At 40.0% G+C, this 72,089-nt stretch overlaps 2 protein-coding genes and 2 long non-coding RNA genes across 5 annotated transcripts; 1 reads left to right on the top strand and 3 right to left on the bottom strand.

The window, feature by feature from the left end:
• Positions 1-12,079: 12,079 nt before the first annotated feature.
• LOC136933517 (uncharacterized) lies at positions 12,080-13,077 on the bottom strand. Its single transcript, XR_010874809.1, has 4 exons — positions 12,861-13,077; positions 12,501-12,601; positions 12,325-12,416; positions 12,080-12,152 (listed from the first exon to the last, which is right to left on the bottom strand). It is a non-coding gene; the product is annotated as an uncharacterized lncRNA (long non-coding RNA).
• Positions 13,078-14,015: 938 nt separating this feature from the next.
• Positions 14,016-15,373, bottom strand: LOC136960595 (uncharacterized). The gene is made up of 5 exons (XM_067255072.1): positions 15,219-15,373; positions 14,981-15,082; positions 14,662-14,894; positions 14,286-14,464; positions 14,016-14,130 (listed from the first exon to the last, which is right to left on the bottom strand). The coding sequence occupies exons 1-5, from the start codon at positions 15,340-15,342 to the stop codon at positions 14,016-14,018; spliced, it is 753 nt and encodes a 250-aa protein (XP_067111173.1). The 5' UTR covers positions 15,343-15,373.
• Positions 15,374-42,930: 27,557 nt separating this feature from the next.
• Positions 42,931-45,381, bottom strand: LOC136933820 (uncharacterized). The gene is made up of 3 exons (XR_010874843.1): positions 45,265-45,381; positions 43,176-43,300; positions 42,931-43,057 (listed from the first exon to the last, which is right to left on the bottom strand). It is a non-coding gene; the product is annotated as an uncharacterized lncRNA (long non-coding RNA).
• A 1,124-nt stretch (positions 45,382-46,505) lies between these two features.
• On the top strand, positions 46,506-51,774 carry dbi (diazepam binding inhibitor (GABA receptor modulator, acyl-CoA binding protein)). 2 transcript variants are annotated; one of them, XM_067259674.1, is made up of 4 exons: positions 46,506-46,649; positions 50,579-50,696; positions 50,824-50,886; positions 51,374-51,774. In XM_067259674.1, the coding sequence occupies exons 1-4, from the start codon at positions 46,635-46,637 to the stop codon at positions 51,445-51,447; spliced, it is 270 nt and encodes an 89-aa protein (XP_067115775.1). In that variant the 5' UTR covers positions 46,506-46,634; the 3' UTR covers positions 51,448-51,774. The 2 variants fall into 2 exon arrangements, with proteins under 2 accessions (XP_067115775.1, XP_067115769.1); XM_067259668.1 differs by lacking the exon at positions 46,506-46,649 and adding an exon at positions 50,202-50,252.
• Positions 51,775-72,089: the final 20,315 nt, after the last annotated feature.

Here is a 72,089-nt window from a genome sequence, read left to right as displayed (position 1 = left end):
AATGCAAATGCAAATAGAATGATTGATTACTACTTTTATTTATGAGTCCAATAATGTAGCCACATTCTTAAAATGAAAAAGCATTTCTGCAAATACATTTTAATTTTCAAATTTTACATTTCAAATTGAATTTTGGTATCTATTTGCTGGGGAATATTTTGAAAATTAAATCTTAAATGTCTATTTCTTTTTCATTTTAATTAAGTGAAAGATTGAGCACTCTTGAAGAAGAAAATGTAAATGCAAATAGGATGATTGATTACTAATTTCATTTATGAGTCAAATAATGCAGCTACATTCTTAAAATGAAAAAGCATTTCTGCAAATGCATTTTAATTTACATTTTGGTCACGATTTGCTTACATACGACAGAGTCTTGGGTCTCGGAAAATATCATTATTTTTGGGATTGGACGTATAGTTTTGCGTCTAGGTTAACTTGTTTGAGGTGTGTATTTTAGGTACATTTATGTTATTCTCTCGCCCTCAGCATGTTAGCAATCATAGCTGCACCATCACTGTGGCAACCACCACTCAGTCTCTCACACAGGTGATTGGTATTAGCTTATTAGTGGAATCACAAGACAAAGCTATAGACCAATTATCACCCTACGTCACACGACTGTCAAGCATGCTCAACTGCGCATGTCGGATGCAAAAGACGAACTTCTCCCGGGTATAATACACTTGGAGTGTCGATCAGGGCATCATATATCTCTGGCCACTGGATTTCAGGGCTTGACATGAACTTTTTGAGGCACTTGTCCTTTAGACAAGTACATTTCAGTTTCATTTGTCCATGCACAAAAGTCACTTGACCCCGATACCTTTAAATAGCCTGACCAAGTGATCGGGCAAAACTAGCGTGGCTAACGGAGGTCACTTTCTCAGGCAAATGACGAATGAAACAGGCTCGGTTAAAGAAATCCGAGATGCTGGCTATCTTCAGCAGGCTCGTATCTACAAAAGGTAGTCCTCCCTGACGTTTTTAGTGTAGAATGGAGTGAACGGGCAAAACTAGGCTGGCTCGGGCAAAACTAGCCTGGCTAACGGAGGTCGCTTTCTCAGGCAAATGATGAATGAAACCAGTCTTGGTTAAAGAAATCCGAAATGCTGGCTATCTTCAGCAGGCTTGTATCTACAAAAGGCAGTCCTCCTTGACGTTTATAGTGTAGAATGGAGTGAAATACAACATTGTGCACACTGCCAGTGAGCGACCCGAGTCTGACTGAGGCTAACGACGTCAAAACAGTGTAACAGGGACGCAGTCTCACTCAGATTGCCAGTTTTACACAAATCAGAAAAATAATCGGACCAGCTGGCTAAAAGCAGAATTCCCATATCTCTTGAAAGCTTGACTCGACTTTTTAGGTGTAGAATTGACTGTAAAACTGTAAAATTATGAACTTTGTGCCATGGCGTGAAGACATGGCACAAAGACATGCCTGATAGACTATGCGGTCTATCAGGCAACATTCTCACTCAAATTTCAAGACTTTCGTAACCCAAATCAAAATTCTGATGTGACAGATCAATGGGGAATCGCTTTCTCTCTTAAAGGCTGTCCTCTTCGACCTTTTTGGTGTTTTTAAATCGAACTATTTGTATAATCCGTGTACTTCTCTAGCCATTATAAAGGCTATCCTTTCCCGGTTTTCTGCAGCCACATTGCGTGCGCATCCCGAATGTTTACAAACAAATAATTGGTCTATTCAGTCAACTCGTCTCATTAAAAGACTAAGAGCACTACTACACAACTACTACCACTACTGATAGTACTAGTGCTGCTACAACTATTGCACCTGCTGATATATCTTATGCCACCACTACAACTACTAATTCTGCAGATGCTGCTAATATCTCTTTTACTACTATTGCTAATGGAACTGTTTTATTCTACTACGCCACTGATACTACTGTATCTGCTACAGCTATTACTATACCAACTATAATTCTAGCTACTAAAACGAATATTCTACTTCTTCTACTACTTCTACAGTTTAACAGTTCAGCTTTTTATTTAAGCACTTAGCGTTGTTAGATGATGCAGTTCAGCTTCCACACTCCCTCTTTTGTGTGACACACATTTTTGAAATTCATTTCAGCTTGCGGGTATTTTTTAGTGTGTTTGCTGCAAGCAAAAACACTTGTTATTCTGCATACTTATTTTTTATTTTTTTTCTCCCACTTTTTTTGCTCTCCTACTCCTTTCACACCGTTTAAGCTAGAAACACCGTTCAAACTTCACTTGACACTTTCCTGCCTGAATATGCAGACTTTTTCAAATAATATACCTGAACTGTTTATACCATTTTGAAGACAAGATTTAGGGCTTTCTAATGATGTAAATATTTATATGATCATGTTAGGCAAATCATCCTTTATCAAGACGATTTCACGGAGCCATTCTGACAAATCTTCTCCGTCTGCATTACTTTTTTTTTTAGAAAACCTCATTTTTAACCACTTTCAATACAGTTAGAGCGTATGAAATGTGCGTACTTTTGTCGTGAATTCGGAACAGCAGACAGATTTAAGATAGACTATTTTGTTTAAAAGTTATGACCACTGAAGTGATGAGTGGGATAACGCAATTCCAAGCTAGCGCGATGGCTCTCCATAACTAAAAACGGTTCGACTTTTTTCCACAATCGACCAAATTGGCCAAACAAGGTATGTACATTGATCTTAAAGTGTACATAATCTAGCTAGATCATTATTCTTTTAGCAAGTTTCACAGAAATCTGCAAAAATCGAGGCTCAAGACTGTCATAGCTGACCGTCACGAAAGTGTTTTACTGCAGCTGGCGTTACTACGAACAAATGCTTCGTAACTGAAAAGTTTTTACTTTTAATCAGTGTTGGGAACGTTACCGAAAATTAGTAATTAGTTACAGTTACTAGTTACTTATTTCAGAAGTAACTGCATTACTTTACTAGTTCCTGCATAGAAAAGTAATTAGTTACAAGGGAAAGTAACGTTTGTGTTACTTTTAATTCCCTGCTTCTATTATAAAAGTAACGCACACAGATTGTTATAATAGTTTAGTGTTGCAGTGGTACAGTGTGGGACAAGACAACTGTAAAATGTTATATCATTGTATGTTGCTAATTAGTTGCCTGAAGGCAACGGACACAACTGTTGGCATAGGTCGCATGTCTTGACAACATACCTGGCAATCAGCCTAGTGATGTGTCGTTCGTGAACGATTCGTTCATTTTGAACAAATCCTTACAAGGACTCGGGAGTAACGAGTCCTCTCAAAGAGTGATTCGTTCATTTTTTCGTGGCCGCGCATCGGGACTGTTGCATAGGCTCGTCCAAGTAAACAGAAATGATTTGTTCATTTCCCGACTCGGTCTTCGGGTACGAGTCTTTGGATAATTTTTTCACGTGACCCGCATTGTATTTTTTAGTAGAGGAAACAGTTTCCCCATTCCCTTTCGCGTGGCCGCTGTTTTAGTAAGACGTGAATTATATTCGCTCAAGTCATCATACTGACTGGTTTTGTTATTTTCACTTTACATTTACACTTACAGTTTAGTGCAGTGTAATTGTTTGCCGTGATAATTAAATGCTAGTGTGATAATAAATGACCAAATCATACAAACTGTCATGATACATTATTTTAATGCAAACATTTCTTTCAAAATAGTATCTGCTGGTGCACATGTCATGCACTAACCTACATGAGAATATGATACGTGTTTGCAGTGGACGGATACGGTTAGTTTCTCCATCTTCAAACTGAAACCTACATTCTAGGTTAGAAATGTTGCAAATGATTAACGGTTGCTACGTTACAAGAAACAAGGAACCAATCCGATTGGCCAACGCTCTTCATCACTATATCTAACTAGAGAGCTAGAAACACTGTTCAAACTTTTTTCTGTTTCTACATCTTTCCATCTTTAATACTTTTCAGAATCAGAATGGGTTTTATTTGGCATGAAAGTTCACACAGACAAGGAATTTACTGTGTCAGGAAGGTGCACACATTAAACATAAGAATCTTAAATAAGAAGTGTACAAGTCTAACTAATGCTAAACATGTAAAAAATTAAGAATACAATCAAATATAAAGTAGCTATAGTACAAATAGGGCAACATGTCTTGTGCAGATAAAGTGATAAGTGGTCAAGTCAGTGTGAGTCCTTGGCCTTGTTGAAGAGGCCAGCAGCGGATGGGAAGAAACCAGAGGTTTTGGTCCTGATGGACCGCAGCCTTCTGCCAGAGGGGAGTGGCTGAAACAGATTGTGTCCAGGCTGGGAGGAGTCGACAATTGTTGCCGGTTTAAGTTGAAATTAAGTTTTTGTGGCGAAAAGTGAAGCTAACGGTGGCTAACTTGCTACCCACAGTCACTGACGCTACTAACGTCACGAAAACTCGCGTGACTACCTCTAGCAGAACATTAGTTTAGCAGCTTGTTAACTTCTGGGAGATAGCTAGGCTAACTGCTTTACATTACACTTAGTCAACCTGGTAGCTACGTTCCCGGCCTCCTTGTACTTCCGAGTCTATTATCTACTATTTGTATTCAAAGTGTTCTAATATTGCACTTTCTTGTGTCCCAAAGAAACATCCCACTCACCCCAACTCTCCATCTGCCTGCCTACCCGCTCTGCTTGCTACCTGCCTCTCGGTGTTTGTGAGACAAATATATATATTACTTCTTTCCATTGTGCCGAAGTTTATGCTTTACTACAATACCCATAAGCCATAGGAATGAAATGTAAGATTAAGAATGATTTAATGTGTGTTACTCATATTCCTACTTGTAATGCTTATAACATGTCAATGTGTTTATGTTTGCAGAAAATGACCAAACCCAAAAGCAGGCCATGCCCTTACTGCCAGGTCATGAATACTGCCAACCGCAAAACATGCCTTCCATGTTTTGCAAGCCTCTCAACAAAAGAGAGAATTAAGTCCAAGGAGGAGAGTTTGCATGTTGGGGACTGGGGGGAGAATGTAAAGAAGCACCGCAACGCAGGCAGACTGATAGATTCAGCCCGCATATCTGTGAGTGAGAATGTAGAGGTCTTAGGTTACTGTTCCATTCAGATCCATACTATACTGGTCAGAACTTGATATAAATGCCAGTTTTCATTGGCATCAGGCCATATCATTTAATCAATAAATAGCATCAATAGCATCACATCTTATAGTCTTCCTGTCAGGACCCCTAGCTTTGTTAATTTGAAAAGAAGTATAGTAGATACGAAGAAAAGAAGGAAGAAGTATGATACCATTTCAAAAGTAGTTGATCAGATGGCAAGAGAGCTGATACAGAGGACAAAGCCTGATAACTTGTTAATGTCTGTTTTTTAGGTCAATAAGCTGCATGAACTGGACTAAAAGCCCCTGCTCTTCATGGGGAAAGAGAAGAGAGGGGGGGGGGTTTACAGCAGAGGTCATTGCAGGCATAGGCTTCATACCAGAGGGGCCTGTGAGGGAGATCATAAAAAAAATGACCACCCTTTATGAATACTATCTTAAATGTAAGAACACATATTTTGCATTGGGAAATGCTTTTTTATAACTTTGCATTTACATTTAGTTTCTAAATACTTTTTGTAACATAGAATATACTAATAGAATATTGTTGATGAGTAAATATTCCCAGATTAGACCCTATTTCTGTTTAAATTAACCTCATTTGTGGGGCTGTTATACTTAGATTCAAATAATGTTACGTCTACATTTACTTATTTGTCTTTATCTCTCAGACCACAATAGCCTTCTTGCCACAGCTGGTGAAGAAACACCAGAAGAAACACCAGAAGCAACATCCCCTGCCTCCACTCAGGATCAAACCTTCACCCTTAACCTTGTGCCGGTCCCCCACACACCTCCTATGACTCCCTCTCTCTCTTCATCTACTCTTCCTACTCCCTCGCTCTCTTCATCTACTCTTCCTACTCCCTCTCTCTCTTCATCTACTCTTCCTACTCCCTCTCTCTCTTCATCTACTCTTCCTATTCCCTCTCTCTCTTCACCTCCCCTTCCCTCGAACTCTCTCTCTTCACCTCCTCTTCCCCCCAACTCTCTCTCCTCACCTCCTATGACTCCCTCTCTCTCTCTTCACTTCCTCTTCTCTCAAACTCTCTCTCTTCATCTACTCTTCCTACTCCCTCTCTCTCTTCACATCCTATGACTCCCTCTCTCTCTTCACCTCCTCTTCCCTCCCACTCTTTCTCTTCTCCTGCTCTTCCCTCCCATTCTTTCTCCGCACCTCCTTTCCCCTGTCCCTCGCTCTCTTTACCTCCTTCACCAACCCTCTCTCTATGTTACCCACTTTCTACTCCTTCCCTCATCTCTTCTCCTCAAAAAGGTCTTCCCAAAATTCAGTACCCGGGAAAAAGAAAAAGAATTTAACGTAAAGGTTGTCTTATGTAAGGGTCATAGGCTTATGCATCATGAACAATCTTTTGTTGTAATGACCCCCAAAAAATCAGGCAAATCATCTTATTTGTTATTCTTCTGTTTATATATTTTCAGGCTGCAATTTCCTGTTTAAAAAGAAGGACGTTCAAAGCAGGTAAGCTCAGATGCATGCAATTGTGTTTTATTTAAATTATTTTTAGTGGGGGCTTAATTTGAGTTAGCTTGTGCATGAGTCCATCTTGCCAGGCTTCAAGTTACATTTACATTACATTTAGTCATTTAGCAGACGCTCTTATCCAGAGCGACTTACAGCAAGTACAGGGACATTCCCTCCGAGGCAAGTAGGGTGAGGTGTCTTGCCCAAGGACACAACATAATTTTTCACAGCCGGGAGTCGAACCGCCAACCTTCTGATTAATAGCCCGATTCCCTAACCGCTCAGCCATCTGACCTTAGGCCGTCTGAAGTTATGCACTTGCTGCATAAAAAACGGTATTGCATGTACTACAAGACGTTACTGGCTATTTAAAGGCAACGACAGTACGAGCGTTCCGATTGGCTAATGCGCAGTCATGCCATCCGCATGGTGACGTACTCACAGCTCAATAAGGATCCGTAATGCCCTCCGACGAAAATTTCAAAATGAGCGAAAGCAATCAGTCTGAGTTTTACTATCCATATCTAACTTCGGTGTCGGCGTATCAACCTCGTTAAAGCTCGGTCGATACGTTAAAGCCTAAGTTTGATATTTCCCGGCATGACCTCATGTGAAATACAAAAATATCACGAATTTGTAAAGACTTTGGAAGCCTATAGTTCTTGTTGTAAAAGTTGGACATCTATCATTGGGTGTGCTCAAGCCTTCGGCGAGAGCACAACCTTTGTTCTCTCACATATATATTATTATTTATTTTTTTAATTATTTTTTTTGCCCCCCTAAAACTCAGTCAATATTTGGCCTACATAGACAACGTAGGTGTCAAAAGTTTCGTCTTGGTAGCGATTGAGTTGCTTCTATTGGAATTTACGTTCCGTTGCATGGTTTAGGCTTCAGTTAAGGTTTTGTGGTGAAAAGTGAAGCTAACGGTGGCTAATTTGCTAGCCACAGTCACTGACGTTACTAACGTCACTACGTCACTAACGTCACGAAAACACGCGTGACTACCTTTGGCAGAACATTCGTTTTGCATCTGTTAACTTGGGGGATAGCTAGGCTAACTATAGCTTTACTGCAAGGCAGCTGCAGAAACGCCACAAGCAAAGAGGCTAGGGTGATAACTATTTACTCATTTTACTTTGTGATATGACACACAATTGTGATGTGTAATGTACAGTATAAGCTGATATTATTAAGGAAGTACATCTACTTTCGGAAACAGTAGTCTACTATTTCACCGAAGTATTAGCATCATGACATTAGCCTGTGTTGCCCGGGCAACACACACTACAGTGGTCTATGATGTATCTGTTTTCAATCGTTAAAATAAACATTCCTCACATATACATTTTCGTTGTAGGATTTATTCTGACATTAGTAAACGATTTGTTGGTGAAATTACCATTACCTGTGGTTTCAAACCAGTGTAGCTCACTGCAACGCTGTAGCTTACGCGAGACACACTACAAAAACATCTAGCTACAGTACACAGCTGTTTAGGAAGTCAAACGGCGACAGAAAATGTTCGGCACTCCCCTTACTTAAATCAAAAGTCTATCTAACTACTAACCTGAACTTCATTGCCACAGCCTAAACGTTGTCAATCTGTTCATGAAAATAATTAATTTCAGCCTAAACCGTACAACGGAACGTTAAATACAATTCAACCAACGCAATCGCTACCAAGACGAACACAGCAGTAGTCTACTACTGTACCGTAGTAGTACAATTTACCGGGGCAGCTTCTCCACACAGGGCTATATCGCATTTTGCGTTGTTACTGACAATGATCGCTACCAGTGAGCTTTTTATGAATGAGCGATTTTCCACTAAATAAATGTCAAGCTTATTTACGTTTTGGGGGGCATATTTTCAGTTAGCAGATGGGACTGTCTGAATCGCGATTCCATCTTCTACTGCCGGTAACGTCGTAGAATAATCTTCAAAGGGGGTTCTTTATTCATGAATGAATGCAATATGAGTAGGCTAAATTCCTTAAAATATCACGAGAAGGGAAAAACTTTAAAGGACGTTTAAGTCATAGAGATTAGGTCCATTTTTACACCGGTCTGCCAAATTTATTCGTTTTGATTCAACGATGAGGCTGCCTCTTGCAGGGGAAATGAGAAGATATCTATTTCATTCTACACTTCACTCGTATTTTCAGTTGTAAATGAGCGCTTTTAAATCTATGTAATCTTTATAAATAATAAGTATGCATTTTTATATAAAGTATACAGAAATATCAGTTGTAAAAATTGAATCACTTGCAACCGACGCAAGCAAGCACACCCTACAATTTCCCCAGAAATTGTACCCTCTCTAGTTAAACATACACTGCCTCTGTGGATAAACTATCACCAACTTTAATCAGAGAGATTAACTTCTACTCTACTAAAGAACTGCAGTATCCAATAAGGATTCGTTATTCTTTGTGTTAATTATAGTCCTGTAACGGCCACAGATACCAGATTCATATTACTGTCCAAGCATTTGATTTGATTACTATTAGGATTTGAATTTTATTTAAGACAATATGACGAAATGTGCTTCTCCAAACCTTTACTTATACTAGTGTTAAAGGTCCCATGACATGAAAACTTCACTTTAGGAGGTTATTTAACGTTAATATGAGTTCCCCTATCCTACCTATGGTCCCCCAGTGGCTAGAAATTGCAATAGGTGTAAACCAAGCCCATGGATATCCTGCTCCGCCTTTGAGAAAATTAAAGCTCAGATGGGCCAATCTGGAATTTTCCTTGTGGGTACAGACCCACTTGTGCATTTGATTATCCCCAAACTTAAAAGATGATTAGTTGCTCTGCGTAAGACATGGTCTAAACAGACCGCGCTAGGGTTAGGGGTTTGTTGTCCTTGGTGGTACATGTTCGTAGCTTGCCTTGACGAATATTTTGGACTAGTAAATACTTTTTTTCATATGGCCTTACCTCTAAGCCAGATAGAGGCTCATCAGCGCCACCTTGAAATGTTCATTTTCCAAATCTAAAATGTGCCTTGTACTCCAATGTATGCTGCTACCGGGCTGAAAATGTGCATGTTGCTCCATTGAGACATTCCATGCAGAGTGTGACAAAAACATTCAAAACTTGAATATAATATAAAATAAAAAGTATGAAAAAAATACATGCCAAAGTTTACTTTTGTAGTGCTGATTATATATAATGCTTATTGATCTATAATGCATGTGCATTTTAAATGTAAATTTCTGATCAATCTGATATAAAATTTGAGATGATATTGGTGTAAAACACAAATTACTAAAATAACTACAAACGTATTCCATTAAACACTAAATCGAGATGTTGAACGATGCCATATTTGTAGTTCAACTACATGTTTCAAAGTTTACAAGTTTAGGGTTTGAAAACATTTTAACGATTTATATATCACATACAAAGTATGTATGAACAGATTATAATATAATGGAGGTGTTGAAGAGGTAATCAATATTAGCATTAAATGCAATGGATTCTAAATGAGATGACGCATCGAGGTATTAGCCTACCCATGAGACTTTAGGTGTATTCGACTTCATGCAGCGCCGGCAGCGCCGACAGCTGGCTGCCTTGAATCTGAGAATACCATTGGCTGCTTCAAGTCAGCCGGGCTGCAGGCGACGCCGGCGCTGCCTGAAGTCGAACGCACCATATATTACACACAGAACTTGATCCTCATCCAGACTCGGATTTTCACTAATGGTCACTAATCAATATTAACGTGTGTGGTAGCCTAAATATTGAGATGATAGTTGTCTCGAGTTATACAGAGTTAAATCCGAATTTTTCAAAAACAATCTGGATAATTTAAATATATGATGAATAAATACATGATGAATAATAAATGAATAATTTATCCCCATAATTTCCCAATTGCCCAATCTGCCAGCCAACATAAGGTGAGTCCAACCACGCATGTCAATGTATGTAAAAAATAATACGAAAGTTTATTGAACAGAAAAACAAGACTGAGTTTGTGAAAATAAAACCAAAACCTGGTAGCCGCTGGCCCTACCCGCAATGGGAAGGCGGAGCCAGCACGCTCCCTTACCTAACAGTGAATCTAAAACAAAAACCCGAAAACGTTAGCTAGGTCACCAACTCACCCATGTTATAAGTTAAGGGTTATGTTCTACCACTCATTTACAAATAATGCTCTGTGCTCTGCTGAAGTCATGCTCTGGAGGCAGCCTCTGTTGCAATTGACTCGCCTGGGCCATTACAGGTAGAGATCAAAGGGAGAGAACACATAGTATACATCACAGTATATCAAGTTAGGTCTCAGGCGATTACAGCTGTGACTGAGTGATTCAAATCCAAGTGACTTGAGTTCAATTCTCTGCATCCTCCTCCTCATCACTATCATCATCATCCGAGCTGTTGCCACGTTGCCAGTCCATGTCTTCCTCCATTTCCCTGTCCTCCTCTTCCACCAGTCTGTTACTTGGTTTGAGAGTGCATCTGTAGGTGCCTGCTATGGTCTGCTGTTGGAGTCTGAGGTCTTGCAGTCTTCTCTTTAGTGCACTGATGAGGCCCTTGGACCCCTCCTCGGTTAATCCATTTGGCAAGCCTGGAAATGTTGTTAATTGATGTTGAAATTAATTTACCGAAGACTATACTAGCAGGATTGGTTTCCACTTAAATAGTTTGACCTATAAATTTGAAAGTGCATGTAGCCAGATAATTTGATTTACACTTACTTCCTGTCTGTGTGCTCACTAAAACAGTGCCCATCAGTGTCTGGACCTTTGCCACTGAGTCCTTGAGGTACTGGCACTGCTGCAGCATCTCCTTCACAAGGATCTGCTTTTCCTCTTTTAGTCGTGAGGCAAGCATTACGTGGTCAAAGAGCTTCTTCTTTGTGAGGATGTCCACACCGTCTGTAAAGGAATAAAAACATTTGACATTAATAAACAAATTACTATTAATTGACATTTTATATGCATACTTAAAGTTAAATCTTGATGCAACACCTGTGTTCTGTTCCTGCCAAGGCCAGATCATGCTCTCTGCAGCTTTGTTAGAGAGTTTCTGCACAACTAAGTCTGTGTCCACAAGGTCACCATCAGGCTGTTGGTTGTATCTCTGGATGTCTTCCAGCAACCGTTTCTTTTCCTGGGCTATCTTTTGAGTTATTTTCTGTCGGCTTTTGTTGCGATCTGCAAATACAGTAAAAACAATAGTACGTAAAAAGAGCTGCCATGGTAATGAAGATATCAGTATAGCCTAAGATTTATCTGCATTAGTTATGTTTACACTATACATACCATTCTGTCTGTAAAGGTAGTGCTTTTTCTGACAAATGCTCACAAAGAGTGCTTCGATTGTGATCTGCAAACTTTGAGCATCAACAGGACCAGGTGCTGCACTTCCTTGATTAAAGATAAAATAAATAAACTTTTAATATTTAAGATACAGATATGCATTACAACCAAGTGACTGAGAGTGTTTATATATTAAGTATTTTTCTTACTGCTACTGGCCCACTGCCTGACATCAACAACTCATTGTTTCAGCATGTCATCACAGCAATGCAACTGCTCCTGCATTGTCTTCAGGCTCTCAGCTACATCCACAGTCTTCTCTACTGTCTGAAAACAGCAATACAGAAGGCAGTATTTTAAACTACCAGAGGTCCTGTACCACTACTATGTCTACTAGGGGGTACTATAACAACGTCATGAATTTTGGGTATAATAAGTAAAAGTTACGTTTAAATGTAACTGCTTTAAATAGTTAATCATCTTCAGTACGTGAACATACCTTCTTGAATCTGGAAGACAAGGCTATATGGAGGCCATTCTCTTTCCGTTCATTCCACCCCATAGCATGGACAGTCAGCATGTCAGTTCTTACTGTGAAAAACAAAACAAAATCAAAATACAATTTTGTAAAACATGTACATTTGCAGGCTGGCAAGGGGAAATAAGCTTACAAACCTGACTTGGCCATATACTTGGTGGTAAGGGCACATCTGGAGAGAAAACTATTCACTTGCTCAACTTCTTCACCTAGAGTGGTGCCGGCACCCTCCTGGTTCCTTGCAGTCCACATAATCTACAGGAAGAAGATAATGTGTAAAGCGGTGTGGACACACGATATTAAAGCATATCCTGAGATTACCAACTTTAGAGGGCAGCACTTAGGGGCTACAGAAAAACTTTAAACACACTCCTAGGTTATTGTATGGGTCAGTCCAGACCACTGTGGTATGGCTATTGTCATTTATTATGGCATTTTACACTCAGTTTGCCACATCATACTCTAAAATGTAAAGGTCAAGTAGCTAAAAGCATCACCTCGCATTTTGTATTGTGGGCTTTGGCATGCATCACAGACAAGCAATGCCTCATTTCCTGAAGGGGTTGAAGATGAGTCAGGGCCTCTGACACTTTTGTCAAGTATGGCACATATCGGCAGGTCACATCCATGGCCAAAAATGTAGCACTCTGGAACTCTTTTTGGAGAAACATTGGATATGCAAAGATTTCTCCTCTATACATATTCAGACCTTTACAAAAAAGCACAATGCACATGAAAGAGGCATTAGATCATAATATAAATATATATTATTTATCTTTTTACTACTACTTAATCAGACCCATACCAACCTTTGAGAAGAAATCCATGTCTACACACAGCGATTTCCACACCTTCTTCATCCAACTTGTTGGCCCGCTTTGAAGTCTCTCTTGCTGCATTCCATTGGGAGTCACCACACATCGCTTTTCCTGCAGTCTACCAAAGTAAATCATTTGAACATGACAATAGTTAATTCAAGTACACTAGATTGCAGGACTGTTCACGCAAACTTTAACTGTCAAGATTCTGTCTTTTGATGAAGAAAGTGTTTTGACACTAAATGACAACACAACACCAGGCTTAGGTCTCAATCATGTCTCTCCCGGCTCTGAAGGCCGGAGGACCATCTTTTATAGGGCACAGGAATGTAAACATAGATAGTGACAGTCAGGCAGTAATGACGTTACAACAGTCTCAGAGAAAGAGATTCACAGCTCCCAACACATGACCACTCAGACTAGAGAGATCATAGTTGGCGCTCTCCTTGTAGTCATGACAAAGGACATTTACCCAGTACTTTCTCCTGATCCCGAACATCTATTAACCCTGACACATAGACACAATCTACTCTTATTAATAGCAAGCTTACATGAGAACATACTAACTAGTATCCAATGACTAGTTCTATTGATTAGTGAATAATGTAAGCACACAGGAAATCGCAATTTCTTCCACACTTGGCCTGACCTATCTTACATTTGAAGGATAAAGCAATATGCAGTATGAATGTACTGTGCCCCCTGGATAAGAATCTAGTGCTGTATCCCCACCTGATCATAGACTCCCTTCTCCAAAGGCAATCGTGTTTTCTAGTTTAACTTTAATTAGTTACAAAATATTCCCAATAAATGTTGTTCAGAATAATGTAAAACTTACACTTGACAGTGTCCGGGGAACTTGACAGTTCCCCGGACCTCCTCAACAAAACTGGACACCTCAGAGTCTCGGGCTAAAAACACTCCATCGAAGAACCCTGGCTCTTCACTCCTTTAAAACAATGTATTATGGACTACCTTTGCAATAGGACCTTTTATATATGTAGCACTTATCAAAAAAAACATTGACATTAACAGTGTCATTAACAGCTGGACATACTGTATATTAACTACATTGGCTGTTTATAATGTGTGCACAGAACTCACTGGTTTGTTTTCTGGAACCTGTACAACTTTCTGTTGCCATCCACAGAAACAGCCACCATTTCAGGGCTACAGGCTAGACAGACCAATGGCTCCTTTCCAAGAAGTTGGTTCTCTTCATAGTTGCAGTACACAAATTGCAGAAAACTTCTCTGAAATGCATCTGCATTCACTTTGCCAGTCTAAAGGAAAGAATATAATACAGCTTTCAAGAACGATAAACTACATATTTGCCTTTGTATGTTTTGTGTTTTGTATGCAACATTTCAAATCCATAAGGATGCAAATGACTTTTGTGTGGTAAGGTCTTCAGTCTGTTATCTGAAATATGTTCTACCTACTACAGCCACTTGTGGACCCTGAACTGCTTTTTACTTACTCTTCCATATTGCTTTGTTCTCTGGTCCAACATTGCTGTAAAGGCTTGTCTGGACATTCCTGGAGCTGCTGTCTTCATAGCCTCAAAGGAATGGAAGAGATCTTGGTGGAACAGTGTCTGTGCCTGCATGGTAGCGGGCCAGTAACCACTCTTTACAAAGTCACTGACTTCTGGAGCCCATTTCTGGTTGCAATGTTTGCATGTTAGCACCGGAACGTGAAGATCATAACGGCCTGAGAACACATGAAAGGCAAATCAATAACATGAAACCAAATTAATGTGTTATATAAAAAAATTCAACAGTTTAACAAGATCCTACCATTTATGCAAACCAGTATGATGGATCTACCAACAGAGACTGCTGCATCAGCGGTGTCACAGGAGCATATCCTTTGAGGTAGAGCTGTTGGCAGAACACAATCTGCAAGGCAAAGAACCATAAGGTATACAATTAAGAATGTTTGGGTTGTGAGTAATGACTTAAATAACACATTTCAATTTCAGATAAGAATGATCTGTTAAGAAAATTGTCAATCAATCGAAAAAGAAACGCCAACCTTGTTCACAAATGATGTATTTTCCATCATGGAGTGTCACAGACTGTTGGCGGGATGTATTTGAAAAATCCATCCATGATGGTTTGCCTGTTGTGTAGAGTGTGGTGTTTATGTACCAAGCCATCACACTCAGCACAAAACCACTCTGAGGGCATACATTCCCCACAACGGATGACAGCTTCTTTCACGTGACAGTGATTGCATGTCATCTGGACGATGTTCTCAGCAGAAAGTAAAATGTCAAGGTTCTGTGGCCTCGCCTGTTGCCAACATTGTTGGACCTCTTTCTGCCTTTGACTCCAACTGGACAATGGTGGCTGCTGAACAAAATCTTGCGATTCAATGTTCTCTGAGTCCTGTAGAAGGTCCTCAAGCTGCTGCATATTAAAATCTTCAAAAGGGAGGAGAAAAAAGAATAATATAATAACTTCAACATTGCCACTGTTGAAATACAGCATTTGGAACAAAAGATTAATCACCATGGTCTAGGTGTTGGCCATGGTCTAATGGCTGTGAAGAAGAAACATGTCCTCCTTTGTCTGGTCTTGATGTTGACTGCTTTCTAAGGGCTCATGGGCGCTGGTGAACAATGTCCCCATTGTGGTCCCTCTTCTTCCAATGAACAGGTTTTGGTGATGCAGTCCTAGTTTTCTGTCTGTTCTTCTCTGTCTAGAATTACAACATGGTTTAAGAAAGGTTTACCAATATGGGAAATGCCTTCGGACTACTGACAGAAAAAGCAGTTAAAGTAGTGTAACCCTTCTGATTCATGTCTTTTAAATACGCCTCCATGTATCTTATATGGACTGGTAAGAAGGAATACTGTTAACTATAGACAAAACAGAAGCTACTTTACCTCTTCTGTCTTGAGATGTTCAATAAATGTATCTGCACTCCTGAGCTCATCCTCCAATTCCATCAACTACAAATCACTCATTATTGAGTTGAAAGAGCAGACAGACAAATGGGCAGATGGCGAGTGGGATGTTTCTTTGTGACACAAGAAAGTGCAATATTAGAACACTTTGAATACAAATAGTACATAATAGACTCGGAAGTACAAGGAGGCCGGGAACGTAGCTACCAGGTTGTAAAAACAACGATCTGGCGGTGAGTGGAGGGCAAACCAGGGTATGTCACCGCAAGTTATTGGGAAACTGGACCGCAGGTGTGGATCTTGTGCAGGTAGGATGGACTGGATCACTGGAGCCTGGAGATGCACACAAACACAGACAAACAGAAAGACAGGCAGAGCCTGTGGAGGGCGTAATACAGGTGACAGAGATAGGTGGACACAGGTATACACAGGTACGTCCTGATAAATTATGAAATAGGCTACTGTAAGGCAAGGATATGGTGAGGTAATAAGGATATTCCAGAAAATGCGTGACTTGAGCTGCAAGTAAGAAAAGATAAAAAATACAATACAATAAATGTCATACCTAGCAAGCTATGAGATGTAAAAAAGACCACACCAGCAAAGATAAACATTGGTCTGAGTCCAATGAATGTGCACCGGTTCATGACCTTGCATGACATAACGTTAGACTAGCTAGCTAGCTAGCACAGTGTATTAGCCTATTTTTGCAGTTTACAAAGTCAATTAATTTATATTGGTGATGCAAAGCACTTGGCAATGTACGTCAAACATAATAACATTAAACCAACCTAAAAAACAATTTTACAAAACTGTATAGGATAGTATCTTAAATATACGTTTACCTCATCGATAATAGCTTACCTTTTCAGAACGAGAGAGCGGAGGTTTGGTTGACAAGGAGTAGTTCCAGCCAGATCTTGAGCGTCAAACTTTTCAGCGACTTGTGTGTAATAATAAAATTACAATAATGTTGGATAATTTATAGGTTTTGCTGTCAGTGCATTTGACATGCTTGCTTCCATGCGCTTAAAATTATGATTAAAATAAAATGATATTCCTCCCCCGCTGGATTTTTATTTCATTTTTTTTTGTTTATGCATATAGACTACGTTTTTAGATCGGTTTATTTTGTATCAGTACATTTTATAAATAACTTTTATGTCCTTAAATAAGGTTTATGTCATTTATAACGTTTATGTCTTGGATATAACAAAAAAAATCACGTTGAAAGCACATCGGCCGGATTTTTACGAAATCACCCGACTTATTTTGGTGACGTTTCGTAAAAATCCTAAAGCCACTCATCAAAATCTATGGGAGACCTAATGCGTCAAAATACAACGCCATATTTCAGAATTTTCTACGGGACAAGCCGAACATATTAACGTGGAAGTCAATGTGCGTCCCTAGGCGTCAAAAAACTACGAAAAAGGCGTCCCCCGGCGTCGGTATAGTGACGCCAAAGGGCTCTGCCCAAGCGTCAGTATTTGACGAGTTGGGATGAGACTGGGTTGATTTCAAACTGTCATAATTCAAAATTGGCTGAATATTTGAGAAAGCTGAATCATTTGGGAATAGCTGAATGTCTTGTGAACATTTTAAAGGTTGAATGGTGAAAAGTATGCTGAAAGTATGCTGAAGTAGTTACGTTTGAAAGAGGAGGAAGCTTTTTAATGATTTGAAAGGATTTACCATTACTTTTAATGGGAGAATAATTTGCACAAAAACCTTAATGTCTTAAAAAGTATAAAAGTGAGAAATACCAAAAGTCATAGCCAACATCTCCTGAAGGAGCTGAACGTTTTGATACAAAAAATTGTAGGAATCGGTGAAAGTATGCAGAACTAGTTAAAGGCCAAAAAACGGCGGAAGAACTAAGAAGTTGATATTATTATATAAATATAATAATAAATATATATGTGAGAGAACAAAGGTTGTGCCCTTGCCGAAGGCAAAGCACACTCAACTACAAAACTAATAATAACTAGAAAGGTACATTTCCTGAAGAAAATGTGTGTGTTTGCTGAAAGCAGTTGAAAAGATTGTTTTGATCGCTTGAATAGTGAAGAAGGTTTTACAAACATTTTAAAAGAGGTATGTGCTTTAAAAACAAAATGGTGAGAAAAAGTGTTAAAAGTATATCTGTCATTGTTATGCATTGCGATATTTTCTTACTGTTGAAAATGGAGAAAAAACAGTGATGAAAAGAGTATCTTATTGACTTTCATACATTTTTAAGCATTAAAAGTATTAAAGAATGAAAGACTGAGAAACAGAAAACTGTTTGAAGTTAGAAAAATGAGCCAATATAGTGATGAAGAGTATATTGCATAACAGTTATCAATATCATAGCAGACAAAAGTATGTCAGCAGTATGAAGGTGAAAAAAAGTGTTGCTTTGAAACCAAAATGGTGAGATAGTGTTAAAAGTATCATTCTTATGCATTGCAATATTTTCTCAGTTGAAAAAGGAGAAAAAAGAGTGATGAAAAGGGTATCTTATTTAATTTCATAAATGTTAAAGCGTTATGTTAGAGAAATTTTATTTTTTATTTCATTCTAACCCTTTCACATTTTTAGCCCCTTAATATTAGTTAGACTTGTACACTTCTTATTTAAGAAAGTATCATTGTTATGCATTGCAATATTTTCTCAGTTGAAAAAGGAGAAAAAAGAGTGATGAAAAGGGTATCTTATTTAATTTCATAAATGTTAAAGCGTTATGTTAGAGCAATTTTATATTTTATTTCATTCTAACCCTTTCACATTTTTTGCCCCTTAATATTAGTTAGACTTGTACACTTCTTATTTAAGATTCTTATGTTTAATGTGTGCACCTTCCTGCCACAGTAAATTCCTTGTCTGTGTGATGTTTCTTGGCGAATAAAACCCATTAATAATTGAAAGATGTAGAAACAGAAAAAAGTTTGAACAGTGGAACAGTGAAGAGCGTTGGCCAATCGGATTGGTTCCTTGTTTCTTGTAACATAGCAACCGTTGGTCATTGGCAACATTTCTAACCTAGAATCTATGTTTCAGGTTCAAGTTGGAAGAGAAACTAATCATGTGGCCTGCACACCCAGTCCTGTTCAGACACTTAATTTAAAGATGACATCAAAATAATAATCCATAGTGCAGGGTTGCCGATGTTGTCGTTGTCCCTGGTGAGTTTTTTATACTTTTAAATTCAATCTCGTCACATTACGTGACTTTGCTGTGCAACTGCAAAAGCTACTCTAACTCAGAATGCTGCTGCAAAAAAAGCTGAACTATTGTGGGTGGTAAAAGAGATCATGCTACATCTAACCAGCGGATCATTTCTTGCAAGTGTGTCAAAGTGGTATTTTTACAGACTGTATTAACACCGTAGGCGTGAATAATGCATGTATCGTCATTGTCGTCCATCTTTAGCCGAAGAAGCTAGAGAGAGGATGCAATGGGAGATTTCCTACTGTAAGCTAGATACTGCTTCAAATTCAAACGGAGATGATCTTTTGATTAAAGACAAGTTCCTTAACCTCTGTTGTCAATATCGCCGATAAAAAGTAAATACTGTTACGAAGCATTTGTTTGTAGGTAATGAACGATAGACGTAGCTAGTTTCGCCGTTCTATGGCAGCTACAGTACTGTATGATGACAGTCGTAGCTGGCGTTGTAAGCACTCGTCATTAGAATGGCCATAACTTTAAAACAAAAGATCATATTTCAAATATGTCTGCTGTTCTACATTGCCCACACAATTATGTATATATATATATCAACTCTAACATGGCCTGTATCTTGTTTTGAAAGTGCTCGAAAATTAGCTTGTCTAATGTATGGTGGACTGAGAAAACATATTTGTCAAAGCGGAGCGAGCGGATGTCGTGGGAGAATTCCTACTGTTAGATTTACTGCTTCAAATTGCAACCGGAGAAGATATTTTGAGTAAAGACAAGTTTCTTAACATCTGTGTTCAATATCGTCAACTAAAAGTAAAAACGTTTCAGTTACGAAGCCTTTGTTCGTAGTAACGCCAGCTGCAGTAAACCTTTCGTGACCCCGGTTTGGCTGTTCATGACGGTCGGCTATGACAGTGTTGAGCCTCGATTTTTGCAGATTTTTGTGAAACTTGCTTAAAGAAAAACGATCTAGCTAGATTATGTACACTTTAAGCTCAATGTACATACTTAGTTTTGCTAATTTGGTCGATTGTAGAAAAAAGTTGAACCGTTTTTAGTTATGGAGAGCCATCGCGCTAGCTTGGAATTGCGTTATCCCACTCATAACTTCAGTGGTCATAACTTTTAAACAAAATAGTCTATCTTAAATCTGTCTGCGGTTCTGAATTCACAACAAAATTACGCACATTTCATACACACAGTATTGACGACTGAGAAGATTTTTGTCAGAATGGCTCTGTGAAATCGTCTTGATAAAGGATGATTTGCCTAACATAATCATACAAATATTTATATTAGTGCTGTCAAACGATTAAAATATTTTATCGCGATTAATCGCATTAATGAAATAGTTAACTTGCGATTAATCGCACTTTTTTATCTGTTCTAAATGTCCCTTGATTTATTTTTGTCCAATTATTTTTTCTTATTTTAATACTCTTATCAACATCGAAAAGTGGATCAGATTGCTTGGTGCAAATGTTTTTTTTAATTGAAAACAACATTGCAATCGCCTGGCTTTGACGAGGGGGCGGAGAATTCGCATCAGCTGTGTGCTTGGCCATCAAGTGGTATTTCAGACTGGACGTGCTGCGATGATAGCTCAGTTCACAACGACAAAACACACAGATCACTTTGGTCTTGTCAATGGAACTATTTGGCAACTTTTTTAAAGTAAACTTTCCATTCAGAATCTTATTGGCATCCATTTCGCCGTCTCGCGCTCGCCATCCACTCAAAACGTAACGTTAGCCTAGTACTCTTTAGCCGGCTCGCAAGCCCAAACAAGTGTGTGCGGCGTGCCTGTTGTTTTGTTTCCGGTCCAGCTAGATCCGGTGTGGTGTTAGTAGTTTGTAACGTCAGTAGTTGATGCAACAGCATGTGAAAAAACTACAACGTTTGCTAGGCCAAAAGTAACGTTAATCGCGCGATAAAAGAATTGACGCTGTTAAAATGGGTTTGCGTTAACGCCGTTAATAACGCGTTAAACTGACAGCACTAATTTATATAATTAGAAAGCCCTACTTCTTGTCTTCAAAATGGTATAAACAGGTCTATGAAGGATTTTAAATCTTTGTGTCTATTCCAATAAGTAATGATGGTATTCAATGACACAAATCTGTGTTCTAGAAAGAGTGGTCTGGAGTCGCAGAGGTCCCATAATATCAGCTTTAATGCAGCAGTTGGAAATCAACAAGTACAGAGCTCTGGGGCTGTCTACGTTTCCCTACCCGCAACAGAGTTTGGGCTGGTTCACGAAGTCCAACTGGCTATCTTTCCCTGCCCCAGCATATAATATACAGTGCAATTAAAACAGAAAGATGAAAAGAGGGTTGAGCTTGTTCTCTCGTGCATCAGGGAGTTGTTCTTGCCTCCGCGTCCCACCTGCTCGGGTGCCATCTCCACCCAGATTCAAGGTTGTTTCTGAAAATGAAAAGATAGAGACACAAAGAACAGCCTGCTTCCCACACTCAGTGTGAGACCCAATGTTTAAGCCTGAGCACACTTCTAAGTTTCATAACTTTAATAAGCACAATGCATAACTTTAATAAGCACAATACATAACTTTAAGACATGCCTCCTTCATAAATCCTGTTGTTATATTCACTCGTGCACAGTGCCCGTGATGCATTCAGTGATTAAAATGCCACACATATTAATAACTGGGATCATAGTTAGTGCCGTGCCTGATATGCAGCTGGTGATTACAGTTCTAGAATATGTGTTGTAATGTATTATACATTCTTTATCTATTATTTGAAAAATTATGCATATTCAGGCAGGAAAGTGTTAAACAGTGTCAAAAATTGATGCGGTGAGAAACAGTACTGTCAGTGCATGACGTCAAAATAGAATTTGACTTGAACATTCTGAACCATTGAAACCCATTCATTTTTTAGCACTTTAAACTTTTATATCTTCAAAACTTTAAAAGTTATCAATGAGAAAAGTAATAGCACACTAGAGCAGTTCAGACTTTATCAAATGAAGTTTGAACGGTGTTTCTATCTTAAACGGTGTGAAAGGAGTAGGCGACGGAAAAAAGTGGGGAAAAAAATAATAAGTATGCAGAACAATATGTTTTTTGTAGCTATATTCTTTTAGTGTGTTTGCTTGCAGCAAAAAAAAAATATATATAGCTGCAAGCAGCAATGATGTGGCCAAGCAGTCATATGACCCAGAAAACATTTTAAACATCCTTAGAACAGGGTTCCGAGTGCATGCAGCAAGTTTGGTGTGAATCCATCAAAGATTTGCTGAGATACGACCCAACTTCCTGTTTACTGGCTTAAAGGCACATTTTGATTGGCTGTACCGGGCAAACGGTTTCTAAAATCAAAATACCATGTGATGGCCTTTGTGAGGCTTGGTCTGAAGATAATCTCTGCCAAATTTGGTTCAGATTGGACACACTTTGTAGGAGTAGTAGAGAAAAAAGTTTTTTCATAAATTCAAAATGGCGGCCGCATTAATTCGGCTGTTATCACAAGTTATCATGTGTTACACACGGGATGTCCCAAGATATCATGAGACAAAAGAATCAATTAATAAAGGCAAAGAAATCAACAGTTATAGGCCAAAACACACATCACATGACACCAAATTGTTTGGACATCCTCATAAGATGGTTCCGAGTCATCATACCAAGTTTGGTGTTGATATCTCAAAGATTGGCTGAGATTTGATCCAACTTCCTGTTTGGTTGCTTTGTTGACAATGTTGATTGGCTGTACCGGACAAACGGTTATGAAAATCAAATATATAAATAATACCTGAGTGAGGGTTGCTCTGATGATGATGTGAGCCAATCCTGGGGAAGATTGGAAACATTTTTAGGAGAAGAAGCGAAAAAAACGTGTTTCCTTAACATTCAAAATGGCGGAAAATCTGTATAAACTGAAATTGACGTCATAGGGTGTGTTGAACTCGTCTTGATCCAGGGAATCCAACGGTACCTCATTTCTCATTTTTGAAAATCGGTCATACGGTTCAAAAGTTACGTGTGTAAACACAAGGCCAAATTTGACCCGTTGGTGGCGCTAGAGTGCTCGAATGGGAGACATGAAACTTGGTGAGAATAAAGAGGGGCCTGTCCTTAATGAGTGTGCCAAATTTCACAAAAAGTGACCATACGGTTCTAGGGGCTGCCATAGACTCCAATGGGAGAGGAAGATGATTAATAATAATAACTAGAGAGGGTACAATTTCTGGGGAAATTGTAGGGTGTGCTTGCTTGCGTCGGTTGCAGGTGGGTCCGTCCTCTAAGTTTTTTCCTTCTAGTGATATTTTCAAGCATTTAGCCTACTCATATTGCATATTTCATTAAGAAAACCCTTTGAAACAGCTGCAAACCCCCTTTGAAACAAGCTACTGTGACAACGTTGTCACTGGCAGTATATTTCAGATGGAATCGCGATTCAAACAGTACCGTCTGCTAACTGAAAATATGCCCCCCAAAACGTAAATAAGTTTGACATTAATGTAGGGGGAAATGGCTAATTCAAAATAAGTTTGCTAGAGGCATACTAGCTGCTGTTGCTCCACATTTCACTGATTGTTTGAAAGCGCCGGAAATTAAACCGTTTCTTTTGACATAAAGTTTAGCTGTGGCATTGAAGACAGTACTACACACCATAGACATATATACGTATGCTACACACTGCCAGTGGGCGAGCCGAGTCTGACTGAGGCTAACGTCAAAACAAGCCGCGGTGTCACTCAAATTCCAAGTTTTACACAAATCACAAAAATATGCTGACCCGCTGGCTATCTTCGCAATCGCCATATCTTTAAAACACTGCCCTCCTTCTGATTTTTGATGTAGAATTGACCCTGGTAGGAAATTAAGAAAATACTCATCAGAGATCGACAACAGCTGACGCAATTGTCAACGGAGGCTGACGGGGCTCTCACGTAGCAAACCAATCAAAGTTTTTACAGCAACCTACATTAAAATCTCATCTGGCTGTCTTCACAATAGTCATATCGTCATAACATTGCCCTCCTTCTGTTTTTTGGTGTAGAATTGACCGAACTATAAAATTACGAAAATACTAAACTACTATGACGCTTGCATGGCTGCCGCCTAGGCAGTCTCACGGGCGACCCGCACTCGCTCAAATTACAAAGACTTTCACGACCTAAATAAAAAATCAGAGATGGCAGTTCCACTCGAAATTGCTTTCTCAACAAAACCCAATGGTTGGTAATTTTGGGGGTTGGCATTTTTCACTCATAATCCAACCTCCAATTTGCGTGCTAGAACGTCTCTATCACGTTGTATCCATGCGTCGTTGCTAATGTGTGCTGACGTAGTGACGTAGGCTAGCACTGGTACCCTTCGTTGACACAAGACACTTTTTGCCACAAAAACGTTGTAACCTCCTAAACTGTGCTACGGAGTGTAAATAAAAATACAAGCAACTCAATCGCTACCAAGACGAAACTTTTGACACTTACGTTGTCTATGTAGTACAAATATTGACTGAGGCTTAGGGGGGCATAAATAATAACTAGAAAAGGCTGTTCCTGCGAAACAGCAGTGAGAATGCTGAAAACCTGAATGGGGATAGCTGACCATGCTAAAAAAAGCGGAAGGAATGCCTGAAAGGTATTTTTGAAAGGGGCTGGAGCTGGACGAAGGTATAAAACTACAGAAAAGAGAAGAAAAATGCAAAAAGAGAAATAATTCTGAAGAATTTGAACATTTTGCAGAAAATTATTTGCTGGAGTTTCAAAAGGCCTGAAATGTATGTTAGAAAGGACCTGCAGCAAGATGAAGGCAGAAAAGTACAGAAAATAGAAGAAAAATGCAAAAGTACTGGCAGTTGGAAAGTACTGCTGTGAAAGGTATTTTTGAAAGGACCTGGAGCAAGATGAAGGCAGAAAACAGAAGAAAAGAGAAGAAAAGAAGAAGAAAAATGCAAAACAATAAGGCAGACATCCCAACCTGCAGAGAATCACTTCCGGGAGGTGGCCTCCCCCCCCGGGACGCAATCCGGACGCATGATGTACCCCCTCAACCTGCACGTAACCCCCCCCCCCCCCCCCCCCCGACGCAATCGGGACGTGCAATATGCACCTATCTCTACCAGAAATGACAATTGGACAGTCTCTCGCTTGCTCGAAATACAAAATCCCCGATTTCCGTGAGATTGTATAGCATTTGCGGGCGTCAGGGAGACGCTATTGAAATGCGGGAGACTCCCGGACCTTCCGGGAGACTTGGGATGTCTGAATAAGGGCAAAAATTCTGAAAGATGAGCTGCAGGAAAATGTGAACATTTAGCAGAAAACCAGTTGCTGAAGTCTGGGTTGAACAAATTTGAAGGTAAAAGGACAACACTGGAATGACTTGAACTTGCTGGAAAAAAGTAGCAACTGTTGGTCATTGGCAACAGACTGGCAACATTTCTAACCTAGAATCTAGGTTTCAGGTTCAAGACGGAAGAGAAACTAATCATGTGTGCCTGCACACCCAGTCCTGTTTAGACACTTAATTTAAGATGACATCAAAATAATAATTCATAGTGCAGTGTTGCCAATGTTGTCGTTGTCCCTGGTGAGTTTTTTATACTTAAATAATAAGATCATGCTACATCTAACCAGCGGATCATTTCTTGCAAGTGTGTCAAAGTGGTATTTTTACAGACTGTATTAACACCGTAGGCTTGAATAATAACCGAAGGCGTGAAGCTAGAGAGAGGATGCAATGGAAAATTTCCTACATAAGCTAGATCTACTGCTTCAAATTGAAAACGGAGACCATCTTTTGATTAAAGACAAGTTCCTTAACCTCTGTTGTCAATATCGCCAATAAAAAGTAAATACTCTTCAGTTACGAAGCATTTGTTTGTAGCTAGGTAATGAATGATAGTTATTAGACCGTATGTGACCTGGTTTCGCCGTTCTATTAGCAGCCATGATGACAGTAGCGTCACTAGAATGGCCATAACTAACAAAAGATCAAATATCGAATCTGTCCGCTGTTCTACATTGCCCACATAATTACGTATATTTCATTCCAAGACTCTGCCGAAACCATAGATATCCTTTATGTGTCTGTGCGGTCAGAAATACAACTCCTTTGGCAGTTTCAAAAACATTCATGGTGCATGTCTGTTTGGTTGCCGGTGTTGTGTCCCTACTGGTTTCCGAACTAACTGGTTTCCCAGCGGTGCGTGCACCTCAGTCTGCCTCTATCACCAGATTCGTCACAAATTCACAAACATATTACCAGGGCCGGATTAACAATTTTCTGTGCCCTGGGCAACAAGGCTTAAGGCCCCCCCCCCCCCCCTCAATCTAGCTTGCACCTAACTAAATTAACATATTTGAGTGTGCCAACATTAGCAATAACGTCAGCAAGTTTGAGGTGTATGCATAGGCTAACCATTAAATTAGCAGCACATTTCCCGTATTTAACAATGATTAAACATGGACTTACCTGAAAGTGATGCACGGGCACCATCTCGCAGTCTCTTTCTTTCTTTTTTCCTTCTCCTGACTCCTGTTATCGTTTTAACCCTCGTGCTGCCTTCGGGTCACATGACCCAAAGGTTCATAACGAACCATCATTGTGTTTACCCAATTTTACCCAATACAAAAACAAATAAAAATAATTTTCTTTTAACCATTCCAATGTGGGGGGTCTGAGACAGCCCGACAGTTAAAAGAAAATGCTTCACTTTGTTTTTGTATGAGGTAAATTTGTTGCAATACGACGGTGGGTCACAATGACTGATGGGTCAGAATGACCCGAAGATAACACAAGGGTTAAGCCCATTTTAGAAAAGTTGACCTAGCCTACTGTCAAAGTTCGTCAGCCCACTGAGGGAAGGGCACCCACAGCGAGCTTGGAAAGTTGAGTGTGTAGCCTATTTGTTTGTTTTTTTGGGGGGGGGACTGCGTTCATAACGCAGTCCCCCCCCCCCTGTGATATTGCATTTATCACAGGATTTGTAGTTTTATCACCGCATACGTACCAACACCAAGATCCCACAGAAAGAACTACAACACACCGAACCAACGTTCTGAGGGCAGCGTTCTGCTGGTTTTGTAGCAACTACTCTAGAGCTCTGCTGTGTAGGCTACGACTCAATTTTTTGCTACTTTATAATTCTTTATAATTTTATAATTTTTCTGGAAATGAACGAGGATAAAAAATGTTTTAGACCTGACTAGATTAAATTTAAGACCTCGGATGAAAATCTAGCAGTTTTTAAGACTTTTTAAGGCCTTAAATTTTAAGTTCAGAATTTAAGACTTTTTAAGACCCCACAGAAACCCTGTAATAATAATAATTAAGCCTCTATAGTGCGTAGGCTAATTAATTCCTAGTCAAGTCAATAGCCTATATTTTGCTGTAGCCTTGTTTTGTGGGGTTTAGAAAAAAGCAGAGAACTGATGTTTAAATGTACAGTGCATTATATACACCCCCCCTACCCCACCACCACCACCACATATGTAACGGATAATGTAATACAAATACCGACGGGGCGAACAGGACCCCGACGTGATCAACTGAACTTTTTGGAACATTCTGAAGAGCCGTGTAATAAATGCAAGATATCAAAACTCAAGCTTGTCTTGTGAGGGAAATTTATTCAATAAGAAAAAAAGGTGAATAGCCTACACATGTGCGCGTCTTTTAGCAAATATGTGTGCAAAGTCTTTTACCACACTCTTTACATCTAAACTGCACGCACATTCATTTTCTATGTTAAGGATGGCCAGACCTGACAGCCTCTCTTGTGACATGGAGCTTCTAAGATATGTTTTGATCAGTTTCAGCTTGGAAAATGACCTTTCAGCGCTTGCGACAGTCACGGGTATTGTCAGAAATAATTTGATGGCCGTGGCTACATCAGGAACACTTGATAGTATGGAGTTGTGTTTTATTATTAGCGTGTTCGCTAAATGGAGCAATTTTTTGTCGTGTGAATCTGTAGAAAGCAATGACTGTACGTTTTACACGATCATAATATGTATATAACTGAAATACAATGACTTATTGTAACTTTGATTATGTTTTTGTATGTTTAAATAGTCAAACGCAATCGCAGTACTGTCGCATACTTTATCATGTTTGCTAATAATGTTAGTTATGTAATATATTTTATAATTAAGCACTTTTTCTACTTTTTTTTGTAGTTTCACTCCATTTCAATGTTGTCAGCTTGATAGGAAGTCAATAAAGGAGCAAGGCTAATTTTCCTGGCTCTTGGAAAGGAGGCTCTGTTAACGCTAGGAAGCACAACACAGACACAGAGCAGTACAGCTGTCAAAGTATAGGCTAACGTTAGCTACGTGGTACAGTAATGTTAGCTATAGCAAACAGTACAGTACCTGTCTCTTCTGGTAGATGAGTGCATCCTTCACCAGCTGGTCGAAAAAGGAATTTGTAATTTTGGGAAGTTTGGCATTTAATTCAGAAATTTTCTGTTTTGAATGCCGCTTTTGGGCACCGCTTTTAAATGTGCGTTTCATTTTTCCTACGCTACGCTACAGTTAGCTACCTATTTGCAGCGGGCTCGCCGGTCTGTGTGACCATCTGACCTACTTCGTCATGTCACTTACCTAGCTAACAAAGAAAGCACAATTAAATATACTTTACTTTATTTTTATATCAACTCTGGAAACACAGACAAGACAATAAGACATCCCATGTAATTCAAATTGGATAAAAAATGTAAAAAAACAGGGGGGGGCCTACCACGCGAGGCCCCCCATCCCTGCGAGGCCCCCCGCGGTGCGGGGGTAATCTTTACGGGCCTGATAAACAACGTGTTCAACTTTATGCATAAATATATGTGACTCTGTAGCCTACACATAGGCCTACAATTTGAGACAATTTAAGACAAGCATTCATGACAAACTATTCAGTGTCATTCATTTTACGAAAATGATGCACCTCGACTGGGGAACAGGGATGAATGCAACCATAGCCTATAATGACTCCAAGCGCAGAGCATGCAAGGAGATTGTAAATAATTGATGAAAGGTCATATACACATTTATTAAAGATTCGTTTTGGCATGAAAAGGTATTATGCTGAAACTTTACAACCACCAAAGTGTGAGTGAAAAAAGAAACGTATGCGCTATGCCCCATGTATGGTCAGAGGGGATTCAAACATTCAATAGCCTACCAAATAGGCAAAGGAATGCACCAGATATCTGGCCAAAGGTGCTGCTCAGGCAATGCAACATAGCGGCATGGAGATTAAATCTGTTCACATTTGTTACATACTGTATTTGTTCTTACAGCCAATATGGTTTCCCAGACGTGGATTAAGCCTCGTCATTTTTCTTTTACTTTTGGACTACAGGTTTAATCCATGTCTGGGAAACTGGGCCATTAATAATGTGCGCTCCTTGCTCAGGTTTAATTAATGGCACTCTGTTCCTTGCTCCACTAATTTACAACTCCGTTCAAACATGCTCTGACTAATGCTGGGTACACACCACAAGATAATCGGGCTGATTTGGGGCCGATTTCCCCCTTCCGACAATCCTAGGTAATGTCCCGACAATCCTAGGTTATGTCCCGATTATCTACAGATTATTTTATCCGATTTTCCCTTGATGTGAGGTGTGTTAAGAGTGACCGAACTTTCTCGGAAGAACGTCGGAGCCGCTCCGAAATCATGATGTGTGGGGGGAACCCCGAGGACAAACACCACACACTATAGGATCGAAAGGTTAAATATAGGATTTTGTTGTCCTCATGTGTGTGGTCTCTCACATTTAAAAAAGATTAAAAAAATATTTTTGTGTGTACCCAGCATAACACAGGTCTCTATCCTCTATAGACCTGTCCTGCATGTTCGAGATGTTTCCCTGCTCCAACACACCTGATTCAAATGAATGGGTCGTTAACCAGCTCTGCAGAAGCCTGCTTATAACAATTTATTTGAATCAGGTGTGTCGGAGCAGGGAAACATCTCAAACACGCAGGACAGGGGTGCCCTGAGGACAGGGTTGGGAACCACTACTGATAGGTTCCCATCCCTATCCAGGGGGGAAAAACTGACCCTGTACATTTTCATTTACTTTCAATTACATTAAAAGTATTTTGTACATTCCCTGTGTTGGATATTACTTTATATTGCCAGGGGTATTACATGTTTTATTTCTTGAATAAGGCTACTCTGTGTACTGTCCAGCTGTCTTCAACCCTGTGTATTCCTAACCTGTTTTGTTGTAATGTTATTTTGCTTGCTGTTGTGCCACAATTTATCCTTGGACATACCCATCACATTGACCAGAGGCTTTGTCCTTACTATTTGTGCTCTCACACTGCCATCTAGTGGGAACTTTAGCGAACTTAAATGTATACCTTTTTCGAAATGTGAATGATATAGTATACAAACATCTTTTTTTCAGTAGCTTACAAAATAGCCTACAGTTGTTGATAATGTCACTGCCAATTTATATTAGCCTATTTCTTAACCCTTGTGTTATCTTCGGGTCATTCTGACCCATCAGTCATTGTGACCCACCGTCGTATTGCGACAAATGTACCTCATACAAAAACAAAGTGAAGCATTTTCTTTTAACTGTCGGGCTGTCTCAGACCCCCCACATTGGAATGGTTAAAAGAAAATTATTTTTATTTGTTTTTGTATTGGGTAAAATTGGGTAAACACAACGATGGTTCGTTATGAACCTTTGGGTCATGTGACCCGAAGGCAGCACGAGGGTTAACCTTAATTCAATCAAGATCGGTTGAGTGTGGACAGGTTTTCTCTCTTGCAATGATCGTTACCTGGTTTCCCCTCAGAAACGAATGAAGTGGTAGCACCCAATTTTAAACGTGTACAGACGTTAAAAACGGCCGTGTACAGACGTCAAAACGTGTACAGACGTTAAAAACTATCGAACGCCAACTGTGCCAAAACGTCTGAATTGTCGTTTGTGTACAGACGTGACATTTTTATGTGTACAGACGTCTTTTTTTTTTTTATGTCTGTACACGTTTTGACGTCTGTACATGGCCGTTTTTGACATAGTTTGCCATGAAATGGCAAATGCTTGTCTTGTTGACTAGAAAAACAAATTGTAGGCTTATGTGTAGGCTACAGAGTCACATATATTTATGCATAAAGTTCAACACGTTGTTTATGAAATGTCTAAAGTTGGCCAATTTAGATTATGTAGGCCTACCTTAATATTCTAACCCAAGGGGGTTAGTATATTATGCAGTGTACATAATACACTGTATATTTAAACATCAGTTCTCTGCTTTTTTTTTTTACTGTCGGAGGCCGAACACACCACAAAACACAGCAAAATATATTGACTTGACTAGGAATTAATTAGCCTACGCACTATAGAGGCTTAATTATTATTATTATGATTATAACATGTATATACTAGAGAGGATACAATTTCTGGGGAAATTGTAGGGTGTGCTTGCTTGCGTCGGTTGCACAGGGGTCTGTATATTTTATATAAAAATGCATCGGGCCTACTTATTATTTATAAAGATTACATAGATTTAAAAGCATCTTTTTTTTGCTGCTCATTTACAACTCAAAATACGAGTGAAGTGTAGAATGAAATATGATGTCTTCTCATTTCCCCTGCAAGAGGCAGCTGACAGGCTGAATCAAAACGAATACATTTGGCAGACCGGTGTAAAAATTGACCTAATCTCTATGACTTAAACGTCCTTTTAAGTTTTCCCTTCTCGTGATATTTTGAGGAATTTAGCCTACTCATATTGCATTCATTCATAATAAAGAACCCCCTTTGAAGATTATTCTACGACGTTACCGGCAGAAGATAGAATCGCGATTCAAACAGTACCATCTGCTAACTGAAAATATGCCCCCCAAAACGTAAATAAGCTTGACATTTATTTAGTGGAAAATCGCTCATTCATAAAAAGCTCACTGGTAGCGATCATTGTCAGTAACAACGCAAAATGCGATATAAGGGGAGTGCCGAACATGTTCTGTCGCCGTTTGACTTCCTACAGCTGTGTAGATGTTTTTGTAGTGTCTCGCGTAGGCTACAGCGTTGCAGTGATACACTGGATTGAAACCACAGGTAATGATAATTTCACCCACAAATCGTTTACTTGTAATCTAATGTCATAATAAATCCTACAACGAAAATGTATATGTGAGGAATGTTTATTTTAACGATTGAAAACAGATACATCATAGACCACTGTAGTATGTGTTGCCCGGGCAACACAGGCTAATGTCATGATGCCAATACTTCAGTGAAATAGTAGACTACTGTTTCCGAGAGTAGATGTACTTCCTTAATAATATCAGCTTATATTGTACATTACACATCACAATTGTGTGTCATATCACAAAGTAAAATGAGTAAATAGTTATCACCCTGGCCTCTTTTCTTGTGGCGTTTCTGCAGCTGCCTTGCAGTAAAGCTATAGTTAGCCTAGCTATCCCCCAAGTTAACAGATGCGAAACGAATGTTCTGCCAAAGGTAGTCACGCGTGTTTTCGTGACATTAGTGCAGACCGGTGTAAAAATTGACCTAATCTCTATGATTTAAACGTCATTTTAAGGTTTTCCCTTCTCGTGATATTTTCAGGCATTTAGCCTACTCATATTGCATTCATTCATGAATAAACAACCCCTTTGAAGATTATTCTACGACGTTACCCGGCAGTAGAAGATGGAATCGCGATTCAAACGGTACCATCTGCTAACTGAAAATATGCCCCCCAAAACGTAAATAAGCTTGACATTTATTTAGTGGAAAATTGCTCATTCATAAAAAGCTCACTGGTAGCGATCATTCTCAGTAACAACGCAAAATGCGATATAGCCCTGTGTGGAGAAGCTGCCCCGGTAAATTGTACTACTACGGTACAGTACTAGACTACTGCTGTGTTCGTCTTGGTAGCGATTGCATTGTTTGAATTGGATTTAACGTTCCGTTGTACGGTTTAGGCTGAAATTAATTATTTTCATGAACCGATTGACAACGTTTAGGCTGTGGCAATGAAGTTCAGGTTAGTAGTTAGATAGACTTTTGATTTAAGTAAGGGGAGTGCCGAACATTTTCTGTCGCCGTTTGACTTCCTAAACAGCTGTGTACTGTAGCTAGATGTTTTTGTAGTGTGTCTCGCGTAAGCTACAGCGTTGCAGTGAGCTACACTGGTTTGAAACCACAGGTAATGGTAATTTCACCAACAAATCGTTTACTAATGTCAGAATAAATCCTACAACGAAAATGTATATGTGAGGAATGTTTATTTTAACGATTGAAAACAGATACATCATAGACCACTGTAGTATGTGTTGCCCGGGCAACACAGGCTAATGTCATGATGCTAATACTTCAGTGAAATAGTAGACTACTGTTTCCGAAAGTAGATGTACTTCCTTAATAATATCAGCTTATATTGTACATTACACATCACAATTGTGTGTCATATCACAAAGTAAAATGAGTAAATATTTATCACCCTGGCCTCTTTGCTTGTGGCGTTTCTGCAGCTGCCTTGCAGTAAAGCTATAGTTAGCCTAGCTATCCCACAAGTTAACAGATGCGAAACGAATGTTCTGGCAAAGGTAGTCACGCGTGTTTTCGTGACGTTAGTGACGTAGTGACGTTAGTAACGTCAGTGACTGTGGCTAGCAAATTAGCCACCGTTAGCTTCACTTTTCGCCACAAAAACTTAACCTACGCCCAAACCATGCAACGGAACGTAAATTCCAATAGAAGCAACTCAATCACTACCAAGACGAAACTTTTGACACCTACGTTGTCTATGTAGGCCAAATATTGACTGAGTTTTAGGGGGGCAAAAAGAATAAAAATAATAATAATAAAAATAACTAGAGAGGGTACAATTTCTGGGGAAATTGTAGGGTGTGCTTGCTTGCGTCGGTTGCACAGGGGTCCGTTTTTGAATGAAATTTTTACAACTGATTTCTGTATATTTTATATGAAAATGCATACTTATTATTTATAAAGATTAAATAGATTTAAAGGAATTTTTTTTTGCTGCTCATTTACAACTGAAAATATGAGTGAAGTGTAGAATGAAATAGATGTCTTCTCATTTCCCCTGCAAGAGGCAGCCTCATCGTTGAATCAAAACGAATAAATTTGGCTCTATGACTTAAACGTCATTTTAAGTTTTTCCCTTCTCGTGATATTTTCAGGCATGTAGCCTACTCATTGCATTCATTCATTAATAAAGAACCCCCTTTGAAGATTATTCTACGACGTTACCCGGCAGTAGAAGATGGAATCGCGATTCAGACAGTCCCATCTGCTAACTGAAAATATGCCCCCCAAAACGTAAATAAGCTTGACATTTATTTAGTGGAAAATTGCTCATTCATAAAAAGCTCACTGGTAGCGATCATTCTCAGTAACAACGCAAAATGCGATATAGCCCTGTGTGGAGAAGCTGCCCCGGTAAATTGTACTACTACGGTACAGTACTAGTAGACTACTGCTGTGTTCGTCTTGGTAGCGATTGCGTTGGTTGAATTGGATTTAACGTTCCGTTGTACGGTTTAGGCTGAAATTAATTATTTTCATGAACAGATTGACAACGTTTAGGCTGTGGCAATGAAGTTCAGGTTAGTAGTTAGATAGACTTTTGATTAAGTAAGGGGAGTGCCGAACATGTTCTGTCGCCGTTTGACTTCCTACAGCTGTGTAGATGTTTTTGTAGTGTCTCGCGTAGGCTACAGCATTGCAGTGAGCAACACTGGTTTGAAACCCCAGGTAATGATAATTTCACCCACAAATCGTTTACTTGTAATGTAATGTCATAATAAATCCTACAACGAAAATGTATTTGTGAGGAATGTTTATTTTAAAGATTGAAAACAGATGCATCATAGACCACTGTAGTATGTGTTGCCCGGGCAACAGAGGCTAATGTCATGATGCTAATGCTTCAGTGAAATAGTAGACTACCGTTTCCAAAAGTAGATGTGGGCCTACTTCCTTAATAATATCAGCTAATATTGTACATTACATTTCATAATTGTGTTTCACATCACAAAGTAAAATGAGTAAATAGTTATCACCCTGGCCTCTTTGCTTGTGGCGTTCCTGCAGCTGCCTTGCAGTAAAGCTATAGTTAGCCTAGCTATCCCCCAAGTTAACAGATGTGAAACGAATGTTCTGCTACAGGTAGTCACGCGTGTTTTCGTGACGTTAGTGACGTAGTGACGTTAGTAACGTCAGTGACTGTGGCTAGAAAATTAGCCACCGTTAGCTTCACTTTTCACCACAAAAACGCAATTTCTACTTAAACCATGCAACGGAACGTAAATAAAAATACAACCAACGCAATCGCTACCAAGACGAACCTTTTGACACCGCCGTTGTGTATGTAGTCCAAATATTGACTGATCCTTAGGGGGGCGAAAATAAATAAATAAAGAAAGAAATATATATGTGAGAGAACAAAGGTTGTGCTCTCGCCGAAGGCTTGAGCACACCCAATAATATATATGTGAGAGAACAAAGGTTGTGCCCTTGCCGAAGGCAAAGCACACCCAATTACATATTTCCGGTACAGCCAGAGCTCGCCTTTCTCTACCCAGAAGATGGACTGGCCAGGTTCCCAAAGGCAAACACGTGCGCGCTGGTGCTATACTTACCTGTGGGCCAGCCTTATGACAACTTAAAAAGGTGTAGCTTTCAATAGGCTAGAATAGGTTCTGCGGATCGATTTGGGGAGGGCTAAATGTAGTCATAAATTAATTTTATTTTACATGAACACGTGTTTTGTTCTGTTTAAATGTATGGATTTCAAAGGCGTGTACTCATCTTAGAATTTGTTATGTATGTGATCTGCTGATCCGTTGGGAGGGCTGAATATTGTTCATCCTACATGCATCCTATTTTCAGTTACATAATGCAATAACATTAAACACACAAAATTGTATTTGGTCTGCTCATCTTTATTACATTGACGTGATTGAGACTGCTTACTCATTCCAAGGCCTATTGATAATGTGATTACAACAGTTCAATTATGTGTGTGCACTGTATTTAAGACAGGACATTGAGGACCTGATCAGTTCCCAAACTGTCTATCTCCACCCAAAGGATTTGTGTGTTGCCTGAGATGTTCCAACTGTTCGTCACTTGGTTAAAATTGGTTTAGGGGAACCACAACTCTTTGTAGCCAGTCAAAGGCAAGTGCAGCCGCCCCCTGGTCAGCCAACCCCTGGAACTGGCTGCTCCAAATATACCTTGGAAACCAGTGTGATGTTGCAACTGTTGTGTCAGACAGCCTTGCACAAAAATTTGATATGGTGACATGTATCTGGCAGTCCTCAGGCCACGTTTTATACGAGGCAGGTAAACGAAGTGAAGAGCCCAAAGATGACTTTCGTTGTTGGCAATAATGATTCCTTCATTTTCTATATAGATATGTAAACAAGGAGTGGTAGACATCCGTTTCAAGTCTTATTGTCAGGTACACAGAACACGTCAGACTGGGCACTGACATTTTTGAGACAAGACAATGCAAAGCAACCTGGCATAACATAATAAGTACTTAGATTTCATCTATGAAAGAAAAATGATAATAAATTATAAACCTCCTAAATATACAAAATAGTATACAATATATTAGACCTCTAATACAGATAATGACCTATACTAACCTTAGACCTATACTAACCTAAGACAAGTGGGGTACAGTTAGTGTAATATTGATGATAGTGCAACCAGTAGCTGAAAGTGACTGTGTGTAAAGTGACTAGTGAGAAATGCATCAATGTAAGGTGGCTAGTGAGAAATGTCCATGTAAATGTTCATTCAGAAGCCTGCTGGCCCTTGGATAGAAACTGTTGTTGGGTGGTAGCAGTCTATTTGGAATCCTGCCAGCTTTCCTGAGGCATCGTGTGTGGTAGGTGTCCTGTAGGGCTGGGAACTTCCTGTCGATAATAAACTCAACAGACCTGACCACACTATGTAGGACCTTGCGTTTTTTTTGTCACGCCTCTCCAGACATCGCCCCACAGTCTTTCAATGCGTTGATTATGAGTGCTCCCTCGGGTTGATCCTCGGAAGACATCCATGAAGAGACAAATGCCGTTGTTTTACCCTCCATAGTCACATCTGACTCTGGATGGGACACCAAACTGGGCGACTGCTTCCGAAAACAGGTCCATTACAATGTCACTTCTGTTGTTGTTAGAAGCCTTCAGGAAAACCACCAGTCGGCTGAACCCATCGATTCCTCCATGGATTACAATACTCCACCTACAGTTAGGTCCATAAGTATTTGGACATTGACACCATTTTCATCATTTTGGCTCTGTATACCACCACAATGGATTTGAAATGAAACAATCAAGATGTGCTTTAAGTGCAGACTTTCAGCTTTAATTTCAGGATATTTACATCCAAATCCGGTGAACGGTGTAGGAATTACAATACATTTTATATGTGGCCCCCCCCTTTTTAAGGGACCAAAAGTAATTGGACAATTGGCTGCTCAGCTGTTCCATGGCCAGGTGTATGTTATTCCCTCATAAAGGGAGTTCGTTATTTCATTGACAAGGAGCAGATAAAAGGTCTAGAGTTCATTTCAAGTATGGTATTTGTGTTTGGAATCTGTTGCCGTCAACTCTCAATATGAAGTCCAAAGAGCTGTCACCATCAGTGAAGCAAGCCATCGTTAGGCTGTAAAATCAAAACAAACCTATCAGAGAGATATCAAAAACATTAGGTGTGGCCAAATCAACTGTTTGGTACATTCTTAAAAAGAAAGAACGCACTGGTGAGCTCAGCAACACCAAAAGACCCGGAAGACCACGGAAAACAACTGTGGTGGATGACAGAAGAATTCTTTCCCTGGTGAAGAAAAACCCCTTCACAACAGTTGGCCAGATCAAGAACACTCTCCAGGAGGTAGGCGTATCTGTGTCAAAGTCAACAATTAAGAGAAGACTTCACCAGAGTAAATACAGAGGGTTCACCACAAGATGTAAACCATTGGTGAGTCTCAAAAACAGGAAGACCAGATTAGAGTTTGCCAAAAAACATCTAAAAGAGCCTGTACAGTTCTGGAACAACATCCTATGGACAGATAAGACCAAGATCAACTTGTACCAGAATGATGGGAAGAGAAGAGTATGGAGAAGGGAAGGAACTAAAACTAACTATTAAAGATTTCACTTGCACATCTTATTTTATAAATAACAAAAAAATATGAATGGCTTGAATGCAGCTAAAATGATTTGTATACATTTCTGTGCAACATGTTGGGCGTTTAACAGAAAGAAAAGTCCTAACCTCTATTGCATTCATGTGAAGCTGAAAATCTTATTTTAAATTCCAAACTCATAAAATCAGCTTGTCATTTGCTAGGGACACAGTTAGGGCAAATTAACGAATCACAGTAAAACAAGCCACTTACTTTATGAGTTTGTGGTTGCCATCAAGATGCCACAGCGAATTTGACCCTGCCACTCGATATGTTCTCCTCCGAAGCCTGTGGGACATACTCCGAATAGCAGCACCTTCAGATCAAGTGCATCATCTGGTCTGTGTAGCGACTAGGGATGCTCCGATCTGATCGGCACCGATCCATATCGGCCGATATTCCCATTATCGGTTTTGATCGGCGTTCTCAAAACCGCCGATCAAACATGGCCGATCAGATGACATAACATCTGCGAGAACTACTATCACAGACGTTTTAATAAAACGTTACATAGGCATTTCAGGCCGCCAATGGTAAGAAATGATTCTTTAACCTTTAGATGCGTGAGTTCTAAATATTTCCGATGCTTCCACCAGAGTTTGTTTTCGAAAACGGAAGCTAGCTAGCTTTAGTTAGCTTCCGTTACCTACCAACCTAGCATAATACTCGTAGCAATGCTACTACCTGCTAGTGTTACTTGTTAGCCTCTAATTGTACATTTTGAAGCCATACTATAGCGTTTGTCATAGTTTTTGCCTATCGGACAATAGTCGGTTGGAATTTTCAGAATCGCACGTGCGACGTTACTCTGTGAGACCCGCATTCGAACGAAAACAGTCACGGACAGCCACTGCTTTTTGCAAGGCTCTCGCACAAGCAGCACGAGTCTTCCTGTCCGCACCTTGTACAAGTGTAGATAGCGAGCGACTTTTCAGCACAGCAGGACATATTTTAGATGAGAAGAGGAACAGGTTGACTCCTAAAAATGCTGATATGCTTATATTTATCAAGGCAAATCTTCCATTGATGCTGCTTAATCAGAACTAAGGTTTGAATACTCTAGTATGCCCCCTCTCCGAGTGAGTGAGTGTGTGCGTGAAGTGAGTGAAGTGAGAGAAGGATGTGAGAGTGAGTGAGACACTATACAGATATACATGTTTTGTTTTTTTGTTTAATTGCTGACTTCCTGTGCACCTTTTATCTTTATTCTGTCTTATCTCCTCCTAAATGCAGACAAATTGACTTGAAACTGACTGACTTGAAACATATTGGATATTTGGCTATAGCCTGTTTATGTTGCAGTTAAGTTTGTATTATTTTTCCACAGGAAAGCTACTGTATAAGCTCCAAGTTCTCTTGAGAGCCTCTAGAGAGTGTAATGTTGCACATGTGATTCTATTGTTGTGATTTTTATTTAAAGATTTATATTTTTATTATTATTTTAATATTTAATATTATTTACACATTTTATAGTAAGCGAGAGAGCTTCTACACTGGAATGTTGCACGTTCCCTGCAATAGAACGGATGGTTGTCAATTCATGATACTCTCTCGTCTCGTAATTTAAATACAATACCAATGTTGTTAAGAATAATTAATTTCATAAATAATGCTACACAATAAATAGAATGCTTCAATCGACACCGTGATCGGTATTATCGGATCGGCAGATACTGATTTCAGTGATCGGTACCAAAAAACCTGATCGGAGCATCTCTAGTAGCGACCTCTAAAAGAGAAATTGTATGTACTGTCTATGGAAGACAATGTATACATATTAGAACTTAGATACATTTTTTACATTCATCCCTAATAGTAACTCTGAACAAAACAATGTGTTTAAAGGAGACATGACATGCTGTTTTTGGATGCTTTTATATAGGCCTTAGTGGTCCCCTAATACTGTATCAGAAGTCTCTTTCCCGAAATTCAGCCTTGGTCAGAATTACAGCCACTACTAGCAGTCCCACAAGGAGCTTTCCTCAGAACGCGCTGTTTTGGTGTCTGTAGCTTTAAATGTAGGGAGTCAGTTGGCTGAGCGGTGAGGGAGTCGGGCTAGTAATCCGAAGGTTGCCAGTTCGATTCCCGGTCATGCTAACTGACGTTGTGTCCTTGGGCAAGGCACTTCACCCTACTTGCCTCGGGGGAATGTCCCTGTACTGACTGTAAGTCGCTCAGGATAAGAGCGTCTGCTAAATGACTAAATGTAAATGCAAATGAGGAGCGGAGGGGCAGCACCATGCGCTAATGTTTACAATGGATGTATCGCAATGGCTGTAGCCCCGTTGCTGTAAGATGCCTCGAATTTTTCCATTCTCATCTGATAACCCTGGTTTGCAGAGGTACACACTCAGTCATTTCAATGAGGGGCAGGGCCGGATTAACAATTTTCTGTGCCCTGGGAAACAAGGCTTAAGGCCCCCCCCCCCCCCCTGTGCTTGATGTGATGCTAGTTACGGATGTCCAAAATTAATGCGAGCGCGCGAAGCACTCGAGCAAATTTTTTGGGCCTTTATTTGAGCGCAAAATAGTTTTTTGAGCTTTATGTAAAATAAACATTTTACAAGCCGTTTTTCAATTGGTAAAATCTTGGCAGACAGTAGGTAAGAAAGTAACAGCAAGCTGGCGCAGTTACTTGTAAAATGCATAGATAATGTTTAACAGTAAAATCTCAATCTAGCTTGCATCTAACTAAATTAACATATTTGAGTGTGCTAACATTAGCAATAACGTCAGCAAGTTTGAGGTGTATGCATAGGCTAACCATTCAATTAGCAGCACATTTCCTGTATTTAACAATGATTAAACATGGACTTACCTGAAAGTGATGCACGGGCACCATCTCGCAGTCTCTTTCTTTCTTTTTTCCTTCTCCTGACTCCTACTGTCAAAGTTCGTCAGCCCACTGAGGGAAAGGCACCCACAGCGAGCTTGGGAAGTTGAGTGTGTAGCCTATTTGTTTTGTTTTGGGGGGGGGGGGGGGGGGGGGGGCACCATCGTAACTTTTTGTGAGCATTTAAATAGGCTATATCTCTTGTTCTGCCTGTTTTGTAATATACGTGTCTAATATTTCTATACTAAAATAATATCGGTATTATAAGTATTATAACTATGATGATTTTTCAGTTGGCTATTTTTTGGTGCCCCCTCAGGAGTTGGTGCCCTACGCACAGCGCGTAGTGAGCGTTATGGGAGCGGCGGCACTGGCTACTACTAAACTACACAAACACTGTTTTTGACGTGATTTTAACATAACATTTTGATCGAACGAGTTGTAATAAAGTACTCACATTAAGGAAAGTTAGGACTGCGTTCATAACGTGATGTAACATTTTAGTTGACATTGTCCAGGGCCCCTTAAATGTCATGTGCCCCTGGGCAAGTGCCCAGTTGCCCTAATGGTTAATCCGGCCCTGATGAGGGGAAAGGCGGATATCGTGCGCGCCATAACACCAACAGCAGAACGGTTATCCAAATAACAAAGAAGTGTACAACACTCACGTTACAGCATGGGTATTCACACACATACTTGATGCTATCTACCTTTCCATTAGCACAGTAACTCAGCTGTTAGCTGCAGAGCTAATGTTACAGCCACATTCTAAGGGTAGCAAGCTAGGTAACCATATACAGTAAAGCTACAAAATGATATAGCGTTAGTTAACTTACTTGTCCAAGGTTATTAGCTGGACGAAAGAGAGTTAGTACTGTTCCAGAATTTAATTTCAGCAAGGCCAGTTTTGTATTAGCTCAAGTTGAGGAAACAGTCGTGGCTGAAGTGTTTGGCGCAGACATACAAAACAAATCTGCCTACAACAGAAGTTGTGTAGGCGCATTTCCAGAGAAAATAAAATTAAGATACTGGGTCTTCAGAGGCTCGGATGAAGGAACTGTAAAAAGATTTTTGTTTTCCTTTGTACATCCAAACTGAGCAAATGTAATGTTTTGTTTGTTTGCAAGCCATGTCTCTCGAGGATAAAAACACTTGCACGGTCGTAGCTCACTTTCTTATGCGCGGGCCAAATTCTCTGGGCGGGCAAAGCAGAGAGAGGGAAGGTAACCTTCCTCTTTGTTACGTCACAAAGAGGAGATTTTCAAACAGAGCAATTGAGCTTTTATTTTCTGAAAGGCGGAGAAGAACACCCAGGGCTTGGTTTACACCGATCGAAAATTCTAGCCACTGGGGGACCAAAGGCAGGCTAGGGGAACTCTTAATAATGTTAAATAACCTCCTAAAGTGAAGTCATGTCACCTTTAAGGAACAGTGACAAGGCAGCTATGTGGTACATGCACATGAGTTTTTTCTCCAAAGATATGGGATATGAAAGAGTTCTAGCTATCACAGTATATCAATTTCTTTATGAAATGTATAGAAAGTGTAATTCTGCAGTGTTTCATGTGCTTTGTAAAGAAAAACAAAATTGTGTATGGCTCAGTGAGAAAGGGGTGACATTATTTAGATCTCTCCTGAACTAGTCCTTCAATTGACACATACCTTAACCGTCGGTTCACTGTTCTTCTTGAGACACCCAAGATCTCCGCAATCTGTTTAGCAGAGAAGTTAGGACAACAACATCTGCAACTGCTCTTGGGCGATTTGGTAAACCGGCCTTCCTCCAGTCTGTCCTCCCATTCGAGGTACAAAAAGGTGGTTCAAGAGTTCAAGAGAAAAATGTTAGAGGCATCGTGTTTTGAATCTTGCTTCTTCAGATCATGTTTAAATATGACGAGTACATTACCACGTTGTTGTTGCTGATCGTTGGCTTCCCGAATTAACTCGCTGAGTAAAAGCATTTCATCAACCACTTCAGATTGAAGCAGTCGCCCTCTGCTCCAGCGAACGCTCGTCGCCATGATCTCCAACCTGTTAGCATGTCAAAATATATTAGTGGTAGGCTAACTACAACAAAGCTTGTTAAACAACTCTTTGAGATGCTGGCTTCAGTAACATAACCGCATTCAGTAACGCAATATTCAAAGCCTTATAAGGTCTAGTTTAACTGCGTTAATTTGAGCTTGCTCATTATTAAAGAGTTAGCACTACAAGTGTGATGACGAGTGGTAGTCTAACTACAACAAAGCTTGTTAAACAACTGTTTGAGATTGCTGGGGGGTATTCGTCGTAGCTCGCTAAGCGGTTTAGCGAGCTAATTTTCAGGCTAAGATAAAAAACGCCCCTCTTTTTGGTTAGTGGAAGCAACTTTCGATAAATCACCATAGTAACATATCAATTAGCACTAACCTGCTCCAGAGCAGGCTAACGTAAGTGTAGCTGGATAAGCTTGCCACACCCCCAGAAAATAACATGGCAGCTCCCTTTTTGAGAGACCCAGTTGACCAAGGAGCTATAATTTATTTCGATTAGCTTTCCATACCAATAGAGTTCTTCGCGATTGCCAAGATCCTTTATTTCACACGGATGAGTTCTTGTTTGAGCAATATCGATTCAGCCGACATGGACTCATTTATTTGCAAGACCTTCTCGGGCCGTACATTGCAAATATCACACGCCGCAGCAAGCTTTATGCTTTATTATGAGCTTATGCTGCTGTATGTGAATATGTAACGCTATGTTTTACGAAATGTCTTGTCTTATCTGTTGTGCCTGTGCTTTTTATATGTTTCACTGTGGGAGAGTGGGAAACGTCATATCGATTCCTTTTTATGTCTTGAGATGTGAAGAAATTGACAATAAAGCTACTTGAAACTTTAACTGTGCTTCAGACTGCATAGCCTTGAGGTTTTTTGCGTCAGGTAGGCTATAGGCTACATTTTTATACAGTATAGGCGATGCAGAAAACATTGTCAAAGCCGCAGCATGCGTTGCTGAAAGAAAAGTGTACTTGGCGCTTAACCAGCTGATGAATCAATTCATCATATTCCCTGGCCATGTCCCAGTCAATAACATCAAAGAGGGATTTACACATATGCCTACATGCATATACACATATATAGTACATGATATAAGCGCAGTAGCCTACATATATCCTCATAATTGTCTATGAATTCGTATCAATTAGATTCTCTTTGGCCTTGTTTTTATTTAGCCTACTTATTCTGAAAGAGTTGAGATCATTATTTTCGCTAGCAAGACCTCATTCGATTATTAATTTCCATTAAGCCTATACCAGCAGGCACAATTAAAGAAATGTGATCTGATTGATTGGGGTAATGAGGCACTTAAGATGAGCCTATACATTTCCCCAAAACTTTCGCATTTAGCTTATCGGCAATTTTTTCCCAAGCTGCTTGTTTTGCTCTGGCAGCGGTGGCGGTGTTTGACTTAGCCATGATAATATGCTTGTTGTCTAGAGACTCATTATAATAGTTTGCTCGGATGGCGAGAATAGCCTATCACCGCTCTCTCTTTCGTCTTTTCCGCCATCATACCGTTAGAAAATCACGGTTTTGGTGATCGACCTTTCCTGCCTTTTGAAGTAGGACGTGCACGTGCAATTTCCCTGATAAGTTTAGCCTGATTGAAATTAACCACATGATTTGGATGCGGATCAGCCGTTGACGAACCGATATTTGCTGTTCTCACTCATCTCGCTAATGTTAACGGGCTAAAGGGACAATTGATTAACTTAGCTAAAACCCTTACGACGAACGGGGCCCTGGCTTCAGTAACATAACCGCATTCAGTAATACAATATTCAAAGTCTTATAAGGTCTAGTTTAGCGGCGTAAATTTCAAGTTGCTCATTATTTAAGAGTTAGTTAGCACTAAGTGTGTTGATGAGAAGTCAGGAGCCCAGGAGGACAGGACTAGCCAAACAACTATACAAAACAAGTAACTTGGCTTAACGTTGCTAATTGATAGCTTACCTTGTTAGAACAGTCTGTATAGAATCCTGGTCATCTGAAGACAAATGTCGGGTACATGCTTCAAAAGTTCCGAAAGTTTGTGGTCTCATTTTCTGCTATTTGGCTCCACCAGAATTCGAAATCAACAAGGTATAGGTGTATCATTGCCACCTACTGGACTGAAGTGTGATACAGGATAAACCGTACAATTTTTCTTCCCACACAAATGGACTGTCCCAAATACTAAATGATAGCTACGTAAGAGCCCACATGATCACAGTAGAACTACGTACAGCCTAGCGCAGACACTAGGTCAAAATGGGGGGTGGCTATGTTGGTCCCAACCAATAGCATGGAAGCATAGATGGTCCAAACGTGTACAGACGTTAAAAATGTTAAAGACGTTAAAATGTCACGTCTGTACACGAACGACAATTCAGACGTTTTGGCACAGTTGGCCTTCCAAAAAATGGCACCGTGTCACGTGACACGGTTCGATTTGAGGCAAAAAAAACGCCGAAAGAGGCGAAATTACGCGTGGTTGACACACAGGGGCGTCTTAATACTTGCCCACTAGGCCTTCCATACTAGTGTAGCAGAGAGGCTGACTTGCAACCTCATGCTTTTGAGTTTGAATCTCCATTCAGCCTGTTGTTGTTGGTCAAACATGGTAATTTTGCTTTCTTGTTGTCCAACTCTTGATCTTCTACAATGTACATTTGTATAATATTTTGCGGAGGAACCCGCATCGCTGCTTGCAGCTATATTTTTTCTTATTTCAGTTGTTTATACACTTTTATACTGATCTGTGTACTATTATCTGTATACTTTATCTGTATTACTTTTCGAGCAAAAAAAAAAAAAAGAGTTTCGCGCTATCGCTTGCCTCACTACGCCACTGAGCACTTTCCATAGAAATAAATGGGGACGCCATCTTTGAAGAGCAGGTTCGCTGTGTCTACTGTATATAAGTCTATGGGTCTGAGTCCGCCTCATGAGTATTTACGACCGCCTTGAATCAAGGTCCTCTATTGGTCACAACCAGAAAATACATGTCAATGTGTCTTTGTTGTTCCGTTAACGCGTCCAAAAATGTCAGGTCAACACGACAAAAATGTACATGTTGACACGTATATTTTGGTCATGTCAACACGATTTTTGGACACGTTTGCTGCACTCATGGCTTTCCTTAAGCTCAGCGTAACTGCCCTATGTATGGCTTGAATGCTGTGCCACTCAGTAAATCTACCAATTGAGTGAAGGAGGCGTGATGAGGAGGTCGTTTTAACGGTGAAGCTTGCATAAAATTTCCGTTAGCTTGTAACAAGCTTGGTTAAGTGTTCTGCAACTTCACAGAAAGTAGGCATTCCATCAAAAAATCATCTGAAATCATGTCTGAACTTGAGGTTAGTAGCCATTTTTGATTGTTTTAGTTACTTTCAATTTAGGCTAGGCTATATTTCTGTTGCGGATCCTTTTGATTTAGTTACTAGACTCGGTAGACGGCGGTGTCCTAATTTTCTTGTTGCATTAGCTAAACAGTAGGCCTATTGTTTTTCGTTTACATGATGTAGGCAAAACAATGTGTTTACCAAACCTACTGCATGTAGCGTAGGTGTATCGGTTTTGAACAGTTATAGATTCGAACGAAATAAAAGGGACACCAACCTATCCTTCCAACATTTCGAGGGATCACAGCCATTTTGACATTGTGTGGACTATGACCACACTAGACTAATGCCACGGGCGATGATGAATGCTGGGTGTGTAAGGGGGGTGATTAGCAACCGTCGCTACGCCTAACAAATCAGCCAATCACTGCCACCGCTATGTCGCTATGTCTGCAAAGCTGACAATCGTTTCCACCACTACGTCTGCCATATATGTGGATAGCTAGGTCGATAAGAAGGCAGCTATAACTATCTATAACTATCTAGCCTCACCATTATGCCAGTGTTGTGCAGAAATTCTGCCATAATCACTTCCCTACCCTCACTCCTTGCCAGAATTCCACTACACTACGCGTGAACGCGCACACACTGTCTTTCTAGTAACCTACTGCTATGCGTAGAGTTGCGTTCCGAGGCGATTTATATTCCAGACACCCCAAACTGAGACTCATTTCCGGGAGGTGGCTTTGTCCTCTCCCCCCCCGGGACGCAATCAGGACGCGCGTAATGCACCTGTTTCAACCATAAATGATCATTGCACAGTGTCGCGCTCGCTCTAAATACAAAATCCCCGAATTCCGGGAGATTGTATAGCATTTGCGGGCGTCAAAAATGCAAAAATCATACTGTTTTTAAAATGCATTGCGAAATGCAATGCAAATGCGACGTTTCACATAACTGATTATGTAAGATAATGTCTACGGATTGAAAAACATCTAATCGCTGTTCTGCTACAGGGCTCGCAAACTGATAACTCCATAATGGAGAAAGTGTTCGTATTTTCACCAACGGAATTAAACTGAAATTGTGGGTTTTATAAGAAGCCTATTATCATTCTGTAGATTAGAGAGAACGTTTATATAACATGACGTAAAATGAGCCGTTCAGACACAACGGTAAAGAAGTCTCTCAGAGGATATGATGGTGTTGATAGTGAATAGAGAAAACAAATATTACATAATTTACAGTCAAATAGGGTTTGTCAGGAATCAGAGGGCAATCCTCTTTACAGAATCTCTCCAGATCATCAGTCCTACTCTCAATCTGATCTTCAGTTTAGCCCACAGGTTTGCAATAGGGTTAAATGAATTGCCTCTGTCAACCTTATCTATATAGGCCTAGGTTACAATAGCCTACGTTTTACTGCTGGTAAATTCCTAAATACTTTGATCAACTTCAAAAAGTCTAATGTAAATGGCTAAATGCTTTAGTTACAACAATATTTAGGGTTGTCAAGAATTGTGGCATGTGAGATAGAGCTGTGTTCATCTATGTTTAATACAACTAAATGTTGTATTTTCACCATGTATGCATTGCAGTAGGCTACTGTGTATGAGTTATCTTAATCTTGCACGCTTCCTTACCAATTTAACAATCCTAAAAACCAACTGCTACTTGAATCAACTAGTTATTGATGCAGCAATTCAGTATTTACTTTTAACCTACTGGGTGAGTAGTATTTTCCATACCTTCCAAAATCCCCCCCCCCCCCCCCCCATATATTGGGCCTAGAAGATCTGACACACCCCAAAATTATTTGGGTGGCTCCTCATGCCCTCTAAGTGTGCCATAAAAAGCTTTTGATACCCGTTGCAAAACATTTTAAGTTGGAAGGGAGTAGGAGTAGTAGGGAGTAGTTTAACATAACCCAATACATAAAATGAAAAATTTCAGTGCACTGGTTCGTGTGCTAAAACGATTAAATTTGCGACCATGCAGTTCTTCAGCGATAAAGTAAGCAAACAGCGCTTGATCGACCATGACTGACGTCAACGCAGTAAACCACAAGAAGCAGGAATGTCCGACTTTACAGAGCCGTTTTTAACTCCTCCCCGACAGCAAGTGGCAACTCTCGCCGGTCGTTTCATGCAGCCGCAACCGATGTCGAACATACCTAATGTTAGCTTTGCAGACAGGTTACATCTCACACGCGCTAATGAAATGTTTACAAAACATTACGTCGCCGCTATCAAAGTCCCCACACGTACTACGTTGCTACGTCGCTGACAACATGGACATTGTAGGCAAAGCTTGTCTACATTTTATGCTTTTCGGGAGTGCAAGGGCACTTGTCATCCCCCATAGGGTGTGGTGTGTCTTTCGACACTGCCCGTGGTGTTTCATGTGAGTGCCGATATATTTTCGTTACTTTGTTGTAGGGGTGGGCGGTATTGCCGGTTGTGCCATGATATGGATTTTGCCATATCATGGATATCACGATATATTAATAAATGTATAAAGTAAAGTGTTTCTGTTTGGTATAAAATATAAGCCAAGTCATACAGCTAGTTCAAATTTGTATCTTTTACAAAAAAAACATGCAGCATGGACACTGCACGCATTGTGCCAGCCAATGAAAGTCAACAAACAACCTAGCGTAACTCCAGAGAAAGCAAACATTCATTGGAGTAAACTGCTTTTGTTGGCAAGTGTAAGCAAGCGTTAATGATGTCTGAAAATAACTCCAGTGGGGTTGATTTGCCGGACGAAGAAGAATTGGTAAACAAAGGGGGCCTCTTCTGTCGTTTGGTAATGGTTTGGTTTCAAGTTATCAGACATCGACCAACAACAAACAGTAGCCTACTCTGTAAATTGTGTCGTCGAATTGTGCTAGCCAAAGGTGGAAACACTAGCAATCTTTTTCACCACCTGAAAGCCATGCATGTGCGCGAAAATGAATCTACCAGAATGCGTTTGACAAATCCAATGCCAGGTTGGTTAGAATTGTGAAATTTTTATTGTAGGCCAACAGAATCGAGTATTCAGCCATGTAATAATTGTTTATAGCTAGAGCTAACTCACTACAATTATGTAAGAGTTTTCTTGCGATCCCATAAACGTAGGCTACTGTTGAACGCGTAGGCTACTGAGAAGTCGCTCTTCCGTGGCAATTAAACACTGCAAAATTTGGAAAATTCAACTCATGCGACACACCGGAGTTACCCAATCCAAATCCGTCCGAGTGCGGTAGATTAGCCGCTGCAGTGCGGATTGCATTGTCATGACATTTTAAGAATAACTAATATATCGTGATATATACCGATACCGTCAGTTCTTACGAATTATACCTTGATAAACATTTTAGGCCATACCGCCCAGCCCTACTTTGTAGTCCATAAACAAGTTATTTTTAGGGCATGCTGGCAGCTATCTGTCAGGTCAGTGGTCGGGGCTAGAAACGTTGGTACTGTAGCATGAACGTAACTCTGCATTTTATATTATTTAATATTTGTATATTTTGGGTATGCCTATAGGCTACGGCAGTGGTTCTCAACCCTGGACCTCAGGGACCCCCTGTACGGCATGTTGGAGCAGGGAAATATCCATAGGCAATCCATAGTAGGCCTACTACACGAAAAATACCAGGATGACAGCTCAATTCTCAGAAACACTGACTATTTTGTACTATCATCTTGAAACAATATCACACCAACAACACAATACTTTTAATATACTTGTGTAGCCCACTTATCCTTTATGAATTAGAAAAGGGCCCTGAACATTAACTTTATAACTTATAATATCTTTCCATACATTTTAACAACCCTCAAATGTTTCCCCACACCAAATTTCCATTACTGTTGGTAATAATGGATGCATATATTACACAAAGCCTTATTACAATATAAAGATGTATGATGTATTAGCTTATGTTTTTACTCCAGACCAACTTCAAGAAGGCTGCAGAAGAAGTAAAGCAGCTTAAATCAAAGCCAGAGGATTCTGAAATGCTTAAGGTTTATGCATTGTTCAAGCAGGCCTCTGTGGGTGATGTCAATACCGGTAAGCCATCAGCCGCACTATTTGAGAGCTACCACCTCCTCCACATTTACTTAATTTACTAGGCCTCAAACATGAATGCAAAATAAACTTTATTAAAGTAGAAGCATTACTTGTTTATTTTCTGAAGCTCGTCCAGGTATGCTTGATTTCACTGGGAAAGCCAAATGGGATGCTTGGGAGAAAGAGAAGGGTATGTATCTTGTTTTAGCCAACCTTACCGCTATTTTAATATAATACTAAACCAGAATACTAGTGGTGAAACATTGGCTTCACAACAGGTGTGGGTGGGTGTATTTGTTATTGATAGATATTCGAATGCAGAGAAATTTACAGCTGGATCTGTTTTACAGTTTCTTAACATTTAACATTTAGTCATTTAGCAGACGCTCTTATCCAGAGCGACTTACAGTAAGTACAGGGACATTCCCCCGAGGCAAGTAGGGTGAAGTGCCTTGCCCAAGGACACAACGTCAGTTGGCATGAACGGGAATCGAACTGGCAACCTTCGGATTACTAGTCCGACTCCCTCACCGCTCAGCCACCTGACTCCCCTTACTTGCACTCCATATAATTTGAGAGTCCATTCTTAAAAAAATATTTGTTAATTACTTGCAGCACTACATTTTTCTATTATCACCTAATTTAGTTTTGCTTAATATTTATTTTCCTTTTTACAGGAAAGAGCAACGATACTGCCATGACTGAGTACATTGCTTTGGTAGAGGAGTTGAAAAAGAAGTATGGAGTATAAATCAGATTTTACCTTGCATGGTAATTCAAATCATGACTGCTAAGAGTGGAGCCCAAAACCAGTCCCTCAGAAATGCCTTAAACCCACTGGAATGGCCTTTGCTACAGCATATCAAATATGAACACCTAGTGTGCCACTAAGAAGCTATGTTTTGTGACCCAAGAGCCACTACAGAAAGAACCTGTACCAACTGTAATTAACTTTTTGGTGGTAGACCTGAGGAATTCTTTAAAGTCAAGCTTGTTATTACAGTCCAGTTGTTCCATATTTTACCTTTGGTTTAAATACTTTTTCTCTTCTCTAATAAAATGAATAGATTTAATTTTATTTGGACAATCACACTTTTTTCTGTCAACTATATCATGCATTCCATTTATGACATATTTGTACGTTCATCTTGCCGCTGCCAAGTTACTTTCTCATGATCAGAAGCATACCACCTCATCTGTAAAGCATGCCTGTCACTGGAACATGCTCTTGTCTTTGTTTTGTTTTTAATGTCCTTTATTACATTACATTTAGTCATTTAGCAGACGCTCTTATCCAGAGCGACTTACAGTAAGTACAGGGACATTCCCCCGAGGCAAGTAGGGTGAAGTGCCTTGCCCAAGGACACACCATCATTTTGCACGGCCGGGGAATAGAACCAGCAACCTTCTGATTACTAGCCCGATTCCCTAACCGCTCAGCCACCTGACTTTATCATTAGGAATAGAATCAGGAAAGTGTTCGACATGTTTAGTTCCATCTCAACATTTTAAATTGAGCTTTAAAGAGATCAACATTTTATTCATTATAACAATCATTAGGCTTAAACTAAGTTGGTGAAGTGAATGTGAACATGAATAGGTTGACAAAAACACATCTACACATTAATCTTAAATCTTGAAAAGTTGTCCCATTACAACATAATGGACCATGGTTGAAAGTCAAGTGATTAGGGACTGCTGACTCATGGCCAACCAGTCTTCTACTGTCATCAATCATTTTGTCCAATGGCTGATAAGGTAATCCTGAGGTGATGAATTGAAGTCACACAGTCCTGGAAATATAATTTTAAGTTATAAATGTTTAGTTCATGCAATATGTAGTCTTCATAAACTTCTAACATTATAACAGCTTCTTTTTTGAGACAATACGTTCTCTAGTCACAAGATAATACATGATATTACATTGACACTGACATTTGAACTAAAGCAATTCAATATTGCAATTTTCTATCTCCCCTCGCTAAAAAAAAAGAAACTAACAAGGTCAAGTTTTCCTAAGAGATGGTGATGAACTGTTTGTGGTAGTAGCCTACAACTTCTGCAATTGAAACTTTGCATCCATTCTCATTGAGATACAGCCTTGCAGCTCGGTCCGTGTACCTTGTGGCCATTGGTTTTTCTATTTTGCAACCCGTGTTGACAAACACAAAATAGGGCCGTAATATCGTTTTGTCACTTTAGTAAGTCGAACACACATTTAAGTATAACGGCTTGTTTTTGGTTGTTTTGTTTCATTTTGGAATAACGGAATAACCATATAACACAAATGGTATTACGAGCCATTTACTCGTTTGTTTGATTATTCCATATCCTTTATGCTGGTATCTGCAAAAAATGAAAAATAGCCTCGTAATATCGTTTTGTCCATTTTGGATGTCAGAACCAGATTATGGGGAAAGGCTTGGTTTCCGTTGTTTTGTTTCATTTTGGAATTACGGAATATCCATATAACACAAACGGTATAACGAGCCATTTACTCATTTGTTCGATCGGCCGTATTATGCATACTGGCACAAGTGAAAAAGAGAGAGAGGGGGAGAAATGTGAAACTATTGGGGGTGTTATTACTTTCGAACGCCAGAGGGCAGCAACGACTAGCTTTAAAAAAAATGTTCCTGTGATCTGCAGGCCTACAATCTTGACGACATGGCAGCAGGTTCTTTAGTAGAAGACACACACACCAAACTGAAGGCGCATGTTGACCGCGTTTGCTAGTTGCTGCTTCGTTAATACATCTTTGACGAACCCAAGTTTCTTTAATATATATTAGAAACATTACAAGACGGGGCTCCAGTGGGTGTTCAAACAAGGCCAAAAGTGCCAGACGGTATCAATCACACCCGTGCAAGTAACACTCCACGCCCCAACCCTCCCCCCACCTAAATTACTCTTTCAGTTCTGTTGTACGTCTTAATGAAGTGCATTGAGGCAATCATAGTAAGAAATTGAGGTCATGTGGGCTACCTTTGCAGTTTACATAGACACACAACTGACAGAGGCACTGTTGTGGATACTTTTTTCAAAGTTCTGATCATATTCCAAATTCAACTTCTTCAAAGTCCAAAAACAGTACGGAGCAGCAACGAGAGGGTTCCCAGGAAAATCTGATTTCCCTTTTGTCTGTGCTTCACCTTTTATATCCAACAAATTACACCCCTGAACTTTTAAAACAGATCTATTGGCCTACTACAATTGTAAATATCCTACGACTTCTGCTCCAATTGGGCCTTGATGCAATGCCATCGAATAGTTTCTGCTGTTTCTGCCACGTTTTTGGGGACTAACCAGGGACCAAACCAGTAACTTGTGCCCAGTTCCTCTATTCTGCCCTACTACATGATGGGTGTGACCTGTGAAGAATGATGGCACCATGCAATGGTGAAGGGCTATAACCCAGGGTTGATTGCAACTGGTGTTGGAAAACACATGTAGTAGGGCAGAATAGAGGAACTGGGCACAAGTTACTGGTTTGGTCCCTGGTTAGTCCCCAAAAACGTGGCAGAAACAGCAGAAACTATTCGATGGCATTGCATCAAGGCCCAATTGGAGCAGAAGTCGTAGGATATTTACAATTGTAGTAGGCCAATAGATCTGTTTTAAAAGTTCAGGGGTGTAATTTGTTTGATATAAAAGGTGAAGCACAGACAAAAGGGAAATCAGATTTTCCTTGGAACCCTCTCGTTGCTGCTCCGTACTGTTTTTGGACTTTGAAGAAGTTGAATTTGGAATATGATCAGAACTTTGAAAAAAAGTATCCACAACAGTGCCTCTGTCAGTTGTGTGTCTATGTAAACTGCAAAGGTAGCCCACATGATCTCAACTTTCTTACTATGATTGCCTCAATGCACTTCATTAAGACGTACAACAGAACTGAAAGCGTAATTTAGGTGGGGGGAGGGAGGGTTGGGGCGTGGAGTGTTACTTGCACGGGTGTGATTGATACCGTCTGGCACTTTTGGCCTTTTTTGAACACACACTGGAGCCCCGTCTTGTAATGTTTATAATATATATTAAAGAAACTTAATATATATTAAAGAAACTTGGGTTCATCAAAGATTTATTAACTAAGTAGCAACTAGCAAACGCGGTCAACATGTGCCTTCAGTCTGGTGTGTGTGTCTTCTACTAAAGAACCTGCTGCCATGTCGTCAAGATTGTAGGCCTGCAGATCACAGGATTTTTTTTTTAAAGCTAGTCGTTGCTGTCCTCTGGTGTTCGCAAGTAATAACACCCCCAATAGTTTCACATTTTTCCCCCTCTCTCTCTTTTTCACTTGTGCCAGTATGCATAATACGGCCGATCAAACAAATGAGTAAATGGCTCGTTATACCGTTTGTGTTATATGGATATTCCGTAATTCCAAAATGAAACAAAACAACGGAAACCAAGCCTTTCCCCATAATCTGGTTCTGACTTCCGAAATGGACAAAACGATATTACGAGCCTATTTTTCATCTTTTGCAGATATCAGCATAAAGGATATGGAATAATCAAAACAACGATTAATGGCTCGTTATACCATTTGTGTTATATGGTTATTTCATTATTCCAAAAAAAACGAAACAACCAAAAACAAGCCGTTATACTTAAATGTGTTTTCGATTTACTAAAGTGACAAAACGATATTACGGCCCTATTTTGCGTTTGTCAACACGGGTTGCAAATTAGAAAAAACAATGGCCACAAGGTACACGGACCAACTACCTACCACCTCATGCTCAAGGTGAAACAACTGAAAGTTTGGAAAAAGAGCGAGAGGAGCTCCTAAATGAAGTGAAGAAAAGAGACAACTCCAATGTGATAGCTCAGAAGATGGCCAAAACATTTTCTCTTCACAGACAGGAAATAGTCAATGAAGCTCCTGCCATCATTTAGTCATTTATTTTTAGCAGACGCTCTTATCCAGAGCGACTTCCATCAGTGACTTGATGAAGCGATGGCCTGCACTTTTTAGTGCAGCACAGGTGAGACTGTTCTGTAACATTAGAAAATAAATGTTGTTATACTAGCATTTTTGTATTATGGATGAATACAGTGTAGTTAACAACTACTGCACTGCAACAAGCACTGCGCTGACCAGCTGTCTCCGGTGTTTACCTACATCTTTAACACCTCCCTTGAGACATGCCATGTGCCAGCCTGTCAAGTCCTCCACCATCATCCATGTGCCCAAAAAGCCAAGGCCAACAGGACATAATGACTACAGACCCGTCGCCCTGACCTCTGTGGTAATGAAGTCTTTCGAGCGCCTGGTGCTGGCACACCTTAAATACATCAATGACCCTCTACTGGACCCCCTGCAGTTTGCCTACAGAGCCAACAGGTCTGTGGACAATGCAGTTAACATGGCCCTCCACTTCACCCTACAGCACCTGGACTCCCCAGCATCCTATGCCAGGATCCTGTTTGTGGACTTCAGCTCTGCCTTCAATACCATCATCCCCGCCCTGCTTCAGGACAAGCTCTCCCAGCTGAACGTGCCTGATTCCACCTGCAGGTGGATCACAGACTTCCTGTCTGACAGGAAGCAGTGCGTTAAGCTGGGAACACAAGTCTCTGACTCCCGGTCCATCAGCACCGGATCACCTCAGGACTGCGTCCTTTCTCCTCTGCTCTTCTCCCTGTACACCAACAGTTGCACCTCCAGTCATCCGTCCATCAAACTCCTGAAGTTTGCGGACGACACCACCCTTATTGGGCTCATCTCTGGTGGAGACGAGTCTGATTATAGGTGGGAAGCGGCCAACCTGGTGACCTGGTGCAGCCAGCACAACTTAGAGCTCAATGCTCTTAAGACAGTGGAGATGGTTGTGGACTTCAGGAAGAACACAGCCCCACTCACACAGGGTGATGGGGGTGACTCCCCAGTCAACACTGTGGAGTCCTTCCGCTTCCTGGGCACTATCCTCTCCCAGGACCTCAAGTGGGAACTGAACATCAGCTCCATCATCAAGAAAGCACAACAGAGGATGTACTTCCTTCGGCAGCTGAAGAAGTTCAACCTGCCAAAGACAATGATGGTGCACTTCTAATCAGCCATCATTGAGTCCATCCTCACCTCCTCCATCACCGTCTGGTACGCTGCTGCCACTGCCAAGGACAAGAGCAGACTGCAGCGTATCATCCGTACTGCTGAGAAGGTGATTGACTGCAATCTGCCTACTCTCGAGGACCTGCACACCTCGAGGACCCTGAGGCGAGCGAGGAAGATTGTGGCCGACTCCTCCCACCCTGGACACTCCCTGTTTCAGTCACTCCCCTCCGGCAGAAGGCTGCGGTCCATCAGGACCAATACCTCACGCCACAAAAACAGTTTCTTCCCTTCCGCTGTTGGCCTCTTCAACAAGGCCAAGGGACCACACTGACTCTAATGACTTCTTTCTTAAAACACATTGCTTTTTGCACTGCATTACAACATGGTATCTTGTACATTTGTATTTTTTGTAATATTTGTATTTTTGTATTTTTATATTGTAATTTACGGCAACTTATATTTTATTTTATTGTATATTTAATTATATTCTAATCCCACTTAGTACTGCTAGTTTATGTACCCTTAGTATAGTTAGTCCACATATTTAAATTTTAGGTATATGTTTATTGTATGCACCTTCCTGCCAAAGCAAATTCCTTGTCTGTGCAAACTTTCATGGCGAATAAATCCCATTCTGATTCTGATTCTGATTCTAAAGGAATTGCAGCTTGACATTTGAGATCCAGGATAAGTAACCGCATGACGATTGCGCAGACGGAAGTTGAGAAATTTACAAAGACGCAAATTTAGAGAAATAGATCAATTTTGAGCGAATGTTACATATTAATTTGGTTACTTTTGAAATATGTTACGTGATGAGCATTTTGATACATTTGGTAACAAGATTTTTGGTTGTTTGAGTACATTTTATCTGATTCTGATACTAAAGGAATTGCAGCTTGACATTTGAGATCCAGGATAAGTAACCGCATAACGATTGCGCAGACGGAAGTTGAGAAATGTACAAAGACGCAAATTTAGAGAAATAGATCAATTTGGAGCGAATTTTACATATGAATTTGGTTACTTTTGAAATATGTTACGTGATGAGCATTTTGATACATTTGCTAACAAGATTTTTGGTTGTTTGAGTACATTTGATATGAGTTACAGAAAATCTGAGGAGAGATGGAGAAAGGTGGGGGCTAAAAAAGAGTCCCGTTACGTTGAGATCTTGCTAATTGGATTGGAAAAGTTATACTTTAGCGAAATTAAGTGAATAGGAGGTAAACGCCAACCAGCTGTGTTGGTCATAGGAAAAAGAGAAAAACGTTTTTTCCCAGAGCGCTTTGCTGTTTGTCTTGAGTTCCAACACGCTGAAGCTGTTTGTTTGATTCGAGTTTGAAATGCGCGCTGATACACATTGTTTATTTGAGTTGATTCCTTGAGTAAAAACTAAGAGTAATTGAGAAAGTGAGAAGTGTTACATTAAAACATATACAAACTACTAAATATTCAAATTAAATATTTTCATTTTGGTCAAATTTTAGATTTGAAAGTTGACCATGCATTATGCATGCTGAGGGCGAATAATATAGGAATATTCAAAGGAGTATTCTGTATTACATGCTTTGATAAGACTTTTGAGAAGTTAAAGTGTTTTGTGTTTTACGGCCTTATGTTACACTTGTTAAATTGTGAACTTAAGGGCTTAGAAAGGAAAAGGGAGAATTTATATTTTCTTTTGTCTTAGGGGCATTGTTTGATTGATGTGATTGCGAGTCGTAGCGTAATTCTAGCATGAATTACTTATTCTAAGAACAGTTGTAACGGTCAGAACATGGATTTCATGAAACAAAGTTAGGATAACGATAGTTTAAAGCAAATTCAAATATGGGTCAGAGAATTAGAAGGTTAATTTTGAAATCAAATGGCGAGATTCATTCGATAATTGCAACATTGTGTGTTATGGGAACTTATGGGAAGTTTTTGTGTTGAGACAGAAAGGTTGTAAAGGAATGTGGTTTGTTTAAGGGTTTGATTTGATTTGAAATGTAACTTTAGTTTCAAATAACCACGTGCACATCAAATATCCATTGAAATGGAATCAATTGATAGCACTTTTCCAGTTTGGAAAAGCTGTGTTTTGAAGCTGTGTTTTTCACAAATGTTTTATTTTGGTTTAAGGAAATGTGAAATATTATGAGGAAGCGATTAGAAAGTTACATAAAAGATTGATTTAGAGTGGATCATGGGAAATTTATGGAATGAAGCAAGAGATGATTGGTTTAAACACTGATGTTTTGAAAAAGGAAGTATGCATATACTTTGAAGGAATGGGCAAACATTTGAAGACAAAATAGTAAAATCTAGGGTTTTTAAGAAGTTTTGTTAAAGGTATTAGATGCAATTTGGTTATGAAATGAGAAAGAAAAAATAACTAAAATATACTGTTATTTGGAGTTTGATTATCATTTTGATTTTACATTTTATTTGGATGTTTTATCAAGAGCCTGGCATACTGTTTGTGATGAACAGTTAGGCTGTGATAAGGTTGTATTAATAAATGGTATTAGTGCATAAAGAGGGTTATTATAACCTTTGTTCTGAAATAATTTGGGAAGACTCAATAAGTCTGATAAATTGTGGTTATGATGGTTTGTGCTAATTAGCTTGTTTTGGACTGCAGCCAAAGCAGGTTATGAAGTTCTACCTATCTGACCTTTATGGAAAATGTAGTTGGGAAATATGTTTGGTTAATGGATACATTAAGTACATTATGTGGTCTAGATATTTCATTTAAGAAGCATACAGATTCAATTCTGGTTTGGGATAATGACAATGGTTTATATCATATCTTTGACAAAAAGAGGTGTGATTTGGTTAAACAGAGAATCTGAAACAATATAGGTCTTAAACTTAACTGTTTTAAAAGAAAGACAAGTTTGAAAGTAATGAGATTAACAGTTGATTTTCTAAAGAAGGGAACAAAGAAACATTGTCATTTCTAGGCATGACTAATAGGAGTTGAATATCAAATGATGATGTATTGTGTTATCCTATACTGTTACATGTGTTTGCTCAACAAAAAGAAATGTGAAGGGAAAAATACTAAGCGGATTGAAGTCTTTCCAAGTCCTATAGCAGGGGTATTAACACAATTTGAAATGATTTATGGAAGATCATATGTAATACCACAACTTAAACCTTTCACATAGCATGATGAAGAGGCAGATCAAAACGTTATACGATTTTATAAAAAATGCTAACTAGAAAAGAGATATCTTCTGCTAAATTCTGTTCCAGGTGAAGCAGTAAACCAAAGAGTGGATGAGTCAAACCAGGAGATTGGGTATTGATTAAAGTTATCAAAAGAAATAACTGGTCCAGCTCAAGTTGGGAAGGACCATATCAGGTACTAATCACCACACCCACTGGAAAAATAGCAGAGAAGACATTTTGGAGACGCTTGTCACACTTTAAGAAAGGGACATTGATACAGGGACAGATTAGTTACTCACCACAGTCTTGAGGCACAAGTCTGACTACAAAAGGGAGTCGTTCTTTAAATTGAAAGGCCCATCTCAACCTCAGTGAAGAAATCAACGGCCAACAGAGACATAGGGTGTAGACTAAATAGGCTAAAAAGATAGGAGACAGTAAGCAGGGAAAGGTAAGATGGATGACCTCTTTCCTTGTCCGTAGTATTGTGACATCCGTGGTACCATGTGTAGCTTACTGTTGCTAATATTCATAAGTCTTCCCTATACTATGGTTTGAAAAGGGAATTGCTCCTGCATGATGAATAAGGGAATGATCTACAAGGGAAGATATTGATTATAAAGAATTAGTTTGCTCTATTACAAGTTCATACTGATAACATTGATTTCATTTTTTCTGGGAATGCTAAAGCAGATGTGGCCAAAGAGGCAGCTATACAAGATGTCTTAACAATAGGAAATGTGGATGAGACTGTCTTGAGAGATGTGCAAGAAGTGTCACCTAAATAGTGGGTTATGTAAATTCACAGGAGGAACTTGTGTTACTAAAGAATCTATTTCGTTATGTATTGATTTGAGCCATGGGATGAATCATGTCTCAAACAGGAGGGATGGAGATAACGAAAGAGAATACCCGATTTGAGAGAGAACATAATATGCATGAACTTTATTGAACTAAAGAAATTTAAAGATTCAGGAATGGGCCAACAACAAGTCAGTTTCTTTCAACTGACCTTTGTGAGAATGTAATTTTAATTACTGTGTAGTCTACTTCTTCTGAAATTCGCAGACAGGAGAGAGATGCTGTCTCAATCTAGTGAGAGGTGCTGACCTAAGGAGACTGGATAGTGGTGACGGATTTGACACGTAAAGTCCTGGAAATGACCCGAGGTGCATGGGGTCATTCCTGGCTAGTTTCAGAGGTGATAATCGAGGAGATAGCATGGTACAAGTGAGTCATTGCAAGCGTGAACTTTGTTTGATAGCGTCAAGCAAAGGAAATGCGTTCTGCGTCAAATCAAGGAAAACTCTGCGCTGTGCCTACAGTACAGTGCGTTGAGGTTGCCGTTTTAATCAACTAGACTACATTGCCTATGAGAAAATTACACAATCACCATGCATACACAATCATGGCATCCGTTTCAGCAAATTGGACTTTGTGGTAACAATGGGAATTGTCTTGGGACGACGTTCTGTTTTGTATGTTGAAATACGTATGGACTAAATGGTGCTATGACTACGGATGTAATGATTTAACTGTTTTATTGGTAACAATGCAAATGGTAAATAGATTCAGAAGTGAAGTTTTAATCTTGATATAAGTTAGACATTTTCTGTGGAATAAAATTTAGGTACAAACACTCCTATCATGATACGTTCTACCAGTTACGTAAAGATGTTCCAGTTGATTTGTTATGTTCCAGGGCAGAAGTTTGAATGTTTTGAGAACAGTTATAGACTGTCGGATGAGGTGATAACAATACTGTTTCATTTATGTGACTTGATGAAGTATTATTTGGGAGTTTGCATTAAAGCTTAATGTTTAGTTTTTGAGAAACCTGTTTGTACTACTGAAAGTTGATATTAATTTGAAAAGAAACAGAAATTGAGAACATGTAATGATATTTCAGGATTTGTGCCAAGTGATGGTTCTTATCATACAGAGGTTGTAAAAGAGTTAGCAGCAGGCTGGAGAGAAATGTCTGCTGACCTAAAAGTCTTGACCGCGCTGTAGGACATCACCTTCGGGGGAGGGGGAGCTTTTGCCATCTATAAAATGGAGATAAGTTTGACCGGGGGAGTACATCTGGAGACAAAATCTGGGGTGACTTAAGGGTTAAACAGGTTTTTGTTTGGTTAACTGAGGTTTATGACTCCCTGACCTGGAAAGAACTGCTTATCACCTAACCTGGAGAGAAAGAGCACAATCAGGGCCTGGTTTAGACTGTCTTAGAAAAACCTGACTGACAGTTTACTGAAGGGTTGATGGTTTTAGAGATGACCATGTAAGACAACAAGTAGGCATGTTCTTATATCCTGATAATTTCTGTATTGATTTATTTGTTGCAATCTTTGTTTCTATTTGATTTTGGTGGTTAAGGAGATCTGAGATGAAGTCCAGGTCTGCCGGTGGATGCATCGGACGTCAAATTACCACTACTGGTGATGACGGGTTTTAATCCCAAAACCATGGGTTTCCCCGTTATGTCCAAGCATTCACACTACTAGACTATAATGCTGTATAGTCTTATTGAATATTACACATTTGTATTTTTATGAATTGTTTTGATTTTATGTATTTTTGATTTTATTGACTGAGTGTAGACGTGGTTTTGGAATAACACATTTTATTCATGATAAACAGGAGGAATTTGTTGGAAAAATTGAAGATGCAACACATTTATCCTGTATAAGAATGATTCTGTGTTCAGTATTCCTTGGGTGCAAAGAGAGGCCTAACCCCAAATCTGAACTCTGGGTAAACATACAGGACCCTTATCTTGGAGCTGAGGAGAAGGGGGTTGGTTTGGTTGTTTTAAGGAGATACTTTGTGACAAGGACTATAGGTGGAGACGCAAGGTCTGGTGACCATTTGTTGACACCTAGGTGAAGGAGTTTACGACCCCAGGACCAGAGATCCTGTTGTTGTGTTTCAATCACGGTTGATGTCATAAACACACACGTAACCACTCACGCACACACGCGTGCCAGGTCTATGCAAGGAGCCAATGAAGAAGAGCCATGGGACATTTGCATGCCTTTGTCTTAACCAATGACTGTAAAGAGCGGGGCTGCTTAAATAGGTAGCAAGCACAACATGCTAGCAGACAAACTTTGTAGCACAATGGCGTGTGATTTTTTTGTCTCCTTGTGGGCCGGCCGCAAGCAATAAAGCTTTCTTAAACTTGTTCACCGACTGACTGTGCAATGCTTGATAGATTAATATTCTTGACACAGGCCAAGTCACTAGAGATTTTTGGCTTAAACGTTTTATGTTAATAGTATAGATAGCCTAATGTGATTTGGAATTGCAGTGCAAAATTGGCTTTGCTTTCAAATATTGACAAAAAAAGATTTTTACTAGCCATCAAGTTTACTATTAAGTTCATGTTACTTAGAAATGCATCTTCTTGTGTCTGAAAAGCTAATTCACTATACATAAAACATTGTCTTGGATCAACTTGAATACTTATATTCATGTTGATAATTATTAAGTTTGTCACTTACAAAATGCTTTTTATAGTCGGCAACAAGATAACTCAGCATACTTACAAATTGTGTTGGATCAACTTAAATATCTGTGTTAAAGTTATCAGTTATCTGTCTTAAAAATGCTTTTTACTGTCGCTAAAAAGCTAATTCACTATACTTAAAAAATTGTGTAGTATCAATGTAATATAACCAGGAGTTGGCATAATGCAAAAAGACTAATGCAGCATGTTGCCTTAATTTTTTTTGTTGACCCAATGTTTTATTTTTTAGAGTGTACGACAACTGCGCTGTTAGCTACTAAGGTAGTGCTAAGTCTAAGTGCCAAACAAAAAAAGACATTTCTCTTATCTGAATATGGTATGGAACTAAATTGCCAATATGCATCTTTTTCTATGGCTCTGCGGCCCAGCAACTCAGCTTTCATAACATTTTGTTCAGGAAGCTTCAACCTCCAATGCTAAACCTTAAAACAATAATATATTTACATTTACATTTAGTAGACGCTCTTATCCAGAGCGACTTACAGTAAGTACAGGGACATTCTCCCCGAGGCAAGTAGGGTGAAGTGTCTTGCCCAAGGACACGTCATTTGGCACGTCCGGGAATCAAACTGGCTTCAGATTACTAGCCCGATTCCCTAACCACTCAGCAACCTGACTCCTGACCTGAATATGATGCTCTTGTCTTCCGTCGCTGTATCAGACGCTGGCATAGTGATTTGTGACTGACTGGTGAACTGTGGAAATATCCTCGATTGAAAAAATGCGCTGCCAGATGTAAAAAGAAACGCTTCTTTTAACAAGATAAATTAAATGTCAATCAGCATCAGGGCTGGACTGGGACAAAAAAATCAGCCCTGGCATTTTTGGCCCAGGCGGCCCACACCCACCGTGATTGGTCACATTCCCTGCAGACAGTCCTCTTAAAATATGCGTGCATTCTATGATATGAGTTGCCTAGTGTTCTGCGTTCTTGTGATGGTTTTGGATCCTTAAAGCGGGGTCTCAAGACTTATCTCTTGATCTTACACTTTAATAATTAATTAATTCTTAGAGTTATGATTTGTATATTTATGGTATTATATAGTATTTTTTATTATTATTGATATTGTACTGCCATTATTGTTATTATTACTATTTTGCTTAATATTGGCTTAGCAACTTTTTAAAACTGTTTACTGTTAATTTTAACTATTGTAAGATTCATATTTTGTTGCTTTGGACAAAATATGCTAAATACAATAACCACAACCCTTCCCAAAAGCTACAATAAAGCTGAGGGTAGTATATGCCCTGGAAAAGAGCATCAATACAAGAGAAGCAGTGTACTCACTCACTTTTTATTGGCGATTTGGTCAGCACGGTGGCTCGGTGGTTAGCACTGTCGCCTAACAGCAAGAAGGTCCCTGGTTCAAACCCCAGTCGCTCCAGGTCCTTTCTGTGTGGGTTTCCTCCGGGTACTCCGGTTTCCCCCACCATCATAAAGACATGCATCGTATGAATGTTGGTAATGAATGTTGGTGGTGGTCGGAGGGGCTGTAGGCGCCGATTGGCAGCCACGCTTCTGTACCACCACCGGTTTGACTGTGTCTGAATGAATGCTGGAATCTGTAAAGCAACCTTGAGTACTCTGAGTAGTAGAAAGCGCTATATAAGATCAATGATATATATTTGGAGGCCATATAGTACACAATGTCCATACTCAAGTGCAAGTAACAGTGGAAAGCTGCATTGCCCTCTGAACAGCACTGGATTATTACCATACAGATACCTTTTGATACCATTTTACATATGATTGGTGGCCGCAGTGGTTAAAATAGGGTAACCTAGTAGTACTGTGTCCTCCAATTTAGCTAGATAGATCATTTATTTTGCGTGGTATATTCCCATAATCTTCCCCTTCAGTACTTTATTCAGTATTATTCATGTTATTGGATTTTTGCAGGTACCACGTAAGGCCCACATAACACACACACAGCCTCCCTCCCTTCCTGAGAGTCCCCTGTTAATTTGCCTACTCCTTACCACGTCGTCAACTACTCTTTCTTCCATCTTTTCCTCACTCGATCCCATGGCCCTGTCATGGTCACTCTCCTCCTCCTCGGCTTCTTCCCTGACCCTGTCAGTATGTTTCTGCCTCTCTGAGCCAGCATGTCTTTATCTCCTCCTTCCTCTACAGCATCGGTTCCCAAACTGGGGTACGCGAAGTGGTTCAGGGGATACGCGGGGAGAACATTTGATTTGCGTTTTCAAAGTAAAAAAAATAAATAAAAAATTAATTTTCAAACTGAGCTATAAATAGACATGAAATCTTAAATAGTCTGAATAGCCAAGTCGCATTGCCAAAAATACTCATGTATACCCATATTCAGCAAAATAATTACACTGTGAAAAATAGCTACAGGTAGTGACGTATAGTCAAAACAGGCACAACGGTTAGCTCTCTCGTCAGAACTTCACTTGCTGATGACCTGTGTAGGGAAGCGGGAGCTCGTTCCGATTGCTGCACGAACATGGACAGTGTTTGAAAATATTAAACCCCCCTCCAGAGAGACACCATCGGCTTCTACCAGTAGGCCTTTAATTGAGGATTAACCTGCCGGTGACAGCAACCCAGGTTGCTCTTACGAGTTCTTGGATCAGGGTGCAAGCAGAAGTACATTTGTTGCTAGCCAAGCTACTAGCATTGTGACAGTGAGTCTGATGCAGAGCTTCGACCTCCTGGTCGTATTGGTTGTATTGCTAATAAAACTCTGATCTAAACTTCCATCCGAGTCCTCTGAAATCCCTGACAATTTCACAGTTTCAAGTGTTATAGGCTGTATATGTGCACGGGGGGAGGGGGCGGCGGTTACAAACATGAAGAAAAAAAACTACAGGTAATGCTGATGTTGAAGCAGCTAAAAACCCCCCCCCAAACATGTTCGAAATGTTTGCAGATTTTGTGGCATTCGCCTGTATCTTTTTCTCCCTTAACTTTTCTGCGCCTTCCTTGCGCTTGGATGGTCGTTTCTCCATTTTAGCGATGCTAAACTTTAACAATGCTAAACCAGCATGAGCATTAGCCAACAGCTTGTGTCTCAGGGCCTGCGGGAGGTGATATTATGAATCAGGGGAAGGGGGTTCCTGGATTTGATCATTGATCATTTGGTCAGGCCAGTGCCAATAAAGAAGATTAACCAATGGGCCGCTGTCAGTTCTTTATGGGCCGGACCAAATTATATTGGCGATTCGGCCCAAAAGTGCGTCAGCTCACCGTATGCCAGATGGTAGGGATGGGCAAACGATGCCTTGTGAAGCTTTGGTGGTTTCTTCCGGATTGTGCCGAACCAAAGAGCCGAACTATTGGCGCATTGAAATTGGAGAGCACAGTGACATCTAGTGGTCAGATAAAATTATAGCAGCCGTTTAAACTAACTGAATGAGATGTACCAGTAGTTTCTGACGGTACTTTGCCTGTTAATTATTCAATGTCGTTCATTTTTGTAAGGCTACGTGATGGTCTAATATTCGTGTTCATTCATTAAAACCATACATGTGTATTTGAGAACTGTGTAATTTTCATACAATAAATATGTTTTACTGTGATGTTCAACTAGTCTACATTTATTCATTTAGCATTTAGCAGACGCTTTGGATAAAAGCGTCTGCGACCACGACCACTCTGCTTATATAGCTGTCTCTTTCCTTACATTTTGTGATATGTATTGTGAATCAGGGGAATACTTGGGACAGTGGGGATGTGCTTGTGCAATATGAAAAGGCAGTGTACCATAACGGGGTTCGGGGGAATGTGTTTGTGCAACAGTCTTATTTGATAACATTTATAAGTTCTTATTCAGGAACAGGATTTGTTACTTGTTTCTTGTTGTTTAGAAGTGCGCCACAACTTTGAACCAGTTCGTGACATCTGAAGCATTGAACGTCATCAATCACGTGACATCGTAATTTGACACAAGCTCCAAACCACTTTTTCGAAACTGTGCGTATTGGTTTTGCGACACAAGCATCGATGCATCAGTGCCAGACGTCCCATCCCTACCAGATGGCCAGTCCAGCCCTGAGAGGCAGATACTTTTGTCTTCCAAGACACCATTCATGGCGTCCCCATTCATTTCCATGAAAAGTGCCCAGTGGCGCAGTGAGGTAAGTGAGAGCGCGAAACCGGACCGCGCCATCTTTCCAGTTCCGGCTCTTCCGGTCTAGCTTTAAACAGTGGCTCGCTTTTTTCCTAGCTCCGAAAGTCGTGCACGCTTGCAACTAGCTGTACACGTCATACTTTGCGACATCCAGTCGCGAGCTTGTGAGCTGGAGCTAAGGCATTGCAGAAAACTGTCAGAATGTGATAAGTCCGATGAAGAATCTTTGTGTTTTTAGTTTGACTGCTTAAGTATTGTGTCAAATTAGTATTTGTATTAAAGAAACTGTAAACTTGAATATCTGGCTCCGTCGTTGTTCTAGCTCGGCAAAGCAAGCTTAATTAAGCCTATAGGCTACCTATGTTAATGTTAATATAATATCTAATGATGAGTGTTGCTTACTATTACTAGCTTATTGTTAATGCCAGCGTTGTGGTGTTAACTGACAAAGTTCTAACAATATAACGACCATAACAATATTGTGGTTATCAGACATGATTTATTAATCTTCGTCTTTGCTCCATAATAACATTTCAACAATCTATAATGACGCTGTAACATGCCACGATATTATAACTAATTATATTAGGCTATAATTACGTTTGTCATGCCATGAGCATAATATGCGTTCTTTACTAAATGGTTAAATCTGCTTTAAAATAATGGAAATAAACTCTACAAACAACCGTCATGTATGTGTGCAACCATTTGTAAAACTTGCTACAATAAAGGCAGGCAACTGTACATTATCAAGTCCTTTCTCCTTGTTCTCATTCAGCTCAGGTAAATCAGCGATTTGCTGATGTTCCCTTTTGTGCTAATCCCCTGTTTGTATCCACAAGCACGTTTCCAGGCAAAGAAGGGGGTCTCAAGATGGCGGAGTGAGTGGCAGCACTTTTTGCAGGCTCCGGTAAAAAGTATAATTTTAGTCCTTGGAATGTGATAAACTAGTGTAACAACCCCTCCACTAGGAAGCTGTTTAGCATAGTGTCAAAATTATGTGACCTAAATAAGCTATTACAACGTCCTGAGTTTCTTTTTCCTCTTTTTTCTCAATTTTTTTAATTCATGGCTGACCACAATTACAACTTGGCTGCTCCACGCGAGGCATGTGGATATCTTGACATGGAAGAAATGGAAGCAGGGCAGCACTCATCCAAAGAAGACAACATTAACAAAGACCATACGCCAATTAAACAGCCAAAGCCAAACAAACAGAGACACCAAGATGGACTTGAGGACGCGAATAATGGCGCTGCAATTCTAAAAGCAATACAAGCTCTGACCAGTAAAATGGACGAGCAGACGGAACTCTTGAAAAGTTTCGTATTGAAGCTAACACAACAGCAATCAAGGAAAACCAAGAAGAAATCTGCGTGCTTCAGAAAAGAATAGGAGGCCTTCAGTGAGAAAACAACCTGTTGAAGGAAGCATGTGCAGAGCAAACCTCGTACAAAAGGTGGAATCTGAGGATGATTGCTCTCCCTGAAAAGGATGGAGAGAACACGAGAGAGGTTGTCATCGGGTTACTGACAAGGGTTGTTCAAATGTCTGGAGAGGCTGCGAGACACCGTAGACACCGTTCACCGGCTGGGAAGGAAAGGCGACGCCGCTACCTCAAATACCACACCGAGAGCAATCATTCAGTTCGGGTTGAGAACGGTGCGGGATGATGTTTGGAGGAAGTCGAAGGATGCGAGAGTGTGTAGAGATATGCACATACGTTTCAAAGAAGACTTCTCGAAAGAAGACCGGGAGGCGCGTGCAAAGCTATGGCCACTGGTCCAAGAAGCCAGAAAGTCAGGTAAAAGGGCATTTTTGAAAGAAGGATACGCACTGATCGATAACCGGAGAGTGGACCCTGACTGAACAATTGTTTTGCTGTCATTGAATGGCTGTTAGAAACCCAGCCTGCACTCACGTTTGAATGAGGAGCTATTTTGTTGTTTGGTTGACATTTAAACGCTCCGATAACACTACCTAGCCTGGTCCTAACCAGACCCTCGTACATTTCATTTGTACAGAGGGTCTGGGATCACTCCATTGACAAGCGTTAACTTCCTTGAAGGCGGGTACTCTGTTGAAGTTTAAAACTATTGGATCTGCCCAGAGCCACTCTGATCTGCCATAACCAATCGCTAGCGTTCGCCTTAGCCAACTCCTTCACCACGGAGCTAGCAGCCGGAAAATCAAACTTTTCCCGAACCCCGTGGGGAGGAGGGCCACAACATCATGACCACCAATAAAACTCAGCAAGGATTGTTATTGCTCCGGCTTTAACTTATGAATATTTGGCAGCATTGCCACAACCGCAGAATAGCTTTGCTCGCATCTTTCTCCGCCGCCATTACTGAACTACAACTCAAACTAGTGCACGACATCAATGTCATAATTCTCAGCCACTCCCTCTGTTCGCTGATTGGCCGGTTGAAAATCAACCTGAAAAATCTGACTTACGTACCGAATGGCCAGACCTAGTACAGAAGCAAAATCCAAATTGAGCTGAAGTACGTAGGAGGGCAGAGCCAGGCTAAACACTACCCGCACTTTGTTTGTTATTGTATCACTGAACATCCGAGGTTAAATGACCAGGGGGGTGTTCCATCAACGTCGCTAACGGAAGTCGCGCTAACACGAATAAGTCTCACTTGGGTAAACGTCAACTTGGACTTAAGCCTCAAGCCGTTCCACTAACGTCCCGTTCCACTAACAGGCAACGCTAATTCAAGCTAGACCTCAATAAGCTTAGACTGTGCAGCCCAGATCAGGCGATCGTCGAAAAGAGGAGTTATGTCGCAAAAAGTATAGCGTAAAGCAGCAGAGGGGTGTTGTTTCAGCAGCGTAAATTGATTTTGAGTTTTTTTGGAGTTGTCCCCAAAAAGGGCAACGTTGCCGCCATTAACATGGCATGGGAGACAACTTGTCAAACCATTACAACCGTTAAAATGCGTAAATTGTAGACCTACCAAATCTACTTAACATATATATATGCATTTAGGCTTACTGATAATTAGCGTGATTTGATGAGCTGTCTGAAACCGTTCTGACAGTAGGCTAGCCTATGGCCGATATTCTCAACAGGAGATTGAGAATAATAGCCCAAAAAAGAACGTGGTAGCAATTGAAAATTGTAGGATAAAATTCAAAACACTGAAGGCGGCCATGGTTAATTGCACTTGATGTGGGCTAATAATGTTTTTGTCTTCACATCTTGAACAAAATCAAACATTACTTCAAAATAACTTTGCCACACACATTTATTAACTGATAGGCTAAATGCTGAGCTTTAACATAAAAGGGAAAGATAACCATGACTTAATGGGGATTCACTGAAATGACTAGTATTGCACAGATCCAGCACTGACTTTTTAGATCAGAAGGTGACCCAGACTGCACACTTTGTTTGGCAGAACCAGTCATTTAAAATTGCTCAGCATGACTATCATTATTATATTACGAGTATTTCCAATTAACATAGTCTGCCTCCACGGATCCAGAGGGGGCTTGGACAGTGACAGACTGTGGCTGTGCCAAGTGTTGTCACAGCCTCACTTTGGGAAAGCATGCCCTACTGGGAACATTAGGGGAGACTGTTTGGCACAGAATCTAATTGTCTTCTTTGGAAAGGGTAACATTTGGGACGCTGTCATGTAGGGGCAGCATAAAGGGCACTTCATAACAGCACCTTTTTCCATTGGAAGTAAGGGCATGGGAACAGTCCAATTTAGGCCATTGTAAGGGCACCTTATAGGGTACTGCATCACATTTTCTATACTATAAAGGAACTCAAAGACATGTTTTTACATTTATAGAGGGCACACTGTCATTTATTGCATGGGGCATCCTGTGCACTCAAGCATATTTCACAATGTGAATGGCAGACAGTAGGGCACTTGGTCTAATTTTTGCCACTCTGGGCATTTTAGAAACGCTTTCAACCATGGGGGCACCAGGCAGTCACCCCCTGAGTTTTCCCAATGGGCCTGGATACACCCATGGGGACAGTATATTGCACCTATAATATTGGGGAAGCCAGAGGAGAGGTAATATAGAGGCTTGTCAACATATAGGCTACTTTAAACAATGAAAATACTTTATACAATTGAATAAAAAGTCCTCCTTGATTCTTTGTGTTTCAAGATTACCTGAAAAACTGATGATAATATTCAGGTACTGCTTTGGAGCAAGGTATACCCTTCATATTTCCTGGCATAGTTGCCCGTTCAAGAATGTCCCACATGCAAAGACAGACAGATGCAGACAGACTGAACAGTGTCAAGGCTTGGCTACAGTGGGTTTGCTTCCTTGTGTGTGATTCCAGCAGACTACATAGTCTAGGCCTACCTACATAGACTGCAGTCTACTACCTTCCTTTCTACTATTATAGTCTACTCTCCTTTCTATTACTTTCTATAAAGGATGGTAGGCTGCTCTTATGTGTTCATTGCCATCCTTAAGAGTTGCTAAAGTGTACACACACACACTTTAAGAATGACAATTAAATTTATCTATATAAACTATGCTGGGCCTGCTGAACCTATACTTCT

The sequence above is a fragment of the Osmerus mordax genome, chromosome 2 (assembly GCF_038355195.1).
Source record: "Osmerus mordax isolate fOsmMor3 chromosome 2, fOsmMor3.pri, whole genome shotgun sequence".
NCBI classification, from domain to species: domain Eukaryota; kingdom Metazoa; phylum Chordata; class Actinopteri; order Osmeriformes; family Osmeridae; genus Osmerus; species Osmerus mordax.
The sequence above is the reverse complement of the archived record's forward strand: the minus strand, read 5'-3'. Positions and strand labels throughout refer to the sequence as shown.

Coding starts and splice junctions, on each gene's coding strand:
- dbi (XM_067259668.1), top strand. CDS start 50,217: ATGTTGGAGCAGGGAAATATCCATAGGCAATCCATA. Junction 50,697..50,823: donor TGTGGGTGATGTCAATACCG/GTAAGCCATCAG, acceptor TATTTTCTGAAG/CTCGTCCAGGTATGCTTGAT. Junction 50,887..51,373: donor TGCTTGGGAGAAAGAGAAGG/GTATGTATCTTG, acceptor TCCTTTTTACAG/GAAAGAGCAACGATACTGCC.
- LOC136960595 (XM_067255072.1), bottom strand. CDS start 15,342: ATGGCTTGGTACATAAACACCACACTCTACACAACAGGCAAACCATCA. Junction 15,083..15,218: donor ATACATCATTTGTGAACAAG/GTTGGCGTTTCT, acceptor TTTGCCTTGCAG/ATTGTGTTCTGCCAACAGCT. Junction 14,895..14,980: donor CATACTGGTTTGCATAAATG/GTAGGATCTTGT, acceptor ATGTGTTCTCAG/GCCGTTATGATCTTCACGTT.